The sequence below is a fragment of the Marmota marmota genome, unplaced genomic scaffold, assembly GCF_001458135.2.
Source record: "Marmota marmota marmota unplaced genomic scaffold, marMar, whole genome shotgun sequence".
NCBI classification, from domain to species: domain Eukaryota; kingdom Metazoa; phylum Chordata; class Mammalia; order Rodentia; family Sciuridae; genus Marmota; species Marmota marmota.
Window position 1 is genome coordinate 49511374 of NW_026000026.1, and position 59409 is coordinate 49570782.

General features: G+C 33.4%; 1 protein-coding gene across 1 annotated transcript; it reads right to left on the reverse strand.

The window, feature by feature from the left end:
• Nucleotides 1–32550: 32550 nt before the first annotated feature.
• Nucleotides 32551–47673, reverse strand: Cetn3 (centrin 3). The gene is made up of 5 exons (XM_015483603.2): nt 47525–47673; nt 45516–45651; nt 43592–43706; nt 37670–37861; nt 32551–32819 (listed from the first exon to the last, which is right to left on the reverse strand). Exons 1-5 carry the CDS (start codon nt 47539–47541, stop codon nt 32776–32778), a joined length of 504 nt encoding a protein of 167 aa, XP_015339089.1. The 5' UTR covers nt 47542–47673; the 3' UTR covers nt 32551–32775.
• Between the last annotated feature and the right edge of the window lie 11736 nt (nt 47674–59409).

The window sequence follows — 59409 nt, forward strand, 5'->3', positions numbered from 1 at the left end:
ACTGCTGGTGGGACTTCAAATTGGTAAGGCCAATCTGGAAAGCAGTATGGAGATACCTGGGAAAGCTGGGAATGGATCCACCATTTGACCCAGCTATCGCCCTCCTCGGACTATTCCCTGAGGATCTTAAAAGAGCGTACTATAGGGATACTGCCACATCAATGATCGTAGCAGCACAATTCACAATAGCTAGACTGTGGAACCAACCTAGATGCCCTTCAATAGATGAATGGATTAAAAAAAATGTGGCATCTATACACAATAGAGTACTACGTAGCAATAAAAAATGACAAAATCATAGAATTTGCAGGGAAATGGATGGCATTAGAGCAGATTTTTCTAAGCGAAGCTAGCCAATCCTTAAAAAACAAATGCCAAATGTCTTCTTTGATATAAAGAGAGCAACTAAGAACAGAACAGGGAGGAAGAGCATGAGGAAAAGTTTAACATTAAACAAAGACGAGTGGGGGGAGAGAAAGGGAGAGAGAAGGGAAAGCATATGGAAATGGTAGGAGACCCTCAATGTTACACAAAATTACATAGAAGAGGATGTGAGGGGAAAGGGGGGGGAAACAAGGGAGAGAATTGAACAACAGCAGATGAGGTAGAGAGGGATGATGGGAGGGGAGGGGAGAGGGGATAGTAGGGGAAAGGAAAGGTAGCAGAATACAACAGTCACTATTATGCCATTATGTAAAAATGAGAGTGTGAAACCGATGTGATTCTGCAATTTGTATTTGGGGTAAAAATGGGAGTTCATAACCCAATTGAGTCAAATGTATGAAAGATGATATATCATGAGCTTTGTAATGTTTTGAACAACCAATAAAAAATAAATAAATAAATAAATAAATAAAAGTAAAAATAAAAAAGAAGGAATTTTGTTTCTGGTGTTTGGAATTGACCAGGACCTTGCACATGCTAAGTATGTGCTCCAAAGGATTTTTAATTTCAGAGGAAACATGTTACATAAGAAAGGAAACAAAAGAGCATAATTTATGCAAAATAGTTGTATGATCATAACCATGTAAACAGATATTGATTTAAATAAAAATTACTACATAGTTTTATTGGAAACATGAAGAAAGATAAAATATTTCTACATTAAATAAATGGGGATATAGAAAACCATACCATGATCTTCTATGGCAAGAAGTAGAAATAAATTATACTTAAAACTGACAAATGAAGAAGTAGCAATAAAAGCTATTATTTAGATATATAAAGGCAAATATTAGAATAAACACCTAAAAATCATTTAAAATAGTGCCCCCTGAACAAAAGAATTAGAAGGCAGAAATAAAACAGATCCAGCTATTACTTTGATTTTTTTAAGCCTATTCAAATAAGACTTCAATAAAAAAAAAATTATCTTAGAAAAGTAAAGAAAGTCCCTAGCAGAGTGACCGACATATGGCAGGTATTTCACAGATATTTATTATTTAGATCATATGGCCTCAGGGAATGTGGTAAAAGATCAATGATGTACATTTATGGGACCCAGGATTCTTTTGGAGATGGAATCTTTTTCTGAAATGTACTCTAGTCTATTCACTCACTGAGTGTGCTTTCTGCTGGAACCTCTCTGACAACTACTCAACAGACTGTCCTGCTACAGAGCAAAATGAGTAGCTGCCTACACAAGGCTATTTGATGGCACTAAAACAGCATCTACCTATCATCTACCAGAATTCCCCAATGACATGCCAGATGCCTAGATTGTTTTGTTTTGTTTTGTTTTGTTTATTTTTTTCAAGCTCATAGAGTCCAGCTATTAACCCACTGGTGAAGTCAATCAGTTTTCTTTAGGGGATTATAAAGTCTTAAGAGAAACCTCAAGCTCTAGTTTGATTATGTTAAGTGGCCCAGGGTTATGGTAGCAGGCAAAAAAGTTCTCTATGTGGAAAAGCCAAAACGGTTTATTTTAAAAAATCTTATAACACATTTCTCCTCCATGTTGCAATCAGGTCTGCTTAGTGAGAAACGATATTCATAGGACGACAATGTGTAGTTTCACATGGTACAGCAAATCTGATAAATACCTGTAGAAACAAAGCTATACAGAGGCTAAGATGTTTCTTACTACGATGGGAGGATAGGCAGATGGGTATATATTACTCAGGGATCAAAGTAAAATCATAGCAACTTACTCATAGATCTGCAGAGTCTAAGCATGAAAATGAGACAATTCCACATGTATCCCTTCCTCCACAATTTTGGGTATAGTTAGGTTCAAACAGCATTTCCTTATACAAATATCTTAGAGTTATAAAGGATATTAGGAGATTGTTCAGTTGTCTTTAACAAGTGAGGAAGCAAAAGTGTTAAAAAATTAAGGTAAGGGAAATTCTGGGAAGACAGCAATGGCAGTTGGTTAGTTTTGAATGTCTCCAAATTCCAACTTAAAAAATAGTGAAGACATTTACCACAGTAAGATCAAAAACCCACAGAACAATGTCTAAGACAAAATAGGTGAATGAAGTATCCCTACTGAACCCCAAATTAAGAAGATGGGTACAAAACCTCAATAGCCACAGGCCTGTGTTAAATCAATCTTTGTGTGTAAGGAGGTGAAGTATGTCTGACAACCTGAGGACAGCAAAGCCCCAGGTCATTGGAAAGTGTCCCAGCTAAAATAAGCTTGTTCCTTAATGAAAATAAAATTAGTATTTCAAAGGTATTCCTTGGCTTAATTGATACCACAAAAGATGGGTGAGATATTCTTACTAGGCGTTTGAAGATTAGGTCACAGAACATTTGCATACTGGTAAGTCAAAAAAGTCTATTGTTGTCAATATCTTAAAAGTTGGTACAAAAATAGGTAGCTGCATAAAAAACTATGTATGCATATGTGTAGCCTTGCCTATACCAATCTATCAACATTTTTATACAATCTTTCCTTTAAACAATTATTTTTGTTTTCTTTTTGGCGCAAAAGCAAGTGACTACATAAAATCACTGTTTTAATTTTAAAATTATTTGGAGCAATGAAATTGACCTTTCAAAACATTATTTCAGCTAAGTACTCAAGGATCCTTGTAGCATTGGGGATACTTTCATCTTGGGAATATCAAAACTGCTGTTCCCCCCTCAAAATGCATAAGAAGACCCTCCAATATACATTGATATGTTGCCCTGAGGTTGTCTCTATTTATAATGTGAAGAATCTCATGAACAATTCTGGTTCCAGGCAGTAGTGCTCAAGGCAGAACAGAGTGGTCTGTCCCTAATGAGTTTCTCAAGTGGCCCCCTATAATGCAAACCGAGCTGCCTCGAGGCACCCTATAAATTTATTATAAAAATCTAAAATTAAAAAAAAAGCAAAAAAAAAAGTTTGTCTTGCTAAAATTAAGACTATTCCCCTCACTCGATGAAACTTTTAAATAGAGCAGAGCAACAGTTGCCCTAAGAAACAATGAAAGAGGCCTCTAGCACTCTACGAAGCACTTTCTTGTATATAATTGTGAAAGAAGTAAAAAAAAAAAGTTTTGATTTTAAGGAGTTGAAGTGTTTTGGAGCCCTACATTCTTGGCAATCTTTATATTGATTTGTGATTGCACAATGAGCACTAACAATTAGTACAATTTGTTGTGTTGAAAGTTTGTTTGACAATTTTCTTCTCATCTACTTTGCTGTCTCCAGAAACATCTTGGTAGGAAGGCTGAACAAACACAGCGATGCACCACATAGTGATGTTTTAGTAAATGACAGATAGCATATGTGGTAGTGGTACCATAAGATTACACCACCTAGTGATGTTGTAGCTGTCAGTGTATGTAAGTACACTCTATGATGTTAGCACAATGATGGAATTGCCTGATAACATTCTCAGACACATCACCCTCATTAAACAACATGTGACTATAGTTAAATAAAAATCTTAAATACCTTTTAGATTCCAGTTAACTTAAGATATCTGCTTCTGACCATGATATAGTGATGAGGAGAATTCCACCTTAAACAATGAGATAACGTGATAAAAATATTGGAAATAATTGTTTTCAGATGTTCAACAGACAGTACAAGAGTGTGATTCCCTAATAAAAGAGAAGCATACAATATGAGCTCTACCGCTAGCCCAGCTTACTATCTAAACACAGTTTCCTGTTCTCAGGGAAAGGAACAGAATCCAGACTAAGCCCTGTGGTCTCTGAGTAGAAGAGACAGTGGTTGGATTCAGTGAGGCTAAGACAGCTAGAATTTATGTGCAAAGTACCAGAAAGGAAGGAGGTAGACAGGAATTCTCAGACATCTGCAGTGTTCCCCTCGGATCTTTGGTGGAGCTCTGAGGTATGCATGTGAGAAAAGAAAGTATCTCTGGACAAATAAAGAAGCAGCAGAAGCAGTACGCTAATCAACTCACACAGTTCCTGCAGGGTTGGAAACAATCCATGTTTCTACCAGCCAGAGGAGAGACGTCTCATAATACACCAGCACTACAAAGAATCCAGATGGTTTATTCTTTTTTAAATTTTTTTTTATTTTTTAAATTGGTTATACATGACAATAGAATGCACTTATGCACTTTGATATATCATACATAGATGGGATATAATTTCTCATTTTTCTTAATGTACATGTTGTGGAATCATATTGGTCATGTAGTCACATATATACATATAGTAATAATGCCTGTTTCATTCTACTATCTTTCCTATCCCCACATGTCCTCCCTTCCCCTCCCATCACTTCTCTCTACCTAATCTAAAATAATGCTATTCTTCCCTAGTGCCCCCTGCCTTATTGTGAATTAGCATCCTATAGTAGAGAAAACATTCAGCCTTTGGTTTGGGGGCATTGGCTTACTTCGCTTAGCATGATATTCTCCAACTCCAACCATTTACTGGCAAATGCCAAATTTCACTCTTCTTTAAAGCTGAGTAATATTCCATTGAATATATATACCACATTTTCTTTATCCATTCATCTATTGAGGAACACCTAGGTTGGTTCCATAGTCTAGCTATTGTGAATTGAGCTGCTATAAACATTGATGTGGCTGCGAGTTCTTAATAGTGATGACAAATTAGCCCTCTGTGGATCTGCCTGACAACATTTAAAAACAAGTCTCAAAAGAATATGATTCCTGGGACCAGGGTTGTGGCTCAGTGACAGAGCACTTGCTTATCCTATGTGGCACTGGGTTCGATCCTCAGCACCACATACAAAAAAATAAGCAAATAAAATAAAGGCATGCTGTCCATCTACAACTACAAAAAAAAAAAAAAAAGAATATAATTCCTAACAACTTAACTGTATGCCAGGACAAGATCCAGCAACAAAAAACACAAAAAAAATTCTAAAACACAAACACAAAAATGCAATGTGTAGTATTCAATTAATAATGACCAGTTACAAAAATACACTCACAAAAGAGCTGATGAAATTAGGAGAGATCAATATAATGACAAGAAAAAGGAAGATTTGACCGGGGTGGGGAGAATGAAACTTTTTTGGGATAAAAACTTGAGAACCTGAAATTAAAAATACATTATATGTGGCCAACAACAGATTAGGCATTATTAAAAAATAGTAAAAGAAATTCATGAATTTGAAGACATGCAACAGAAACTATAAAAAATGAAGGGTAGAGAAAAATAAAAGACTGGGGAAAAGTATCTGTTATTTTGGGACTCTATCAATTGTCTAATACATGTGTAACTGAAATCCAAGGGAAAGAAAAAAGAGAAGAAGAGAAAAAAATATTTGGAGAAATAATGGCTTTAAGCCTCCCAAATTTGATAAATTCTAATTATTTTTTAAATTCATAGTATTTCTGAGAACATTTCACTTTCTAATGATTGATGAGTCTAATACTTGACCTGGGCAGACAAAAGGCCAAATACTCAAAATTGGTCCTGGAAAATTGAACATGACATCTTAAATATTTTACCAAAAAAAGAAGAAGAAATAACAGCCCTAAGAAGTGAATTAAGGCTGAAATGTTGTGTGGTATTTTAACCTTAATTCTGAATTTCCTTGTTCTAATCAATCTAAATCAGGCCTTAATGATATTTAAATGTAGCTACTTGTAATTCCTATAATAGGCAAACAAAAGGGAGGTTAAAATAATTCTATTATTTTGCAATGATGAAACAGACTGAATATTTCAATTATTCTCCTTATTATAGTACACATAGAACAATGCTCTGTAATCTGCTTCGATATATATAGGCTCTTTAACCACACCACCGTGGGACTAATACAGTCACTTTGGTTGAGCTGCACTCGCTGATTCAGTGTTGGAATAAAGTACTTCACAGATTAGCTTAGTCTGCAGCACTTAAAGGTCAGGATTTATTGTAATGTAAATCACAAAGCAATTTTATCTTGACAGAGATTACATACTGTTACAATATTTCTCTCTGGATCTAGTGATGCGTTTGCTTTTTCTTTGCAACTGCTGTGCAAATTGGACTGTAGCCCAGAAAAGAAAAAGAGATGGCAGGCTGCTTTGGCTTTTTAGAAACAACTTAATTCTCTTCATTTTTCAAAGTTCCACAAGGAAAAAAAAAAAATCTCTGAGAAAAAAAAAACACACATAAAATCATACATAAATACTTGTAAACCTTTACAAACCCTGAACTCTAGTGCACACAACTATCTGTAAATGACAGTTTCTCATATTCTTATGTGTCTTAGGAAGAATATAATTGCTAATAACTGACTGCATATCATTCATACCAAGTATCTTGATACATTATCTAAATTATCTCCATTTCAAGCAAACAAACAAAAACAATAAGAAGAGCTTGTGTTTTCTACTGACAGAAATCACAAACAAAAAAAAGTGAGTATAGACAAAAGAAGGTGAGGATTGGAAAGGCCGATGCTGTCATTGTCTCTAACCAAATGCAGAGAGAACAGCAAAACCTTTCCCATTTTTCTATTTCTTTGGAAATTGCTCATAAAGTAGAAGGAATTGGGGCCAAATATCAGGAAGAACTCTCTGATTATCAGGAGTTAAATGAACTCCTCAAAGAGTTCAAGAAGTCTTTATTTTACAAAATTCTCAAGACAAGACTAGCTCACCCCGTCCTAAATCACGTCTCTCAGAGAATCAACATGCATAAAATATCCCTACAAAAAAATCAATCAGAGAAAGTATAGAATTTTGCCAAATTTTGTCATTATTCATACATAATTTACATTAATAATGTACAAAAATGATGGTCAGACTCAGAACTTAATGAGGAACTGTATCCAAGGCTGATTTTCAATTGCCATTACTCCAATTCTATTTCCTTCTCTGGAGCCACTATCAGGTACTTGTCTTCAACCCTGGCAAAGCACTTTACCTTGAATAAAAGGCAATACATTATTGTGTTGTTCATTCAAATACTGAGTAGCATAATTTTTCATTCTGGATGTATCTTATCAAGCGAGTTTCCCACATATCATTCATTCCAGGTCAACCTTCACATGTATGTAATTCAACTACAGTTAAGATTTGCCTAACTATTTTCTTTTGATCACTTCAAATTTTTGCCTGAACAAATTTATTTTAAAATAAAACTTTTTTACTTCCAAAATTATAGATTTGACATGATAGTTTTAAAACAAATGTTTGCTGTATATCACTTAACATGGTCTCCTATACCATCAATTTTCCATATGCCACATTTTGGGAAATAAAAGCTATACAAGGAATGATAAAAATAGGAGTTGTATCTAAGGTTCAAATGATTTGTAAGCAATAAATGATACTTATAAAATGCAAGCATTTTAATTCATTGCATTTACTCATAAAATGCAAACATTCCTATCTACAATACAATATACAATTAGGCTCAGGCACTTCCACTCAAAGATTCTGATGTGTAGGTTGAGTATATATCCTGGTTGGTCTCAGATAGCTCTATTTTATATGTCTGTGGTTGTTCTGGAATAATTATTAATCATTATCCTCATTTGAATAGTAATCAAAGGCTAAATCATCCTCCAGAAAACTGGACAACCAAACTGTTTCTGATTGGCCTCATTTTTACCTAGTGAGCAGCTTCCTATACCGAAAACAAAAGCAAAACAACAAAAGAAAAACCTTTCACCAGGTTAAGTACTTTAGAATTTATAACACACATTTGCTATTTAATCTTCACAATAACTTGGAGAGTTATATGTTATCTATAAACTACAAATGGGGAAACAGACTCAGGGAGGTTTATCAACCCACCCGGGCATCCTCACAAGGTATTGCATGGCACAGCTAGGATTCAATCCAGGTCTCTGCTCTCCTTCAAATAATCTTTACTAAGAAATTGGGAGAAGTGGAAGGAAAAGGTTGGTGTCTGTGAGGGAGGACTATTCTGAGAATGGGCCTATTCCCTTTCACTGTGGATTTGGAAAGATTAGGACAAGAAACTGGCAAATCTGCAATGCTACCACATTCCCATCAGAAGACCCCATTTTCTACTAAAACTACATCATAAGTACTGGTTTGATTGCCAGAATTAGAGTCAACAGGCCTGAGAATAAAATGGGCTTTTTTGTTGGACCCTGAAAATCAGACCAGAATTTTAATTACAAATTAAATTTTATAACTCAGTCTTCTTTTTTTGGTGCTGGAAAGAATGAGAGACAGGTACAGGAGGCACCCTTGAATAGCCTTGAAGAGTTGAAGATAAAGGAAGGACATGTAAGCAAACAGCAGGCCTGCATCCCGCGCTACCTTCCTTTCCTCCTGTGCCACCCTAAGTGTTGTGCCAAACACGTCTATCCTCCCAGCTCACATGGGGGAGGGCCAAAAGCTTTACATTACACCACTGGTTTACACCCTGAGAAACGTCTTGTGAGCTGCAAAATACACTTTAAAGCAACTTTCTAAAAGGCACATCTATATTTACCAATGTGTTCCACATGATTAAACTGTGAAATTTGTCTCCAGTTTGGCAATACCTTAGAGAGATGTTGTGAGGTTTAGAAAGAAAATGCCTGTGAAGTGCCTTAAATTCCATGGAAGGAAAGCGTCCTGCACATCCAAGGTGCTGTTACACTCCCGGATGCTCTCTATATTGGTGCAACAGCAAGTAAAACCGCGTAAGTTATGATGTCACAATGTTGTCATGCAACATCATCCACAGTGAGAGCAAGAAAAATCTGTTTTTAAAATGCCTCTTTCCCCCTCCTCTTCAGCTTGTTAAAGCATATGGTATCCAAAACTAGTTCACAGTGAACTTCATTTCTGCCACTGCTGTAAATGAAGTTTCTTCTCAGGCAGATGTCAGTGCTAAAAGTTTGGTGCTCATAAATACCAAATTTACATAAAATCTATATAGCTTTTTTTCAAAGTCTTTCTTGGTTGATGTAGGCTGATTGGCTGGGAATCATAAGTTCACTTACTTATTCCTGTAATCATAATAGATTCCCAGACTCAGTAATTAGAAAAACAATAATTTTGACTGATCCACAAATGACATTTCCAAGGCTTGCTGGCTGTAAATGCCATGTGTCAGATTGAAAGAAAGAGAACAAATCAGGAAGTGAAGTGAGATATGCTTGGACTATGAATTTGGGCTTATGGTTTGAAACTATGGGTCAAAATGCAGAAGATAAAATAAGAAATTACTCTTATAGGTACTTTACTACCTGAAAACACCACAAAAAAAAACCTCTTCACAAAGCAAACCTGAGTTTACCGGGTGTCACAGAGAGAGTGGCCACTTACTTCCTTGACAGGAATGTTATGTTGACTCAGAAGAGGAAGGAAAAAGACGGCACCTATGAGAGTTGGCAGATTTGTTTCAGGGTGAATCTTTTGCTGTGGGAAGAGCAGCTTGATTAATGATTGAGCAAATCTGTGACTATTAGTTTATAATAGTTTATTTTTTTTAATCTCACGTATTTGCCATGTTCTTTACTTCACTTAGGTTTTGTAAGATTTGCATATAATATGTTAGTAGAAAGTATAGCTCAACATTACCTATACAAGACCAGAGAGATAAGAGAAAGGATTAAACTATGAATATTTATTACCACAAGGGGGTGTGATTTGTAGCAGGATGAGAGTGAAAAGGGAATTATTAACTTAAAAAAAAGCTATTGTTTGACTTGTTAAAGTAAATGAAGATTTCATAAAATTGTATTTAATTAAATGAAATAAATATAAAGAGGGGAGAGTTTTGAAGAGTTTAGAGGGAAATTCTTGAACAGTAAACAAGCTGCTCACTGCTACCTTAATTGTCATAGTCTAATATTTGCTTAAGTGTATTTTCAAGAATTTTCTGAAACAAACAATAAACTTCTTGGCAATTTCATCTTCCTAGGCAATAATATTCTGAAATAATAAAATCAAACTGATGAAGACAGTGGAATAACAAAGTCATTTTAATAAAGCTACTTAATAGTAGAATGATGTTAATGTAAACTGTAAGCAGTATGGGTGAGATGGCTGCACATTGGAACATGGGTTCTTCACATTCAACTGGAAAAGACTGGCACACGGAGGGCATCTCCTTTGCTCAGAAAAAGATTGATTTTAAGCAACAAAGCCGTCAAAGCCTTCTTGTAAGATAGCCCCATTTCTGTCTGGTTATCATTGCTGACCGCCTTCTTTAAGATTGTCAGTTCTTAGCCTAGTTATTCCTCTTTTTACTTGAGTTAGCATAATTCTATGTATATGGCACAGTCTAACACTTTGATGACAAACCTCAAGTTCTCTGGAAACATTCCGTTGTTGCTCCCACTATAAAAGAACATGATCATAACACTGCTCTGCTTAAAACTTTATAATGTCTCCTTTGATCTCTGGATGAATTCTAAACTTCTCATAATGTCTCCTGAAACACATTTCCCTCTGCTCCTCTCACTTCCCCACATCTATGAGCTCATACATGAAGTCTTTACATCAATTGTACTAAATACTTTGCCATTCCGGAATCTACTTGGCTTTCTCTTCCCTCCCTTTGGGGTCTTGCTATGCAGAGGTGTGTCTGTCTGGAAAGTTCCCCCACATTCCTCTTCCCCCTTCCACTGGTTAATTCCTACTCACAGAAAAGAACCCAAGCTGAGAAGTCACTTCCTCCAGGTGGCTACTTTCAAATATGAGGAAAGGCTCCCCTCTGTGTTCCCTTTATAGGGCATATTAACCAATAAACCAAGAAGGGTTATTTGCTCCAAGCAGTAGCTCATGACTTGAGGTGGGAATCAGAAGCTGGATGAGAAAATGTAGTAAAGGTATGTGTCAAAATTCTCCGAGATAATTTTTACAATAATTTTCAATGCCCTTTCTCAGTACCTGCCACAACCCAGGAATGGGAAGACTCAATCTGGTAGGAAAGTCTTCTTTGAAAAACTTCCTGTTTATTTTGTGAGATTATTTTATTTGCTTTTGTCTTGTTCCCTTTTCTTTCATTTAATTAAATACAATTTTATGAAATCTTCATTTACTTTAACAAGTCAAACATAGCTTTTTTTTTAAGTTAATAATTCCCTTTTCACTCTCATCCTGCTACAAATCACACCCCCTTGTGGTAATAAATATTCATAGTTTAATCCTTTCTCTTATCTGGTCTTGTATAGGTAATGTTGAGCTATACTTTCTACTAACATATTGTATGCAAATCTTACAAAACCTAAGTGAAGTAAAGAACATGGCAAATATGTGAGATTAAAAAAAATAAACTAGTGGTAAGGGAGAACATGGAGGGAAATATGGGACATATTCAATGTGCAATAATTTAAACAATTCATTCCTTGCTTAGTGATGAGTCTACCTTCTGAAAAATGTCCCATTCTGAGAAATGCATCATTGGGGGATATTTTCATTGTGTGGATATAACAGCATGCACTTACAAAAACCTAAATGGTGTAGGTTGCCTGGCATAATTATGGTGCTGCCTATTGCTCCTGGGGCCATGATAAACAAAAGAACATAAAATTAAATCAAGAAAAAGAGAAAATGATGCAATCAAGAGACAAAGAAAATACAAAACTCATGAGGCTGTTGCCTGTGTAACATAGCATACTGCATCATAGTAAGTTTTGTCTTTGTTTTTGTTTTGTGTGTTGCTTTTTTGTTGTTTGTTTGTTTGTTTGTTTGTTTGAGATTTTTGGCACAAGAGATTGAACACAGGGGCAATTAACCACTGAGCCACATACCCAGTCCTTTTTATTTTTAATTTTGAAACAGGCTTTTGCTAAGTTTCTTAAAGCCTCACTAAGTTGCTGAAGCTGGCATCAAACTTTCAATTATCCTGCCTCAGCCTCCCAAATCACTAGAATTACAGGTTTGCACCACCACATGCAGATATAATAAGCTTATTTTTTTAGTAAGTAGAAGAACACACTAATATAATGATAAATGTATATGTATGGCAAATACATAAATCAGTAACAGTCGTTGTCGTTATGAAGTATTGTGTGCTATACATAATTGTGTGTGCTATGCTTTTATAGGACTTGCAGCACAGTTGGTTTGTTTACACCAGCATCATCACAAACATGTGATAATGCATTGTGCTGACATTAAGATGGCTATGATATAACCAGGCAATCTTATGGGACCCTTGTTATATATGTGGTCTGTTGTTATTTAAAAATATTTAGAATCAAAACACAAGAGACTATTTTATATATATTTTTGCAGTACTGGGGCTTGAACCCAGGTGCATCCTCCCACTAAGTTACACCCACATCCCTTTGTACTTATTTTTTTTAGATAGTGTCTCACTAAGTTGTCAAGGCTAGCCTCAAATTTTCATTCCTCCTATCTCAACCTCCTGAGTCACTGAGATTACAGGTGTGCCACGCCTGGCTACAAGTGATTATTTTATATCATATGTTCCAATACCATAATAGGGAAAAAGGAAAAACTTCATCTACTTCATTATTTTAATCCTCCTCTCTTTAGCTATTACATCCATTACAAAGAAAGATTTAAATATTGCATACTTGATTACTATTCTCAGGAATAATTTCCAACAGTAAGAAGAAAGGTCCTGTTTTATATCTCACAACCTTGCAATAGAGATTGGTAAATAATTATAGACATCATTCATTTTCCCTTTATGGGTTGCCCTGGAGACAGGAAGGGAAGTATAATTTTGGTTGCCAGTGCCAGCTTCAGATGGAACCTTTATTTCATGTAAAAGTTGATCATTCTTCAAAGAGCTGCATTCATACTTACTTATGCTGATGGTGGCCTGACAGCTACTCAGGTTCCTGGGGAAGCTCTCCTACAATTGCTTAGAATGTTATTCAATCTATTTTGACTTACCTTTCTGATTGTTTGTGATGTCTCTCCCACTGATAAATCTAAGATTCCTTAGGGCACACATCACTAGCACCTCCTGAAATATGTACCAAGGCACTTGCTTAATGAAGGACAGGAAGAGGAAGAGGAAGAGGAAGAGGAAGATGGTTTGAGTAAGAGAGTTCTCTTTAATTTATAACCTTGATACATGGTTTTTTTACATGGAAGATAGATGAATATTACATACCATAAATGGAAAGGACAACCAATTAATCATAAAAGAACACCTTTAATCATTTTCAAACTGCCTATGAGAAAAATGTAAACAAATGGGAAACTGAACATGATAAATACTTTTCGTCAAGTTAAATTAATCTAGACAAACGAAAATTAGCTAAAAGATATGTAAGAGAAACAGAATCGAATCAGTAAGCATCTATTTGTTTCACGCTTACAATGTAGGCAGTATTATTCCCATTTAACAGATGAGGAGCTTGAGGTCCAGAGAATTTATTGAATCTGCTCACTCACTCAGCTATTACACGCCAGGAATGAAATTCTTATTCAATTTGACTTCAAAATTAACATTCTTTCTACTGTACCACTTAATAAGAAAAACTCCTATTAAACTCTGAAAACACTAAAGTCAAAAAAGTTAAAGTTTTAACTATATTAGAAGTAAAAATAGAGAATAAAGGCAAAAATTAAACTTAGAAAAGCAAATTCAACACAAAATAACACTGGACTAAAAGTAAGAGGACCTGGGTTCTAGAGTATAATTCACTATATATCTCTTCACTTGGGACATAATGCCTGCCTCACAAAAACCAGTCGTTAAATGTTCATTCTCATTCACTGTCTGACTAAAAGGTCAGAATCTTTAAAACTAATCAATCAACTAATCACATTAAAATAAAGCTTTGATTAATCAGATCAATTATGAGATTGTTTAAATACAGTCCTTTGTTATCTAATCATAAATGAGGAAATCCATCTTGTAGATCAAGGTTGCCATTGGACATTTCTCCAAGTCTATTTCACTAAGCAGAGTAGACTTTATTATATAGAAGAATCATTTGGAGAACTCGCTACAATGCAGATTCTTGGCTTCCACTGCAAGAGATTCCACTCTAATTTAATATGTAAATCTAAGGTAAAACTCCAAGGTAATTCTGATTCAATAGACCCTAAGACAAAACTTTTTGAAAAGCACTAAGTGAAGAAGCATGTTCCAACTGCTATCTGTTGTATTCACCTTCTAAGGTGTCAGCCTCCTTCTCCTAAAAAAAATTCCACCCCATAAAGAGGTGGGTCAGGACAGTTTATATGTTGTTCAATGAACTGGTGCATTCCACTATAATTAATAAATCTGAATATGAATGCTAGATCAAAGCTTTTTCAATCAGATTATTTTCCCAGGAAGCCATATTTCAGATTAAGCAATTCTGGTTTGTCTCCAATAGGGATAAAAACAAAGACTATTGGTGCAAATGCTAAGTAGATTTTATTGTGAGATTCTGTGGAAGCTCTCTTAAATGTTTTCAATAAAGTAGAAAGAAAATTCATTAGCTGAGAAAAACAATGGAAAGTATTAGAAGTATGATATGAGAGGAAAATATGTAAAATAATCACACATTCAGTCTTCCACTCCTAGACTAAGGATACATATCATGATTACGTGGAATCACTAAGGTCCCACATGAGGTTTATGGTCATGGATTTAAAATAAACCAATTGGTAAGGTCATGAGTTTTTTCATTTATCACATCCAGCTTCAAGATGGCAGGCATGGAACAAGTGGAATGAATGTTATATTTAACCAGGAATGCCATCTTGGCTCAGCAAGAACAATTAATGGAGAAAGAAGAAATGTTGTCAAGGGCTTATGCAAGAGAGAATCATGATGATGTAAGCTAAGTAAGGAAATGTGAGAGGATATTAAGATGATGAGAAGTGAGATAGTGGTAGAATCAATAGATTGGTGGTCCTTGTGAGATGAAAGGATTACTGAAGTCAAGGTACTAGAGGGAGAAAGGTAGAAAAATAGCAAGTAATGGCCAGAGAGTAGACTGCATAGAACTGAAATTGTAGAGAGGTTGCAGTTACTGGTCAAGAGCTAAAGTATGATTGTGGGAATTAAAGATTAAGGCAAATTATAAATATCACTAAAGGAGAAATAGTCAAAGAACCAAATATCTACATGACTGAAATTACCAAGAATTAAGATTAGAAGTAGTATTGGTGAAAGAGGGGCAGTGGGGAGGATAAGTCATAACGAATTAGATGGCCTTTGTCTCAAGTTTTATGTCTTAATTATTCCCAATGACCCCTGGTAGTTTATGCTGACAAGGTAATTCATGGTGGGCATCTAGATAGTTTGTGCTAAAGAAGGAATTCAGGAAAGGGGCTGACTTCTCTACAAAGACTTACCATGTGATTAGAGAGTTCAGGCTAGGAGCCTGGCCAGGGAAGGGAGGGGACCTGGAGACTAAGTTGAATCAGTGGCTAATGATTCAGTCAATCATGCATACATAATGAAGCCTTAGTACAAACTCTGGACACAGGTACTTGGGTGAGCTTCCCTGGTAGACACACTCTAGGTATATTGTTACATATCATTTTGCCAGAATGATGATGTGTCTTAACTCCATGGGGAAAAGACCTGAAACTTTACAATGGAATCCTCCCATACCTCACCAATGTGTTGCTACTTTTAGTAGATTCCGATTTATATCCTTTTTGCTAAAATTGTATTCATAAGAAAAAACACAACAAGGTGGGGCATGGTGGCACATCCTTATAATCCCAGTGACTCAGGAGGCTGAGTCAGGAGGATCACAAGTTTGAGGCTAGCTTCAGCAATTTGGTGAGGCCCTAAGTGACTTAGCAAGACCCTCTTTCAAAATTAGAGTTAGATCATCACAATAACAGAAAGCCCTATAAAAGGTAGATACAGAAGGAATAATTATTTGATATTTGAGATTTTAAGGATCAGTAATTCTTTCTGATTCACATTTCTTGGTAAGGAGTAGGAAAGCACTTCAGCTTTAAAAGATTAAAAAAAGAAGAAGAAGAAGAAAGAAAAAAGAAAAACACAAAAAAAAAAGTTGAGGCCATGTAAAACCTAAAACCTAGAAATTTTTGGAAGATTGTTTACCTAGAAAAGGAAAAAAAATCAATCTGAAGAGAAAGCAAATCAGATACACCATAATTATAGAAAGGTTCTTCATGATTATCTTTTTCATAAGAGTGTAGAATTTCTTCATAACAGATGCTTTATAAGTTAATACAGAAAAGTTCTTCAGTTTGTCACAACTTACCTGAAATATTATAGGATGGTTATACAATAGTAGAATTATACTTAGAAACTTCTAGTTTAAAATTAATCAATTAATTAAAATTGGTAAACAAAAGAATAAATTAAAACAGTAAGCATTTTTTACTCTCCAAGGCCAGTTTCAAAGACTCTATATCAACCCACACATAAAGCTATGACTGCTGCTCTCTGCCTCTCTTTGCGCTCTTGATTTTGGGTAACGGGCCCTGCTGAACACTTTTCACTGTCTTGTGAACTGCATGTGATTAATAATGGTACAAAGAGAAAGCTAATGAGAAAGCCCTATAAAAGGTAGATACAGAAGGAATAATTATTTGATATTTGAGATTTTAAGGATCAGTAATTCTTTCTGATTCACTGGTACATAATAAGCATTTAGGGTATAAAAAACTATTTGTAAGAATAATCTATAGCAAATGACTTATGAATACAAATCAATGCTTTTATGATACCTTAAAATCAGTTTTTGCTTTACTTTTTGTATCAGTGCAACAAGATTAGATTGTGATTTGATTATAAACAACCTCCAAAATATAGCAACTTGATACAATAAGTTTTTATTAGCCCCATGCTAAATACTCAAGGTTGATTACTGGGCCATAAATCTTAAATCACTAAGAAACCAAGCTTCTAGGTGGAAGGTCCATCTTACAGAGCTTTGTGATCATCACAATAACAGGACTTTGGTAGACAACACACCTTTCCTCACTTGAACTCACACCCACCTCTGCTCAGATCTCACCAAACATGTGACACAGTCCACCTAACTTCAGAGGTGAAGGAAGTTCAATTCTTCCACATGCTTGCAAGTAGAATGTAAATACCTGTGAATACTCTGTGACATATTTTACACTTGAGCACCTTACAACTCACATTTCTTGGTAAGGAGTAGGAAAGCACTTCAGCTCTCTCTCTATAGTTTCTTCCCTCTTAAGGCTCAAGTCTGGCTCAAAGATACATACTATCTAAAACACATCTGAGCTATCTTACCTACAAGATACAGAGGAATCCACTGAAAGATTCTGGAATAGAAAATGACAACCTTTCCGAAACCAGGGTGAGAAGATTTGTGTAAGGAAGGGACATAGCAGGACCTTGGGTTTCACAAATATTTCCTACAACCAAAGTCTATCAATTTTACATGTTTATGTTGAAAGACACTTAAAATATTTTTAATTTAAATAGCAATATGTGCTCTGGAATTTCAGACAGAGAAGAAAAGCAAGACAACTGTAAGTATCCAAATTTCCCTGCCTAAAAATGTCCATTTGTAGAAAATTCAAAATAAATGCTGGGACTGGTACTTGCCCAGCATGGCAAAAACAAAATTAAAATCAAATATTTATATAGGTACATAGATATATTCAAATATGTGCACACACATATGTGCAAAAATGCATACTTATATGCAAAGATACATAGGTATTTGATACATGGCATTCTTCTACTGCACATTTAAGAAAACAATAGTTTCTCAGTATAATAAATAATGATGTAATGGAAATTTAAATCTATGTATCAATCTTAAATCTCTAAGTATTTGTAAGATAAATTAATTTAAAAATGTAAAAACTAAGTCAAAAAGTATGTACATTCACAGAGTTCCTAATATATGTTGCTCACCTGTAAAATCCATGAGGTCAGGAACTTTATCTTATTTGCCTTTGGGTCAATAGTGCCAGAAAAGTGACAGGCACATAGTAGACATTCACTATGAATCTACAAAATGAATGAATGAGTACATTGCCCAAGGGCTTTTCAAAATAAACAGTACTTTCAAATGCAGTTATTCCTATAGAAAGTTGTCTATCACTTGTTGCCATCTTGGTCTAATTCGTTATTTAGCTTATATATTTCTTCTTGATGCTAACTAAAAGGATAGATGTGTTTAAGGGTAGCCATTTCCTAGGAAACAGTAAATGGGAGGACACAAATTTGTTTTTCCTCCAATTTTACAAATGCTTTTTCTGGGACTTTAGGATTCAAGTTTATTTGATAATTCTGCAGCAAGAAAAAGAAATGTACTCAATAGGCTAAAAACATTTTTTCCTAAATCTTAGATAGGGAACAGATGCTTATAGATGATAAGCAACTTAGTGTGTGTGTGTATGTGTGTGCATGCAAGCACCCCTATCCATAATGACATCACTCACATTTTGTCCCACATTAAAAATTGTTCATATTCCTCAAATTAAGCCACATCCAAAATGCAGATACTGTTCCCCATTTCTACACAGTATCATAATCCCAGAACAGCTTTTGACAAATCCTGTGGCTTTCCTGGCTCACTTTTCTCTAATAATACAAACGAAGTATACATGTAGTAGTTTGATATAGAGCTTCTATATCTCAGTTCCTAAATTAAGGCCTTTCACAGAGCTTTTAATAATACAGTCCCACGCTCCTGGAATTATAGGCAAAGTTAAAAATCATTTTGCCTTTCAACAAATTTCAGTTCTCTCTCCTAACTGTGTGCATGCAAATTCTATTAATGCTAATGGAGGCAACGCACATGCATACGGAATAGAACATATCTCTAAATCACACTTTAATCTTTAGCTATCTAACTCTGGCGCCTGTTCAAATGATACATGTGCCTCAAATACACACTGTATGTCTGTTTTTTCCTGTCTGTATATTAAAATTTATTCATGTATTTTTAGTAGCTATTACAACATTTTGGCCGACAAATTTTCTTATTATTGTTATGCATGTGCTGAGTTTTAACTGGGTGCTAGATGTGACCATAAACATTTCTGATTTATTATTATGCAATTAGAATGTAAATTTGATTCCTGACCAGGTTATATTTGTTTTAAAAAAATGGAAATTTTCTGTTGTTTCCCACCTGGTTAAACATATGTAGTAAAAAGGAAACATAATGTAAACAAAATAAATATAAGTAAACTGGTAGCTTGTTTTTGTAGTGAATCCTAGTTATCATTACATAATACAAAAAAGATTTAAGGCATGCATATTTAAAAACCCAATTAAATGAGATCATACTTGGTTTATTTATATGAAAAATTGTTTCATTAACAATATTAATGTTTTCAAGAAAAAAAAAGAGTTAGCCAAATAATTTTATATATTTTTACATAATGCTAAATGTTTTTCTGAAAATACATAGACCTAGCATTAGATATTCCTCAAAAGGACCCCATATGCCTTCATCTTCACACTTCTTCTTTCCTTTTCCACTTTTCCATGATTTCCCCAAAAAAAGTGAAAAAGGAAAATAATAGTGAAATATGTAAAATATATAAAATAATAGTGAAATATGTAAAATGATAGTGAAATACGTAAAATTTGAGCTCAAATTTCATATACTTTAAGTTGAGGAAACAGTATTTTTTTTCTCTGTAATTGACCTCTTATTCTGGGGGCCCATTCCAGTGGAACAGAAACCTGTCAATTAAATGTAATTCAGTCTATTTACATCTAAAACTATAATCAGTCAATGCAAAGTTCAAAGTCCCCTACAGGACTATTTTTCACTGTCCTTCCTCCTTTCCACTTCCTGAGAGTGTAGAATAGGGTGATGTTGTCAAATCCTCAGAGAGGCTCCCTTGGGCCTAGCATATTTTGTCAATTCTCTCAGAAGCAGCCTGAGAATGTCTTGGCGTCTCTCTGCCACTGTCTCCAGACCTACAGTCTACCTTCTGCCAGAACCTCAGATAGCATACAAATCATACACTATACCAGACCCGTTCACCTAGCTCTACCCTTCAGCCATCTTCTCTTTTACACGATGACATATCGGTTGTGACTTTATTCCAATTTCAGAACTTCCTAAAAGTCAACTATCCAGGCTTTTTACTGGAAGCTAGAATTAAAAGTTCCTTTCTAGTAATCTGAGTATCTGTTTCACCCCCAACCATGTGTACAATTCTCCTTCCCACAAAACTGGGGAGCCAGAACATTCAACCCTGACTCCTCCTCCCAGTTAAAAATTTTCTACTTTCCTTTCCTATCTGATGAGAACTGTCTCTAAAATGTATGTTTTTCCTTCCCTACACTATGGCATTTGTCTCTTTCCTCCTTGATTCCTTACTGACATAATCAAGACTTTGTTCCAGTATGGGTTAGGGTGTGTTCAGAGATGTCTGAGTCTGTTCTAATTTCAGAGTGTGAAAAACAATTTGGATGAAGCCAAACACTGCAATTCCATTACTCTGCTAGTTGATTTTTTTCTTCCTAGTTGATTTAGGAATGGCATGTGATGCAGTGCAGGGGACACAATTCAACCTATAACAGACAATATAAATGGGTGATATTTATATAGTGGTTATTACATAACAGTACAATGTTTTTCTAATCTTTCTCATACAGTATCCTTCAATAACCCTGTGATATGTATTTTGGCATTATCCCTGTGAGTTGTGTATTGATATTATCCCCATTTTATAGATGAGTACAGAGGCCAGGAGAGGTCAAATCACTTGCTCAAGATCATACCATTAGAAAGCCACTGACCCATGAGCCAAATTTAGGCAGTCTGGACTCCACATTCATGTTCTTTATATGAAAATACACTTCATTCTTATGTTGTAACTTTTCACCATGAAAGCATTTAGTTGTCTTTCCAACTCTAGTACACACACACACAAACATGCACACACACACACACATACATTCCTCATCTCCCAATATTTTTTGTAAACTTTAATTAGATCAATATTGTGTTTACCTTTTATAGTCAAGCAATATAGAACATTATTATTACTTTCTTCTGCATAAAAATCTTCATTTTTTTCTTACCACTTTTTTTCTATTTATTTGCTTTGGATTTTGTCATAGGTAAGAAAGAGTTCCTGAGACTACCTGAGATGCAGGTGGTTAATTGGGAAGCGTTCCTGGGAGCATTGCCTTTAAATAAGTGAGGACACAGGATTGGGCCAACTACAAAGCTGAACTATAATGCAATTGCAATAACCAGTCTTGGGGGTGAATAAAGGGGGTTTGTAATGGGGATAGACCTTTAAGGTTGTTCCCAATTAAGGCAAGTGAACCACAATTTTGTGTCCCCAATCTCTACCTTACATTTCACACAGGTATTGATTTGGCTGCTCAGGAGGAATGGATGTAAACTTGGGCAAGGCAGCACATTTTAGCCACTCAGCTGTAAGCCCACAGCAGAGGAAAGTGTGCTTCAATCCTGGAAGGACAGATCTTGGCAATACAACACAGCATCCTCTATGTCATTTATGTTCTACATTAAAAGCTTTTCTCAGTTATTTGGTAATCTTTTGTTTTTCATATTTAGGAGTGACACTAAAGTTTTTTTGAAGCTCTGAGTGCAAGCTAGCTCCTGCGAACAGTTTTCTCTACCTCAGGGAGTTCTGGTTGGTCTTTCTTCTTGACTGGCCAGATTTCATCAAGAAGCATCTCCTGCCTAGACTGGATTATCAACGCTGTGGCCGCCAAATGATGAAAGAGACATGAGAGAGGGGATTTGTATATTCAGTATGCAAATGATCAGTTAGTCACTTTGTTTTCAGCAAATTTCCACCCTCTTCCTGGTATATTTTAATCCAGAGTTTTGGGGGTTTTGTTTTGTTTTATCCACTTTGGAACCAGATCTCCAAAAGTCTACCAGGTTAGGAGAGGAAAGTTGCCTGGATATACAACTGGAAATTTATATAATTTTTTATAATTTATATAGAACCTTTCAACTAATTCTCCTATTTTTTGCCCCACCACAAACCCATTTCCAGAGGCACCTGGAATGCCTGAAACTCTTGGATAGTCTGCAGTGTGAAAGCATCTCAGCTTTGCCTACTGTTAGCAAAGAATTTGGCTTTCTAGGTCTGCTGAGTCAGTACCATTTTTTAATCTGCTTTTCTAGCTTCCAAAATTTTGCTATTTTTCTTCCTATTTCATTCTTTTGGTTTTATGGGTATCTGTCATTTTAGGGAGCAAAGATATATTTGTTTACTTAAACACTTACATATTTTTCCCCTCTTTCACTCTCATATACATATTTTAAAGATGTAGAATATTCTCATACTTCTAGAGAAAATAATTTTCTCTCACCCATCTCTCAGTCACCCAGTTGCCTCTTTTGTCCCTAAATCCTAAACAATTGTTTTTATCAGGCTTTTATGTGTCCTTCAAGAGTTTCTTCTTCTATACCAAAAGAAATATAATTCCCCCATTTTACCCAAGATAATTTATTGTAGGACAATTCTATACTGTCTTACAATAAACTATCTTGGGTAAAGATCTCTTTGGGGTTTTTTTCCACAATGCCTTTATTTATTTTTATGTGGTGCTGAGGATTGAATCTAGTGCCTCACACGTGCAAGGCAAGTGCTCCACCACTGAGCTACAACCCCAGCCCTATACTTTCGCAGTTTTAATGTGTTTGAAGTGCTTTACACATCAGAATAAAACTTCGTTATCCTTTTTTAAAAAACTTTTTTATAGTTGTAGATGGACAGAATGCCTTTGTTTACTTTTATGTGGTGCTAAGGATCAAACCGAGTGCCTCACACAGGCTGGGCAAATGCTCTTCCACTGAGCTACAACCCCAGTCCTTAGTTGTCCTTTTAATAACTATATAGTATTCCATTTCATCAGCTTCCTATCATGCAATATTTGTTTCTAATTTTTGCGATAACAAACCTGTAATGAATGGTTTTAGACATAATTAAACATGTGTGTATATATATATATATATATATATATATACTAAATTCCAAGAAACATGTTGGATTAGGTGGTGTGCTGATAGATATTGCCAATTATCTATCAATATCTGCCAATTATCTTCCTGCATGGAAGTTGTACCAATTTTTAGTCAAGTAGAAGAAGAATTCTGGTTTATTTATTTCCCCTACTTTCCAGCATTTAACAGAACATTTCGTAAAAGTAATTGAATAGGTGAAAGTGATATACAATGTACTTTAATTTTGTATTTCTCTTGTTATAAAACTTTTCTTATGTCTAAAACACATCTTCATTTCATTATGCTTGAGCTTCATTCTTTTTAAAAAATTAGAGCACATATTCATTAATCATTCTTGTAGAGTTAATTCTTTGGAAAGTTTTTTTTGTTTGTGTATGCATACATGCATTTGTGTAAGCAGAAGTTCAAAGGCATTATTACAACATTGTTGAGTCAAACGTGCAATTACAGTATATTAAAAGTAGCTCTTGCTACACCTAAAATACCATGTGTTGATATAAAGGACAATGGAAATTATCCAAGTAGGCTACCCAGAACAAGGTATTTCTTATATAGAAGAGCATGTCTTTGACAGAATGCCTACTAACACTCAAATTATGAGGTCACTAGTCTATGGTAAGGAAATATGCTTGAAATAATGGTTAGTCCACGTCTGGGATATGTTAAAATTAACTGGATATTTTGGAAAGAACATTGGGCTTAAAATCACAAGGCAGAGAATATTACATTAGCCAAATAATGTAATCATTCTCAGCCTCCATTTCCTTATCTGAAAAATGGGAATAGTGACATCAGTCCCACAGTGCTTACAGACTGTTCACTACTGAGAACCATTAATCACTTGTAATCAATAAAATCAGAAATGAGGTAGTTACATGAGTCAGGTAAAAAATATCTGTAATTAAAAAAAATTATAGAGTTCTCAGGAAAATATTTGAACCATAAACAATTAAGGACTATTAAGAGAAATGAGCATAAACCATCTCTCTTAATAGTTTATTATTTATTTATTCCTAAAGATAATAATGCATACAATCTGAAAGTACAAAATAAAATGTCATTGCAACCAGAAATGAGGCAAAAAGATAGATTTACTTATTTTGTGATTACAGAACTTACCATTTTGTGCTTATAAATATTATAGTATGAAAATGTTTCAGAAAACCTGTAAGCCTTTAAATCCCAGATAAAATCCAGAAGGGAATAACATACACTGAATTAACAAAATTTAGAAATGTGCACAGCCAAGCTATGAAACCAGCCTAGTTGTTGATCAATGGATGAAAGAATAACAGGAATATATACAATGGAATTTTTTTAGCCACAAAGAGAAATGAAATTATGTCATTTTCAGGAAAATGGATGGCACTTGAGAACATTAAGTGAGATAAACCAAACTCTGAAGGTTAAGGGTCATATGTTTTCTCTCATGTCTGGAAGCTAGAGAGGAAAGAAGAAAAGAACAATGGAGGGAATCTCATGAAAACCAAAAAGATCAGTAGAGTAGAGACCAGGAGAAGAAAGGAAGAGGGGAGGGAAAGGCAAATACTGGGGAATGATATTGGCCAAATTACTTGATTTTTTTTGTGTGCATGTACAAATATGTAACAAATCCCCAATATTATTTACAACTATAATGCACCAATAAAAAATATGAGAAAATGTGCTTTATGAAAAAGATCTTCTTCCCTGGTTTCTATAGGAAATCCTGTGTATATATGAAATATAAATTATTCTTAAAGACTGAATTTATAGTTGCATCTTATAGTCATTCTACTTAAAAAGCTTATTATTGCTAACAAATCAAGACTTCATCTTATTTCTCTACTTTTAGATTTCAATTATATATAAATAATTTATAACATTAAATATAATTATTATACAAGTACATTTATTGTAATTTTCAAACTTAAAAAGAATAAAAAGTATAGTAATATAATATAACTCATGAAATGTATGTTCTTGCTCAAAACAATTTTTTAGTTGCAGCAATAGGTCCCCCTGGTGGAGACTGAAAATATGTTCGTCCTATTTTTCTCTCCTTCCAAATCACTATTCTAATTTGAGCAGTTGGATTAAGTACTGTATATTTCTTGAAGAAATATACAGGGAAAGCTTTTAGAGAAAAACTGGCTGATTAAAGGAGGTTAGAAGGCCCACAGATTGGCTGCCATCTTCTCTACATGTAAATTTGTATTTAATAATATTCATAATTGCATGAATCAAAACCCCTCACCCTAGAAAAGAACATCTCCCAAAACATAGTTTAGTTGGTAGAGACTAACAAAATGGAATAGGCAATATAATGAAGCTTTAAAAAACCATATACTGATTAATAAGAATCTAACTATCTAATGATTCCTCTAATAGTCTATATTACTCATATATACAAGGCAAATAGCTCCTTAGGCAAGAAAGAACAATTATTGCTCATTGAAAACTCACAAAAATATATCCAAATTGAAGTACCAAGAGGTACAATTTTCACTGTTAAGCTACTTTAGATGACTTCCTATCAAGTGATAATGGAAAAAACGTGTCAACTTCTTTCACACATGAGATAGAAGTTCTTGAAATAAAAACAAGAACCATAATTCCCATTCAGTTCTTTCAGTTTTGACCACATAGAAGAATAACCCCTCTGGAACTCAGATTCTATTCCTTGTCTTCTTGAAAATTAATGTTCAATCAGTGTAGGTCTGCAGCAAAAAACTGAAATTTATATATTCTTTTTTTTTAAGCTGTTTTTCACATCCTAAAGGTCCTAGAGATCCCAGAACTTCTAAGATGAGACTATAGAACTGAAACCACTTGAACCCACAGGCCAATAACTACTTGGCAATCCTTTCTCTGCCATCAGTGTCCCACTGCCACTAAATATTTCTCTGTGACTTCTGCCAGTTTCCCCATCAATCTTAAGTCTCTGGCTTCCCTGATGTTTTGGAACTCCTTGGCCGCCATCAACACAATCAGTGTATTCCTCAATGCTTAATTTATTAGAATCTTGAACCATGTTTATTACTGGTTCAAACATTATAACAGTCTTAATCTCTTTAATTTCATGTTCCTATTAGTATATGAAGTATATAATTGAGCAAATGAGCATGTGAATTAATTAGTACTTCTGAAAACTTCTGCATCCATACTACAAGCCATACCGTAATTCAAACTCTCTTTTACCTCTCCTTTACCTCAATCTTTTACCTCAGCCTGGACTCCTTGATTATATAGACGTTTCTTGATTATATAGGAACAAGTTAATGAGTCTACAGATTAACAACAAAATAACAGAGGTCTAGCAATTTCCCACCTCTGTGGAAGGGGCTAGTTCCCACACTCACTTCAAATAAAGACATTTCTCAAAGTTAATTCAACAAATTTCTAATCCCATAGGAGACAAGGGGGAGGAGGAAAGGGCGGAAAAGGTAATAAAAGACAGCAGTTACTGATGGAGAGATGAGCCTTACCCAGGTCTCTACAGTGTCTTTTTAACCATCATTACTCTGAAAACTCTTTCATCTGACTCCAAGTAACTAAAGTTGTTTCTATACTAATTTATTCTTCCTTTTATTGGGTTTGTGATCTACATTATTTCTAATTTAATAATCTTACCATATTTGTGCTTAAGAGGTTTGCTACAAATGCTTTTTTGGAAAAAAATATGATACATAAATTGTAAAAAGAACTTTTTTCACATGAATTAACCCTTTAGAAGAAGAAACCCTAGTAGATGCTAGGAAGCAAGATTAGCTTTTTCACAATTTTTCTTAAACCGATGGTCTTAATAACAAGTAGAAATATTAATCATGATTGTTAAGCTTATTTTGACAAAATGTTAACAGCATATGATTATCTAAGATATATAAAATTATATTTCCTTCAAAGAGACTGAACATTTGGCTTGCTTACCTGTTTATGAATACTCCAAAGAAACTTTAAAATTGACCCTCAAGTAACACCCTACCTACCTGGGTCTGAGTATAACCAGACCCAAGAGGCACTGAAGATCCCATAACCTCCAAGATTACAGAATGACAGGAAATTGGGCACATAGGCCAATAACAGAACTACAGAATAAACCTAATCATAATGATGTTTGTTTTCATATAACTGCAATTCACAAAATACTTTCACAAATAAAACCTCATTTAATTTTCCCCAAAACCAAATGAGATAGTTAAAACAGATTTTTACTTTTCTAGTATTTCAAAAATCTTTCCCAGTTTTGTTCTTTTTTCTTTAATCTGCTACAGTAGTGAAACCAATTAGATTTGAATAGTTTTCTTTCCCAAAGAACACTATTAGAATCCAAATCTTGCTTCTTTTCCCCACTTTCTTTGTTTTTATGGCCCATGTTGTAAAATGCCTCACCATTCCTAAAGACTAAGATGAGCATCAGTTACCACCCAAGAAGACTGGTACAGAAAAACTCTCCTGGAAAGTTTAGTTTGGGCCAATTATTCACACAAATTGAACATTTTTAGTTTAATAGAAAATGAGAAAGAAAATGCAGATCTTGCTTTAAGTATGGTTACATCTACCTATTTGGCAGGACCTTTAAAAGCATGAACTTTCAAAACAACTGAATTGCACATTTTATAATGAAAGATTGCTTCTCAGTAGGCCAACCCCATACCTTTACCCTGTTAAACTTCAGGAGATTCTCAAGGGTAGGAAATATGATTTGGAAATTTTTATCACTTAGCATTTAGTTGATTATATTGAGTGGTTTTTACTCTAAAAAGCTATCCATCAGAAGTACATTTTCATCAATAAGTCAAGAGAATTTATGTCCCACAACAGTATATGATTCTTTGCTGTCAGGTTTTACATGAACCTTTTGGAAGGCCCTGGGGATAGGCAGTCTATGGTAATACCATACAGAGAAAATGATCACTCTTTTCAGAGAACACAGTAGTGTGTTGGACAAATGTTACAAGCATATTAAAATCAGAAATGGAAATGTCGGACTCCAGGGATCCTATTAAGTATCCCCAATATATTTTATAATGGAATAAAGAAAATCTATTTTAAAACATTTTAATTAAGTATAAAGTGAAGGTAACCCTGCTGATCTTTGAGTCTACAAAATGTCAGTAATCTTCCTAAAATCATCATTTCATGAAAAAATATTTTATATATTCTCAGAACAGTACAAACATATAGGTTTCCAAAGTTCTAATAAAAAAAGATAAGCTGGATTTTATGAACAATAGATTATTAATAATTACACCTAATATTTAGAGTACATCTCATGGAGGTAATTTCACCTTCCACATATCTCTGATAAACTAGACTTTACTAGTTTTAGATCCTTCTTGTCAATTTTTCATACTATTGAGGATGAAGATTTTAATAAATGCTTTAACTATATGATGTACTGAATTCAGAATAGGAAACGTAAATAAATTACCTATTCCAACTGAAAATCTATTCTACTAGAATGGGTGAACCTAGGCTATTTAACAAAGATCTCCAACATTCAACTAAGCTTTTACCCAGATGACTGCCACATTTCACTGAGATTTTCTGCTTCCCAAATTCTGAACAATTTATAATCCTACTATTAAAATGACATTTACTGATCACCACCATCATCCTCCCCCTCCACCCCGAACCACCACAGCTCCACTGAGACCTACAAGAGCTTTGTTTTAGGACTATCAGGTCCAGGTTCATAAACTTTGCTCCCTTCTCCTCTGTGCTTATTACCTTAAAGACATTCCCATATAACTTCTACCAACCATTCTCCTAAACCCAGAGTTCCCTTCATTTCAAGCAATTCCTAAGATAAAACCTTCTCAGGAATATTAATTTGAAAAAAATACTTTCCTAAATTTTATCCTCAAAATGAAAACTTCAAGTCTTTACTACTCAATAATATGTACTTTTTCAATAAATATTTAAAACTGTAATTTTAATTATTTTAAATTAATGTATTTTATTTTTTCAATGTTGTCTACATGAATGTAAAAATATAGTCTATCCAAGTTTATAAACTTCCAGAGGTCTGACACCAAACATTTACTCACAAGGAATAACACATAATACAATGCCCTGCTAAATTGAGCATAAATGTTTAATAAATGTTTTGCTGCTGAGCTTCTGAATCTCAAATTCTCTTTTATGTTTTGTGGTTTTAAAGGTCTCATCCATTAGATCTTAAGAGAATCTATAAAAATCACTCTAAGAAGAAAGTAACACCTAGTGGTTATGAGTACACTAAAGAAAGCGTGCAATCAAATTCCAACTCAGTTATTGCCTGTTCCCTTGGTTAAGCCTTCTAAACTTTGGTGGTTTTTTTTTTTTTTTTTTTTTTTTTTTTTTGTGTGTGTGTGTGTGTGGTGGTTTTTTGTTTTGTTTTTTGTTTTGCATAAAAGACAATCCAACAGTATCTATCCTAGAAGGTTATTAAGAATAAAACATGACTTTTCAAATAAAAGTGATTCACAAAGATCAAGTGATCATATAACCTGGTTTGCTGGGACAGTTCTGATTTACACCTGTTGACCCACTGTAAATTATAGCTCACCTACACCAAGCAGCTTCACTTTCAAATTTTCCAATAATAAAATCTATGGTCAGCAGTACTGGTTACCAAGCTACTTTCTCCCCATAGCACAGATCTCTTTTCTACACTCCAACATGACTAGAGTTGGGACTGTCAAAATTATATTTCTTCTTTGCCAGCTGAATTTTTGTTAGGTTCCACTAATAGAAGGAACAGAGGACAGAACTAGGAAAGCAAGAAGAGAAAGAATCATGCTATTTCCAGTTTTCTTGTTTGCTTGTTCTTGTCAGCCTCCCCTGAGCAATATTCATTCCAATTATAGTACCATGAGAATGAACCATGTGATTGGAGGACAGTAAGTGTGCCACTCCCACGACTACCTCCAGAGAAGGGAATGGGGCTGAAGGTTCCTTTGACCACCAAAGGTCAACTATGTAATCAATCATGCCTACTTCATGAAGGCTTCATAAAAACCCAGGGTCAGAGAGCTTCCAAAATACTATCACTTAGAGGTCCTTGAAGGATAGTATGCCTGGAATGGGGCTAGAAGCTCCCCTTTATCCCATAAATGTGTCCTTTTCTCTCTTCATCTGGCTGGTTATTTGTATCCTTTTAAATATCCTTTATAGTGGCCAGTAACATAGGTGTTTCCCAGTTTTGAGAACCATCCTAGCAAATTAATTAAACCCAAGGAGTAGGCAGCAGGAACTTCTAAATTATAGCTGCTTATGGGTCAGAAGCATAGGTCACAACCTCAAGCTTGTGATTTCCATCTGAAGCATGAGGCAATTTTGTGGAACCAAGTCCTTAAGCTGCTGGATCTGACACTACCTTTTGGAGACAGTGTCAGAACTTAGTTGAATTATAAATTGCCACTTGGTGACCACTAGAAAATCTGATGTCAGAAATAAAAACTAAGTGTAGGAAAAGTTTTTCCTACTCTTTTACACTACCATATAGTAAATGCTTAACAAACTGTTTTCTATATCCTCCCCCATATCAACTACCTACCCAGACGACTATAAATCCTAAGAGCTACTAGTAATTACATAACTTCTTTAGAAAATAAGCTCTACTGGCTTATAACAATAATGAAGGAAAAGATCTTAGCTGATAAATTTCAAGCTAGCAAAGCTCACCAGGAAGTATAGCAGCAGAGCTAGGGAAGTTTAGCAGAAAATATATGTTTTTTCATATCATGAAATGCAATTGAATGATAAGTGTGGTTGTGATTTTAAAGATAAATATGACTAATATCCACTCTGCCCATTATTATTTATTTATTTATTTATTTATTTATTTTTATGTGGTGTTGAGGATCGAACTCAGTGCCTCACGTGTGCTAGGCAAGGGCTCTACCACTGAGCTACAACCCCAGCCCCTTCTTTATTTTTTTTTTTTTTTACAGAAAATACTCTTTCTCCTCTACTATCCAACTTTATAAGCCTTTCAACTCTACAGTTACTGATTATTAACACTAGAAGAAATTGACAAATAATTCATATTCTACTATAAGACAAAGGTTACACAAACATGAACAGTGAGTATTCTTCCCTAACCCACCATAAAAATAGAACTACTGGCATCCCAGGGAAAGAAAGTATTTATATTAAAAACAAAGAAGATACCTCTTTAAGTAGGAGGGAACAAAAAAGGTATTGTTCCAATAAAGTGATAGACTAGCAAGTCTAGACTTACTTTAATGTTTTATTCTTCACTTTCCTGGAAATCAATATATTTCATGATCAAGACACAGAAGTAGTACAAATTTTTAAATTTCTATTTGTTGCTCTGAATCAATGATTATTATTATGAACACTGAGTTCACATTCAAATTTTCTATTCAAGGTGAACAATTAACTTGTTCCCAGAGAATTCTTTGAAATAGCATCACTGTTCTAGTAATCCCTACTAGTTTTCTATTAAATTTCTAATGGCTAACTCTTAATACAATACTCTAGGAGGCTCACAGCATTTAAAAGTACCTCAAATTATATTAAATCTAAAACATGAAGTTTAAAGAAAGGTCACTGAAATAGACAACCCAACTTTCTTCCTAAGAATGCCCATATAATCAGGAAACATATTAGTGAAGGCCTAGAATGGGTACCACTTTTCTATGACCTATCTCCTGTAGTCATTTGTTTCCCCCTAATGAACTTTTACAAGGCAGAAGAGCCAATACTTGGAAAAAGTCTATCTACTGTTTCCTGGTGAATCACAGAATGTTCCTTTATTTTCGTTAAACATAACCTTTAATTATTTCTGTAGCTTACTATTTTATATTTTCATATTTTCTAAATGATCAAAATTTAAATCTTTCACTTTTTTATGAAGTTAGGTGATTCAAACTTTTCTCACTCGATTAGGTTAAGGAAGAAATATTCAGATTTAACTTTCATTCTTATGTTAACATGCCAAAGGATTTCAAGAACACTAAGTTAAACACGTCAAATCCATATACACAATGTTTAGTCCCTCTAAATAGAAAGGCATGACTTTAAAGAAATGAGGCCTATGTTGAGTCATCTAATATTGAAACAGAATGTAAAATTTGATGAGATCTTCGTGATGGAAATAAAGGTATTATTCTATCACTATTTGTATTTCAATCGTTGTTTTAGAAACCAGTAAAAATATAAAAAGATTTTAGAATGTTCTATTAAAAGGGTTAAAAGATTTTAGAAAGCAAAGTAAAATAGAAAATTTATAAAACTTTAAAATACTAATAAACATTTATTAATGAAAGTCTAAAAAAAGTGTGCACCAAAAGAAATGACTAATGTTAAATTAAAAAAATCTGCAAAGAATATGTACCACGATTTGATTTTTAAAAATTTTATAGAAACCTATATTATGAATACAAAGTTAAACAATGCTCATACAAAGAAAGTTAACAATAAAACATAAATACAGAAGATGCTTAATGTTGGTCCTTCTGGGAATAAGAACTTAAGTAGGTTTCTTTTTTAACATTGCTCCAGGCACAAAAAAATAGAATGTAATATGGTAACTTCAACATTCTTAGTGTTTATCCTTGTAATTCTTTATATGTCACCAGTCATGATAGCAATGAACTCCTCTTGATTTACTGTAGTAAGAAAGAAAATAAAACAGTCAGAAATAGATACCTTATTTGTTCAGCAAATAATACAACAATCATCTTATATTAATTTTTAAATTTTATATTATACAAAATTATAGTAAGTTGATGGCTTTTTGCTTTTACTTCTTTGCTAAAAACTTAAAAGATGTTTATTAAACAGAACTTTATGAATATGAAAATACATACGATAATCATTCTAAATTAGTATTCCATAATATTAACCAGGGAAAAGACAGTATATTATGTGTTACTTAGAAAGTATCACAGTCAAAGCATTTGTATACACTTGATAAAACAGTTTCAAAAACATGACATTTTAAATTTCTTAAATGGTTAAACAACTCCTCTTTATAATCTTTATTCTACTAGTTCACTTAGCAAACCCTTCCTTCACAAATAAGCTTAAACATATCATGCATGTAAATAAGTAGAATTCTAAAGAATGAAAATTAAATTTTTAAAAACTCAAATTGTTCTTCTTGAACTTTCAAAAGTTTATTTTAAAGAAAAAAATAACTGAAACCAGGTCACCACACCTCAAAAGTATCAACAGAAATGGCAATTTGAAAAATATGGATTTCATCTTAATTATCAAAGAAATATAGCAACTATAAAATATAGATGTAAATGTAGGGGGGAAAATCCACTGATAACAACTTGTAAGTTTACCAATGTCAGAAAGAATCTCCAATTTATAGGGCATATTATTTAAGAAATAACCTAGAAATAAACAGGAAATCAGATAATCTTATTAAATACAATTTTAAAAACAGTACATACATGCAAACCCAAATTAATAAAAATGTTCAGAAAATAATGTTCTCTATCTAACAGGTGAGTTTATGAGTTTATGGCTCCAAGATTTAACATCTCTTAAACCACAAACTATTATTGATAATTTTAATAATAGTTAAAAAGAAAAACTACACTGAGAAATAAAAGACCTGACTTCTAGTTATACCTCTGCCAAGAATAGTTCCTCATCTCATTTTCTTCATCTGAATATAATGAAAATCTGATGATGTTTTAGATTGTTTCTAATTCTAAAAATCCTCAATGACAAAATATAAAAACACTGAATTAAATCAGACATTTTTAAGTGTCTAGAGAACACCAACACCACCTAAATGTTATCTAATAAATCAAAACAGACACTAAGGTTCTTACTTTGTAATATATCTAAATTGAAGTGAGGAAAGATAATAAATAATACTATAAAATTATTGTTAATTGTCTGAGGTACAAAACTATATCCTTATTCTTATTAATGTTATTCTTATTCTTAGTAATAATCCTTATTCTTAATAATGTTAAAATATTGGGGAGATATTTTTGACATATAGATATAGTAAAAATTTTCAAGTGGTTCAAAAAACATTTTATGGATAAAGCAAATACAGTAAAATATTAATTACTGAATCTAGGCAGGTGTACAGGGGTATTCATTGTAATAATTAAACAATTTTCTGTTTGAGAGTATACATAATAAAAAGAAAAATTAACCAATTAAAAATGTTGAGGAAACAACCATGTACATCAGGAATTAAAAGAATATACTAGTTCCAAAGTTGTGTTGCAATTGTGTACAATGAATCAAAATGCATTCTGCTGTCATGTCTACCTAATTAAAATAAATAAATAAATAAGAACATACTAGTTGCAGAAATCACATTGAAAACCAGTTTCAATAACTATGTCAATTAGGTTTTATACCTTAAACAGAGAATACATGTTACTAACATAAAATATGACCTATTATTAAAATACAGACCAGTGTTGAAAAATATCTATTATAGAAGGAAAAAAAATCATTATTAATGACAGAAATTAGGTAAAAGCAAACCATTATTTGAGCTTTGAAATAAGAAGGAATTTGAAAGAGGTGGAAAAAGAGCAAAAGTAGAAGAATACCATCAGAAATACAGTAACAGAAAAAGAATAATGCAAACCTAGCAAAAATAAACTTCAAGTTAAGGAGAAAGAGTTGTTCAGAAGCTGATAGAAAACCAGGAATCTATGTATTCAGTATTAAACATTTACAAGGCACTGTAACATATGTGGTGAGAACAAACTCTGTAACATTCTCACACTACCTTCAAGGATCTTAGAAATTGGAGTAGTGATCTTTAAATTATGGAGCTAAATAACCACATTTGAATATCTTGTGAAAGCTATGACCCTTATATCCCCCCAATAAATATTTAAAAGTTCAAATATATAAAAACTTTTCAAAATTTAATCAGTATTCGCCTCCTTTTAAGAACCCCTGATTTAGTAAACATAGACCAAAACAGGTAGCAAGACTGTATGTTCTTAAGAAAAAGAACATAATAAGAACACTCTTAGATGAATTTACTATATATCATTTTAACAGTATAATAGAGTCATGATTAAAACATTCAAAATCTACAAAATTCTTGTTCTGCTACTTAAGTTTTAAATTAAGTTTCATCACACACACTTAAGTTTATATTATTTATACATATATACTTTTAGAGTATGATAGCTCTTCAAAGTATTTTAAGCTATTCCATACCTGAAAACATAAAAGGAGAAAGTAGCTAGAGGAATCAGATACTTTACTATCAGCCTTTCAGACAATTAGAAGACAATCAGTGCTACCTTTGTACATTTAACTTTATAACTTCTATCAACAATGTCTCATAAATCTAGCATAAAACAAGCATTTGACAAAAATATTTATTGAATCAAGCAAGTGATGGCTTTATTTTCTTCCACACTGCTGCCTTTAAGAAAATTTTCATAACTCAATCATTTCACAGAGTAAATCTTATTACAAGTTACTTATAATAAGAATTTTAGAGAATTACAGAGAATAAATAATTAAACAGAATAAATACCTTAAAGAACATCTGTCTTTAAAAGGAATAAAAACAAAGTTTAGCATCAGAAGTACCAGTTGAGAGATTGCTTCCTATAATAGTATGTCATTTCTAAAACTCCATAAACATAGAAATCTAGTCAACACTGTTTTACAGCACAAGAAGCAATAAAGTATTATATATAAAAGCACATTCTTTGTTATTAAGGAGATCTGAGTTTCAGTTCCAGTTCTGTCATGTATTAGCTTTGTGATAACCTTGGGTAGGCTATTAATCTCTCAAAGATTTAGCTTCTTCATTTATTATTCATGCATCTATCCTATGCATGTAAAGGTATAATATTTTACAAAAGTTATTACGAAAACTAGGTGACATAATTAATAATCTGAAACACAGATGTGTTTTATAATTTAAAGATTTTACACTTGAAGCACAAATCTAACTGCTAAATAAATGTTAGCAATAATCATCATTATTTAAAATATGGTCCACAGCATCTTTTGAAATGCTGCTTTCTTTTTTCCAAAAAGATATGTACTATGTTTATTTAGGGAGATCAGGGTATGATATTATACCATTATCACAGCTTTATGTCTATCTTGTAGCAACTCCACACACATATTTATTTTGCTTTATACATAAGTTTTTAAAAATTTATTGTCCTTAAAAACTAGACAGAATGAAAATTCACAAAAGCAATTACTAAAGTCCACAAAAGAAGCAGCAAAATAGTATGATCTTTAGCAGTTTAAAATACAAAAAAATAGTTTATACCTCTAACCAAATTTAGTTCGCAAACAAAAAAAATCCATATTAAATACATGAAAGTATCAAAGCAAAATTTCTTGTAAATGCTATGAGTCTCAATGGAAGACTCAATTCAAACACACCATTAAGGGAGGTTTTTTGAGGAAAAGCTAGTGTTTAAAATGTACCCAGTAAAATGAATAACATTTTAGCAGACAGAAATTGGCAAATTAGAGCACTCTAAGATTAAGGAACAGCATGACGAAAGGCACTGCACAAAAAAGGATACAGAGTATCCTGTCAAAGTGTGTACATACAGGAGGTGAGAACTAAAGTAGAAAAGTGGAAGAATACAGTGGGAAATAAAACTAGTTACTTAAAGTGGGACAGATCATAGAAGGCTTTATACTTTACTCTGCGGGCGATGAAGAACCATTAAAATGTTTAAACACAGAAATGGTATCATCAAACCTGTATTTTAGGAAAATAATGCTATCAATAGACTGAAGAAGAAAGATTAGAGATTTATGTACATGAGTGCAATTAGAAGGCTGTAAAAGACAGCAAAGTAAGGGCAGGAACCACATCTGCCTGTTTCATTGTATAGCACTAGTCAGCACACAGAACACTGCTCCTAATAGGCAGCCAAGCAAAGAATAAATAAGGCTATTACAAAATTGCTAAGAAGAAATCAGGGTGTGAATTAGGACAGCAGCAGTGAACAAGGGAAATACAGATTAAAAACATTCGAACAGTAAAATAAATATAACTTGGTTTAGAAATGCATGCAGGTTGAGGGAAAAAGCATTAAAGTATAAAATTTTACTGAGTGGTTAAAATTTTGGTGATGTTTTATCTTCAGAGAAAACTAAACTACTTCTTGAAGTATGGCACTTCATATTAAAAACTGTACAGTAGGTTTTAAAGATCTGCTTCATTTTAAATTGAATTTGCAAAATAGTTAAGCAAAAATATGACATTACAAGATGAATAACACACTGAACAAAAAGTGACAGTTTAGAGCAAGGCACAGTAGCTCATTGACTGTAGTTCTAGCTCCTTGAGAGGCTGAGGCAGGGGATTATTTGAGCCCAGGAGTTGCCCACTTTGGGCAACACCTTGACATCTTGTCTCAAGAAAGAAAGAAATGATAAGTTTGTAAAGGGTCTTGAAAGTCACTTAGTTTTAGAAAAATTTAGTGTATGTGTGATATCAAGGATACTTGGAAAATTATGCAAAACTTACTTTCTCCATCACCATCTTTATCAAACTCTTCTATCATAGCCCGAAGTTCTTCATCACTCATATTTTCACCCAATTCTCTTGCAACTCGTCGCAAATTCCTCAAGCTTATTTTACCTGAATCATCATCATCAAATAGTTTAAATGCCTTCAGTATTTCTTCATGTGGATCTCTTTCCAATATCCAGTCTGTCACTACAGTTAAAAATATATATATATATATATTTTAAACAAAACCTACATAATCACAAAAGCATTCATATTTGAAATCAACTAAATATTAAATAAGAAGAAAAGCTGCAAATCTGTCAACATTTAGTCTAACATAGTTATAAATAAAATGTCAAATAAGACTCATAAAATTCATAAATAAGCTTGAAATTAGAAAAATCAAATCTATATTTTAGATTTTAAATGTCAACAATTTATCTTATAAGGGTATGCAAAACTATGTATATCACAAAAATGCAAAAAATAAAAAGGACTACATATATACTTTATTTATTTAATGTCTACTATTGAACTGTAATAAGAATTATACTAGGTTCCACTGACATCAAGCAAAAATAAATCTAGTTTATAGCCTACTTCTAGAAAGAAATATCAAGAAAATATTTAGAGCTAACTAGATAAATGCCGTCTGTTAACTAAACTTAATACATTTATTCTTCATCAAATTTAATCTAACTTAAAAACAAACAACAACACAAGACCTGAGGAGTTAACAAAAAGCACTGCCATCATTGATAGAGGTATAATCTCGGACAGTAGATGAAAATTCAACTAACATCTTCATGAGTAGAAGAAACTTTTGGTTTTCCAAAATGTGAAAAGTAAGTTAAAAGGATTAAATCTGATTATAGTAAGAAAGCTATATTTAAAAGAAAAAATAAAACCCTCTGAAAAGGAGGTCTCCCTAAAGTCATATCCAGTTTGCTCAGTATAAGAACTCTCAAACAACTTGCTGAAAATAAATGTGATTTCAGACTTTAACAGTAATAGTTTACTTTAATATACTAAATGTAATATATATAACAATACAGTCAGCTTAAATATTTTCCACATTTTCTGTCTTCAATAAATAGCCACAATAATGAAAACTGAACTGAAAATCTGTGTTATAATTTTTTAAGTTACTAGATAAAATTCTGAAAACATGTAAATAAACACTTTTGAAGTTATTCTACGTGCTATTCTATCTCTGTAAGAAAAGGTTATTTATATGATTTTCATTACACCATTAAAAGTAACTTAGTCCTGTTGAGACTTTTAGAATCTTTAGAAAATTGCAACTGCTTGTAGATAGGAAGTACTAGAATGTTTAAATGAACCCCAAATGAAAAAATACAATCCAAGTTCTCAACAAGTTGTTTTGCTGCTGCTTCATCTGTATTTAGTTGAACAAGCACCTATTGAAGCTGATGTTATGTCATCTACACATATATTCAATACTTTAATCCATTAATTTTATCCAAATAGGCTTCCAAGTAACTAATTGAAGTATATTACTATAAGTATGCAAATCATCAAAGCTCATAAATATTCAGTCAAAAAGGAATTGGAATATATACAGCCATAACACCAAAATAAAATACCACACTTAACTCTATGGCTCATACTCAACTTATTTTGAATTTAGTCCCAACAAAAAAGCAGGACAAGGAAAAAAAAAGTGTTAAGAAATTTTCTTCACCAATTAAATAATTAACATGACAGGTGAACCAAAAAAGCAGCTTGCAAAAAAGTATTAATGTACTTAAAGAAGCAACAGGGTGATCTGGGGAACAGATGGGGCTCCAAGATGTACAAATTCTTATCCCACTAGTACTTTGTGTTAGTTATTTCAGATTTATGTGTCTATATAGTCTTGTATCAATACTCTCTTAGAATAAAAATTTCTTAGGAATTAAAATGCCCATAATTCCGAACAGCTAAAACATTAGATAGCATATAATTTTATAGTGACTATCCTCCATGCTTTCACATTCTTTTCCTGTTCTACAAATAAAATTTAATTTAAGAACATTTTTTCCATTGAAATAAGTCAACTGTCATACAGGCAATTAAGATAAGTTTCACTTATTTTACAGAATACCAAATTTCTGTCCATGTGTCTATTTTCAAATGATTTCACTACACTATCAGAAATGTACTTCATCAAAATAATTAGACCTTACCCATATAAAAATCACTTTAGAATACAGCAAATTCAAAAACATTACATTAAAAGTAAATAAAAAAATGACTAAAGGTCATGGTAGAAATATCAACTATATTTCTCATTGCCTTTTCAAAGGCTCTGTCCAAACATATCACACTTACTTAAGGTCAGCATGCTGTACTCCAAACTCCTTCCATGATCCCCATAGTAGCTCCTTGTTGAATCCCAGTCCACCAGGCCCCCAAAAGCATCATTAACAGCTAGTTTCCCCTACTTCAAATATCTAAATTATATTCCCATAAACATCATCAATGATTAGCTCTTGTATTTCTGAAGGTTTTTAAAAAACTTTTAAATATAACCCTTTCCTTTTCATCCTCCTCATCATCAGGATAAAAAGTCTAATACTTTCTTTCTACAATCTTTTTCTTCCAAATCATCTACTATATTTTCATCAGTCATCCTTTTAAAACACATCATATCCCATTCCTTAAAAATTGTTAATGATGCTTTGTTAACTAAAGTCAGAACTTTATATTATGCCATTCTTTACTAATCTGGCCCAAGCCTACTTTCCCAGTCATTTTCCAATCTTTAGCCAAGGGCACTAACTGAAGTTTCCCAAACTGCAATAGTTTCAGTATCATTTTTTGTTGTTGTTTTGTATGCCTATGATGCCTTTTCTCTACTCCTGCAAACTTCTCCTTGGAGATCTTATTCACATTCTAAAGGCCTAAATTAGAAGTCCCCTCTAGAAAATCATCTTCAATTCCTCATCCAGAGGAATCTTTCCTGTAAAAGGACAGATTGCAAATATTTTATGCTTTGCAGGGGACTATAAGGTCTCTGTCAAAACTGCCATGTTAGCAGAAAAGCAACATAAAAGAATGCGTTTGGAAGTGTACAGAGTGCCATTAAATGTGTCTCAAGAGCTATAGTTCGACAATTCCCACCCTTGACAAAATTATACTTTACCTCATAGTACCACAGATGTAGTAAATTGTAAGCATCTGAAAAGAAGAATCTCTTGGTAACTTTTCATTAATTCCCCTTCCTCACACCAGTATAATACATAATGCCAAAAAATTCAGTGTTTGTCAAATAAGCATAATGAAAATACAATATTCCATTCTAAATAGGCAATTAAATGGTAAGTAATATACACCAAAAACAGATGAAATACAAACATCCAATTTGTCTTAAAGACAGCAATTCCTAAAATACCTACTGCACTCATTAGCCTCAGGCTGCCTTGACTCTAAACTTGGATTAAGTATATTTAAGTGTTTTTTTCCCTAGTATTATAACCCAATTAAGTGCCAGACTTCACTGGGAAATATCTAAAGGAACAGTACAGAAAATTAAGACTCAAATGAACTGATTTAGAGCCACTTGTCACAAAGCATAAAACAAATTAATCTGTGATCCCTTATTAGTTAAAAGTAATCAACAAATGGGTGTTATACATAGTTCTTGATTGTTTGATACCCAAACAGTAATAAAGCTTTATTGGATACTACTACTCAATAGGTGGCCTTAAAATAGCCAAAATATGTGTTGAGCATGTCAAAAGGTTGATATTTGAGAGTCAGAGCTTAAGTTTTACCATAGCTATTTATTCTAGAAGGAACCCAGTATTTATGCTTTGTTGACAGGGTGTCAGGAAAAGATAGAGACAAAATGGGCATCTGGTCTCCATTAAAATTATAATTTTAAAATTGTATTCATTTAGTCAGACACAGTAACATAAGCCTGCAATCCCAGTGGCTTGGGAGGCTGAGGCAGGAGAATCACTAGTTCAAGGCCAGACTAGCAATTTAGCAAGGCCCTAAGCAAAACTTAGCGAGATCCTGTCTCAAAATAAAATATAAAAAGGGCTGGGGATGTGGCTCAGTGGTTAAATGCCCCTGGGTTCATTCCCTGGTGCAAAATAAAAGTATTCATTTAAGATGAAATAATGTGTAGAATTATTAATGATAATAATAGTGCTTAAAATAGTCTGCATCTATGAAAAAGACAATGAGAAAAATATATGCAAAATAGGATACACTTTATGTCCCAGTGATGCATATATATTTTTAGGTACTGAAAACAAATGAAACAAAGTCTATTTTTTAAAATAATAATAGCAAACACTTAGTAGCACTTACATATGCCAGGTACTTTTCTAAGCACTTCAAATATTACTGACGTATTTAAACCTCACAAGAACCTTATGAGACATTACAACTATCCCCATTTTACAATTGAAAATGAGATGCAGAGAAGTAAAATTATCAAGTTTTATAACTAGTAAGTGACAAAACCAACATCTGAACCCAGAGAATCTGGTTCCAAGGTAATCCATTCAAAAGAATTATTGCTCTTTCCTGATAGTATCATTTCCAAATATCCTAACACATTATTTGTATAAATGATTCAAGCTGAAACTTGAAATACTACAATTATAAAACTCAGAAGAACATCTATTTCAGAAGAAGAAAGGTGGCACTATTCCTCTCGAGTAAATACTTTCACAAGCTAGAGGGAAAAAAAACAAATATGTTCCCAAAAGGGATAAGCTGCCTCTCTAAACAATCATATGCTCTTCTATGTTGTGGATTCTTTCTCTTAGATTTATCATTTATCTTTAGTCTCTACCACTTTTGGTTTGCGCTTTCAAATCAGAAAAAGAAAAAATAATAACTACTGTGAATCTATTTTTCTTTTTGCTTCCCATGTTGCTTCTTGCTGAATATTTAAAATAAGGGGCATGTGTGTGTTTGTGTGTGTGTGTGTGTGTGTGCACGCAACTGCGTTTGTTTCCAAATTTTTTAAATACCTGAAAACAAATATATGATATGCTTGTATTATGACTCATACAAAGTGTTATCATTGGTTTAAAAAAATAATTTAATTGAAATAAACCTGAATATTTATACATTCTATGTTTAATATTCTAGGCAATTTAAGTTATAATAGCCAAGTCCTGGCCTTCCAGAATCTTCCATTCTGAAAAGCCTCATCTATGTATGCTATAAATAATTCACTAAAATCAACTATACAAAATTTAATTATATTAAGCCCATTATCTTCAGTTGGTAGTTCCAAAATGTTTTCTCCTACTTCCAGTCAGCCAATTATTTCCCTTACTACAATCCTCTCCCCATCCTCAACTCTAAACAAATGACTTTATTCACTGAAATCAAGTCTATCCAAATTATGTAGTCCCTCATAAACTCTGTCAACCTGAAGGCATGTGCTTCATCTACAGCCAAAGGTACTAACTGCTATAAGTCTCCTCTTCTCCCACTTTGCCAACAAAAATCACATACCAAAAAGTTCTTGGGAAATATTTTCCACACAGCAGGATACCAAATTTTCTGTTTTACTGAGAGAAAATAATTTTTTGATCACCCTTTTAGTTTTAACATAAAATAAATACACATTACTTGGAAAAACTTCTTTTCATAAAAAACAATAGTTCCTTGTTAGAATCTTTAGAACAAAATGAAGACAAAACTATAAATCTCACAGCAAAGTTATAAATATATTTTCTTTGAAAACCAGGAAAAAAAGGAGCACCAAAAGATAACCTGGATAAGAGCTATATTATACACCAACATTGAATAACAAAATTCTATAATCATGTTGCTTCTTGAGAATTCATGAGAATTTTAAGAATTTAAATTCAAATTCATGAGAATTTTAAAAAAGGAAAAATCTTGTATTAATTAGATAATTTACCAACAACAACTGGTTACAAAGATTATTAAAATACACACCAACTTCATTAAAATCTTCAAAGGTGATTTTCCCTGTGGCTTCTCGGTCATAATCTTTAAGAATCTTCAGTACATCAGCTTTTTTTACATCAAACCCCAAGGCTCTCATTGCCACCTTTTGGATTAAAAGGGAAAAGCAAATTATAAAGCATTCTTTACAAAAGTGATTTCTGATTCTTGAGATTTTACATATTAAGAAATAATGTTAATAAAATATAATTATTTTAAATGTTTTATATCTCTAAAATAGCAGTGTTAATGTAGTTGTTCTTCACCACTGAAACTTAATAGAAATATTTTTCATTTATATTTTACTTTTTTATATGACTAACAAGTGTTTGTATATTCTACAATGTACTGAGTTAATACAAGTATAATTTCAACAACATATTTGTTCTCAAGGAATTAGAATCAAAATAGAGAAAAGACATGGCATAAGTATTAGAAAGTTATATAAGAGAAGAGACAAAAGGATTAAGAATTACCATCAAATCCTGAATGACTATTTACTAAAGAAGTGGTCCAGAATCCTGAGGTTAACAATGAAGGAAACAGAAAGAGAAGTTTTGTTGCTAGTAACAGAAAGGAGTAATATGTTACTGGTTAACAAAGTCTTACTTGGAGAGTTCAAGTTGTCCCTTATGAATAGATAAAGTGTAGCAATGGGACATTTAGAAAGGATGAGTGGCATTAAAATTACACACTAAAATAAAGAATAGGTTTGAGGTGAACAGAACTATTTACCTTATCAGAAGGAGAAGAGTTCAAATAGATGAGAGCAGATAGCAAATGAGAAAAATAGATAGTAATAGAAATATAGGAAGCATTCAACAGAAAGAAAGGAATCTGAACCTTTATACAGTGTGTAATAAGGAGTCATAGAAGTTTGTCAGCAATGAACAATATGGAAAGAAAATGTAAGAAAGATCTGAATCTAATGGTAGTATACAAGACAAACTAGAAGTGGGGAAACAACATAGGAATATTCAGCTACGAAATGAGTCCCAAACCAAGACAGACAATGGTAACAAATGGAAGACACATTATAAAGGAAGAATAGAACAAATGTGGGTAATTACCAAATTAAAAAAAAAAAAAAAGAACAACTAGAAAAAGAGAGTTAATGAGGACTGCAGGATTGAAAAGGCTAGACTTATGGACTCATCATTGCTTTTATATGTTCTATCATGTCACTGTATAGTTCCTATTCCTATTTGGAATTCTTCTACTTAAAAATCCCTTACAAAGTTACCAAAATTAAAACTACCAAGTACACATTTATATTCACCTATCCATTAAAGAAAACTCAAAATCTCAAGATGCCATCCTTCTCTAAGACCCCTATAACCCTAGACACCAATTTTCCATTTTATCTTTATAAATAATTCCAAGCCTCAAGACTGACATTTATCCCCATTAGTGTGCATCAACATCAAGTATCAAACAATTTATAGTGTTCGCACTAAAGAAAGTAGGTTGGTACTTTGTTACTAATACATAACAAAGGTAATATGCAAAAACTGATAATGTTCCTCTAATTACAAAAGTATGAGTAATCCCCATCCCACAAAAGAAAGAAACCAACACTGGGAGAAGAATATGATAAGAACTGTTTAAACTCCATGTTCTGAAATGGTTTAATTATGTGAATGAAAAATAATCACCTTCCATAGGAATAAACTTTTATATTTAAAATGCCTTTTAAAATAACTTTATATTTAAAATATATTTCATTTCATTAATTAAATGAAAAAGATTTTCTAAAAGCTATGCCAGGGAATTGATTCCATTCTATTACAGCACTTGTGAGTGCTTAAAATGGCTTTATAATTCCAAAATCAATTTAATTAAAATTAATTAGAAATATATATTAAACTATGAAAAATGCAAATCATTTTATAGAAAAATATTTTAATTTAGTTACCTTTAATTCATGATAATCTATTGCTTCATCTTTGTCTGTATCAAATAGCTCAAAAGCATCTTTAATTTCTTGCTTCTGTTCCTCAGAAAGTTCTCTTCTTTTTTTTCTTTTTGTTTTGTCAACTACAAGTTCACTTCTATGAAATGGAAAGAAAAGCCTTTAGTTCACTTTAATCCAAATATATTTTGCAAACTAGCCACAGAGTGATTTTGCAAATTTCAGACCTTTATTTATTTTATTTATTTGTATACGGTGCTAAGAATCAAACTCAGTGCCTCACACATGCTAGGCAAGCATGCTACCACTGAGCCACAACCCCAGCCCAATTTTCCAAGTTTCATAAAGGGAAACATTTTGGAGAATCATAAAGAAATTTTCCCTATAAGTCAAAGCTCTGCTTATTTCAATCTTAAAAGGCTAGACTTATGGGCTCATAATTTGTATTCCCAAAACTGAATAGTTATAAATCGGCTTATTATTAAAAGAAATAATATCAAACTTTCCCTCTTCCCTCCTACTACCTGAGAACCAAAGCACCCATACCATATTCACAACATTCTATAAAATCATTTAAAAAGCTTCCAAATGAAATTAATAATTGATAATAACTACATACTTCATTTACTTTTGATAGTACTTTTAAATAAGTTCTTAAAATTTCTACCTAAAAAAGAACCATGTAATTTATCTATGACTTATAAAATTATTTTGGCATTCTAAATTTTTAGATTTACAATGTTTTTAGATTATGTTTTTCTAACAGTTTGGTACTTTATTTGTAATTTCTTCCACTGATATTAACAAATCAACCAAAATATTTATAGGCCAAAAGATATCACAAATATTAGAGACCAAAACTTAGTACATAATATTTGCACTTAATTTTTTAAGAAAATGTGAAAAGTAATTTTCACTTAACATGTAAATTATATGTTAAAACTTCTTTCTCCTAACAAACTCTGGAAATGCTTAAAAAAAATAAAAAGCAAAATTTAAAGTCAGAGATGAACTCCTTAAGAGTTGCCAATTTATAAAGTGGTCCAAGTTTTTAAATGAGGGTGCAACACGTGTATAAGCACAAGTTTTAAAACATGGAAGAATCCTGTAAAATTTTGACATATAAAAAAAGTTGACAGTATTCGAATGTGTTATCCAATTTCATTTCAAAGTCATTTTGGTCTTTAACACATACCCAAAAAAATGACGAGATAGCTAGAAAGTGACCAGCAGGAACAGTATGATAAAGCTGATTTTCCTTTACAAGTGACCTGACTTTACACAAATCTGGGCATTCCTGAGGTCAGTCATTCCCTTCCCAAAACTCAGAAAGTCCAAGTCCAGAACACACACGTGAACACAGCCAATGGGGACCACGATTGCCTTTAAGCACAGCAATGCACGTTTCTAGAATGGCATAACTTTGTGGATAAAGTACATCGTCTAAATACCGAGAGGGCAACATACAGAGGGTCAGAGACTGGAATTGAATGAAAGCTCAAGAAATTGAAAAAGGAAATCTAGGTGAGAATGCCAGTGGAAGTCACTAAAATGGGTCCCCAATTATCAAGTAATGCATGACTCTCAGAGTACACCAAGCTTTTATGTTCTTTCCCACATCCACAGGTGGGTTATTATGTTAGCTGAGGTATACAGCAGGCACCAGGAACGGTAGGAAGGGAACCTCCAGGGCCTGATTTTTTCACACAAACACCGGTAGAAACCTCGCGATATTTCACTCCCTCCTGGCTCGCAACAAAACCTGTCTTCTGGGCCGACGCAAGCCCAACGCTCTGACAGAAATGACCGCCTTCACCGAAAAGCTCTGGGCTCATCACCTGCGGGACCCCAGGGCCCCTGAGTGAGGGGTCCGGACAGGTTGGCCAAGGTTCCTTTCGCTCATCCCAAACTGCAACCTCTTCCTTGCCTGGGCTGCAAATGGCTTCCCTTCCCTACACCCGCCCTTGGGCCCGGCTTCGGGGTGTGGGCATTGCCGCCTCTTTATTACCGACCTCAGAGCTAAACTCATTTTCTCTTCGGACAGAGATGTTCCTCTCAAGAACGATTTTAAACCCCTACCCAAGGCAGCACGACTTCCACAAGCCGTTCAACAGACTCGAACGACCTCAGCGGCCTCTAGGACCGGCTGGATTGGTTGAAAGCTGCTAAATGTTTTGCCCAGTAGGGCGGAAGCTTCACGAGTCCTTCATTTTCATTGGAGAAAGTTCGCGTCAATCAAAAAAAACGTTCTGCCCAGCTCTCCTGCTGCCCCTCCCACCCATTAGGTTGGCCTGATGCTTTTCCCCCCAATCCTTTGTCGGACCATGCTGCAACTCCCCGCGTGTGGAGCGGGCGGCGGGCGGTGGCTGGTCCCGCGCGTGGAGACCTGCACCAGGTTGGGTGACCTGAGACAAGGCGGACAACTCCGAGGGAGGGGACAAGAAGACTTTCCGGAGGCCGCCCTCCCCCTAGAAGGAGGGAGTGATAACTGGGGAAGAGATCTGAGAAATTTGGCTTCGCACTGGTCTAAAACTTTGGATGTCCTATGTCCTGGGGAATTGTTTAAAACACGGGTCTAAATGCTCCTTTCTCCATTCTAATTTCAGTAAGTGTGGATTTGTTTTCCGCTTACCTCCAAGTGATTCTGAGGCAGGTGCTATGGACTATATACTTGGATTATCACTGGGTTGGATTATTAGGCTATTTACGGTGAAGTGGTACCCAAACCATCCCTTCCCTTTTTCCTCTTCAGTACAGTTTGAAATGGGTTTGACCATTTCTGTCCTTTATTTTCCACTTCTGTGAGCTATTTGTACACAGGATGTTATCTTGAGTACAAGTCGAGTTATTACTTTTTCCTATTAGGCTTAATTTCTTGAAAGACTTCTATCTTCCATTTAATACTATTCCTTGTACTTATGATGCATAGGTCTCAATATTTGTTGCATTGAATGTAATCTTGCTGTGGAAAATTTACAAATGAAATCAACAGCAAATTTCATAAAGTGAATAAAATAGCCTGAGAGCGGGGGTCAGAGAAAGTGGAAGGATAAACAAATACTTTATGTGTAAAGGATGTATATAAAGAAAAGGAAAAACACAGCCTGGCAGAGGCCTCTTGAAGGAAGTGATATATTAGTCATAGAAGGATGAGATAAATTTGGGCAAGTAAACATCATAAAATAGAAGCTAAAAAATAATAGATAAAAAATAGTATCCCTAAAAATAAAATATTTAATTTTAAAAGACCTTATTAATCACCTGAGTCTAAAAGGAAAATAGATTGCAATTATACACTAAAATGTAATGACATTGAAAAATACTATATTGAAAATATAAGATATAAATCAAGCTTTAGAAGAAAATAATTTTACTTAAATAAAAAAGTATGAAAATAAACCAAGCATGTACTTGAAGAAGTTGGAAAGGAAGAACAAAATAACTGATTATTGAAAAAGTAACAAAAAATTAAAAAGAATGATAAAATTAATAAATGATAAAATATTCTCATATTAAGCTACTTCTTACCAATATCAATAAAATTCATGGGTTTCTGTGATGTGTAATAAGAAAGAATATTGCCAGTAAAAATGGTAATTTAAAAGGGAGGTTTAAAATTTATAACTACACAACTTCATGAGCAAATATGTACTATCAAAACACAATAGTAACTTTTCAAGGAAAACAACAAATGAAGATAGAAAACTGGATTTGGTAAATAACAAAACTGGAAAACATATGCTAAAAGTACTTACACCAAATTATAATCATCCAGCCTACTTAGATTTATGGGGGAGTTTTAAAAACTCTTTAACAGTTAATTCTTCCTCTTTAATCTCAAAGCAGAGAAAATGGAAAATGGAGACTTTGGGGGCTTATTTTTAGAAGGTAACACAACCTTCAGCATCCTAAAAAAAGGCATTTAAAATCACTCACTATAAGCCCAGTGATGGCAGAGACAGCATGTGGCTCATGGTATCTCCAATACCAGGCTCATATTTGATGTTTATTTGTAAACATATGTGCAAAAAATCATAGACTTTAGCAAAATTAGTTTGATAATGTCTTAAAAGAGTATTTTACTATAATCAAGTGAAGTTTATTTTTAAAGTGAAAGGATAATTCAAAATATTTATTAATCATTCCAGATGAAGGAGATCATCTCAATTTTAAAAAGTTACTGAATAATATTCAAATATTCAATTCTAATAAGATAGATAATGCAGGTATAGGAAATACTTTTTTAAATGTGGACAACATACTTAAAATAAATTTTTTTCTCAAATCTGGTCTCTAAAACTAGAATTTATCAGATGTTTAGAGTCCTTTTATGGGCAAATAATCTGGTGAAAATAGATTTAAAATGTAAAACTAAAATGTTTTCAACAGAATATCCTCTTAAAGGAATGGTGGGGAAGTAATCTATCTGGAACACTGTGCCCTGCTACACCTTAAAGTCAGATCATCTATTACAAAATAAAAATGAGATTAGCGGCTCTGCCACAGACATCATTAAAACAATTACCAATATTATTCTTGAAATTCTCATCAGTGATGCAATAAGACAAGAAAAAATGACATAAAATTTATATTATGTATCAATGATATGATTACCTGGAAAAAGCAAGAGTATAAAAGAATGTATTGTAATTGATAAAAGAATTCAGTAAAGCAGCTGATTATCTTACAAAATCAATATATTTATGAAATATAATGATTAATAATAGCAATGTGAACTTCCTAGAAATAAATTTAACAGGAAATAAGTTTCCTAAAACATAATCAAGAAAATATGGTATCAGAAAAAATCATTACCCTGAAACAGGAATGTCAGAGAATAAGAAAAGACTGCCAAAATTAAAAATATGTTTGCAGAAATTAAAATTATAATAGAATGGTAAGGTGATTCAATTGAGGAAACATTCCAGAACATACAGTATTCAAACAAAAATGTAGGCATTTTGGAAAAAACATAGAGGAGTAATTTATCATATAACTAATAGGAATTCCAGAGACAACAGCAAATGTTGGAAAGACTGAAAATTATCAAAGAAATAATTGAGAAATTACAAGGAACTAAAGATTAACACATAAAGTCTCCAGATTGGCAGGATTCACCTAGGTCTGAGCAAAATAAATGGTAAAAGAAACAAACCTAGCCACATAAACAAGACATTTTAAAGCATGAAAAAAATAAAGAAGACTAAAAGCTCCAAAAGTAAGAATCTGACCTAAAGGAATAATGAATTAGCATCAAATTTCTCATCAGAAACACTAGATACCAAAGGGCAAGGCCTTCAAAACTCTAAACTGAAATTATTTTGAATTTAGAATTCTATTTCCTGTCAAGACAAAAATCACATCACAACATAATTTAGAAAGCTTAATCATATACTCTGTCTGAGAGATGCTCTCCAGAAATATAAGAGTGAAATACAAAAATAACAGATGTGAAATATAAGAGTATGGAGACAGACTGGCCCACGAAAATGTCCATGTCCTTATCCCTGGAATTTATGAGTATATCATGTTGCAGGGCAAAAGAAAGTTTGCAGGTACCATTAAGGTTACCAGCCTGAAAATTGTGTATCCTGAATTATGCAATGAACCCAATATAATCACAGGAGTTCTAAAAATTAGATACTTTTCTCCATTTAGAAGCAGAAGGATTAAAGCAGGAGGGGTCAGAGAGATCTGAAGTAGTTGAAAGACTCAATTCACTATGACTAGCTTTAAAAATGAAGTAATGAACCAAAGAACATAGATTGCTTCTAGAAATTGAGATGACTCCTCAATCCAGCAGTCATCAAGAAAACATGGACCTCAGTCCTACAAAAGCATGGAACTGAATTGGGTCAACAACCTGAACAAATGGGGAAGAACATTCATCCATAGACTCTCAAGAAAGGAGCACCACTCTGATAATATTTTGGGAGGCCTTGCTAGACCCTAAGCAGAAAACTGGGTTGAGCCACACTGTAACTAGATGTCAGGCTTGTAGGAAGGTGACATACCAAATGGGTGTTGTTTTAAGCCTCTAAGCTTGTAGTAATTTTGTGACAGCAATAGAAAACTAATACACCTCATAAAGCAGTGGGAAGAGAAAGGGGAATAAACAAGAAATTTAAAAGAAATTGGTCTAAAATGAATTAATGGATAGCTGAAGGAGTATTTTTAAGAAGAAAAATTGGATAGATTCCAAACAATGGATAGAAATGGGCACACAAGGTGAATGCAGTCAGTGACATATAAAGAAAGTATTTATTTATTCACTGTAAAAGAAGTAAAAGCAATTAATTAGGAAAAATAAATTTAGACACACACATCAAATTTTTTATCAAAATAAATTCAAAATAAGTTAAAAGTTTTAACTGTAAAAGAAAATTACTAAAAGAATATATCATCCAATAGTTTTACAATCTTAGAATTCAGGAAGTCTTCCTCAGCATAATTCCCAAGTCAGAGCTCATAAGAGGATGATAGATTTGACAACATAAATATGTAAAATATCACTGGGCACAGTGGCACCTACCTGTAATCCCAATGACTCAGGAGGCTAGGGCTGGAAGTTTGGAAGTTTGGGGACAGCCTTCGCTATTTAGCAAGACCCTCAGCAACTTAGTAAAACCCTATCTCAAAATTAAAAATTAAAAAAGTATTTGAATGTAGCTCATTGAATCCTGAGTTCAATTCCTAATTGAAAGCAAAAGTAAAATATCTATGCTTTTAAATAAAATGTGTGTCAAACTTTATAATTAACAGTTCACTCTAGAAAACAACAATGAAAACTGAAGAAAGTGATCAATACAGATGTTCAATATCAATGATTCTTTGGTTATGACATCAAAAACACAGGCAACAAAAAAAAGTAGATAAATTGGACTTTATCAAATTAAAATCCTTGGTGCATCAATAATATACTAAGGAGAGTTAAAAGTCTGGATGTGGTGATACACACCAATAATCCTAGCAGCTCAGGAGGCTGAGACAGGAGAATTGCAAATTCAAAGCCAGCCTCAGCAACTTAGGGAGGCAGTAAAGAACAGCTAGATCCTGTCTCAAGATAAAACATAAAAAGTTAGGGCAGGGGGGTACTGGGACTGGGGATGTGGCTCAGTGGTTAAGTGCCCCTGGATTCAATCCATGGTATTAAAAAATAGAAAAAAAAAGTGAAAAGACAAGCCATGTGGAAGAATGGGAGAAAGTATTTGGAAAATATGTATCTGATAGATGATTAATATCCAGAAGGCATAAATGTCTCCTATAATTCAACAATAACAACCAACCAATGAAAATATATGCAAAAGACTTGAATAGATATTTCTTCAAAGAAAATATACAAATGATGAATAAAAACATTAAAAGATATTCAGCATCACTAATCATTAGGGAAATGCAAATCAAAACAATGGGATACCACATTGAGGTGAAATGTTCAAGGAATTACTGGTAGAATCTAAAATGTTGATTATATAGAAGTAGAGAGTACAAAAGTAGTTGCCAGAGTCTGAGAAGATTAGAAGGTTGGAAAAATAGGGAAATATTGGTCAAAGTTATAAATAGAGGAGAGGAATACATTCTGGTGATCCAGCTGCACAGACTACAAGTTAACAATAATGTGTTGTATGTTTCAAAACAACTACAAAATAAGATTTTTTAATGTTAAACCACGAATAAATGATAAATGTTTGAAGTGATAGATATGCTAATTATACTAACTTGATCATTATACAATATATATGTATTAAAACCACATTGTAACCTATAAATTTGTACAATTATTTGCATCAATTTAAAACAAAAGAATAGCTACTATAAAAACAAAGACAAAATAACAAGTGTTAGTGAGGATGTGGGAAAATTAGAATCTTTGTGTATTGCAAATGGTAATATGATCTATATGATCCTGTAGTTCTACTCTGGATGTATACCCCAAAGAAATGAAAGCAGAAACTCAAACAAGTTCATCCATGTTCACAACATGGGTGCTGAGTTATTACCACTTCTCCTCATAGCAGGGTCTCTCTAAAGAGAGATCTGAGCAGCATTACTTCATTGCTGTCCCATCAGCCTTGGAGGGAGATCTAGAGGGAGAGTATATTAAGAGGAGGAATGGCAAAGGCAAAGTCCCTAAGACAGAAAAAAGGCTACTTGAGGAAGAGAAAGAAATGTTTGAAGCATAATGAGGGACAGGTTAGCAGAGTCCTAATCATATGAAGCCCACAGACCATGATGTGGGGAGGTAAATTTTATTCCAAGGGTAATGGAAAGACATTAGCAGGTTTTAACCTTTTATTATGATCTGATTTAGATTTTAGATTCAAACTTTCTAAAACATTAAACTATGTTTAGAGCATCCATTCCCTCATATCTCATTTTCTTTCAACTCACAGCAAATCTGACTTATATCCTTTTCTCTCTATTGGAAATAGTTTTAGTAGGTTACCAAATACTTGTTAATTGCTAAATTCAGTTACTTCTCTTCAATTCCCATCTTGGTTTTTCCCCTGGGTCACTTTGGCACATTAACCACTCGCTCCTTAAAATTGCTCTAAACTGGCTGATTTTCACTACATTTTCTAATTTCCTTTGGTGGCTTTTTTCCATCCATTCCGTAAATGTTTATTTCTCTTTCCCTACCCCACCTCTGAATTATGTCCTTAATATTTTCATACTATCCCTAAACACTCTCACCTCCTATCACCTACATGATAATGACTTCAAAATTTCTCAAATTTTTAACTCTAGTGCTCTATGATCATTCTTCAAATCTAAATTTTCATCTGTGGATCATGCATTTCTACCTCAATATAGCATAATGTACCAAAACAAAAATAATTATCTTTTAAAATCCTTCTGATTTTCTGTATTGAATAATGGCATCACCAGTCAGCCAGTTCATATAACTCCCCAGAATTACATTAATGCCACACTATTGCCAAAGTATCATTTTTTAAATTTAAAGATATGGCTATTATACAAATATAAAATGAATATGTTCTAAGGTCTATTTAACTCTCTAATAAGGAGACCAGAAAAATGGTAAAGGTGGCTTACAGAAAAATTAGAGTATACTTAGCCATTTATAGAATGAATTAAATAGATTTATGCTCAAAATAATATCCTATAGGGAAAAAAACCTACCAATATTTGGCATTACATTTTCTACTAGAGAAAAATTTTTGCATCTCTATAGGTCAAAAATCTATTAAGTTAGCATTTCAACACTCAACCCTAATCAAGAGCAAATAACAAATCAAAGATATATTTCCTAGAGAAATAAATAATCATTGGAAAGCTTTATTAAACAGTGCTCCAATGTGACACACAATCATCCTTTAGCCTTTCCTAGTTTTAAGTATTCTTGTCTCACACTTGCTCTTGATTTCATGTACACATTACATGGTGATGGAACTGTATCTGCATGACTCCAATGCATAGTTGGCTCACAAAAAAATGTGAGTGGCTGGCAAATTAAAGTATGCCCCAAAAATGAACAGAAGGATTAGGAAATGTCCTCGGCTTTTCACAATTAGTAGGTCACCATAATTAAGAGAGTATGGCATTCGAGAAAGGATAGAAAATTATGAGTAGAGCAGACCTACTTACCCGTCAGCTGCTTCACTGCAAAGGCACCAGTAAAATTCAATGGGGAAAAGATCCATGCAACAATTGGCACTGCAGCAACTGGATATCACACAAAAAAGAAAAAACCCTTGATCCCTGCCTTTCCTGCCTTTCTCCATAAACAAAAATTAATTTGAGATGGATCACAGACTGGAATGTAAAAGAAAAAGTTCCAAAGCATCTGGAAAAAATGATAGAATATCTTCATGACATTAGGGACAGACAAGATTTCTTAAACAAGACTTAATCCTAATTATAAAAGGAAAAATTGATAAATTATTTGTAAGCAAAATAAAAAATGTGTGCTAATCAAAATACCATTAGAAAACCGAAAAGGCAAATCAAAACCAAAGGGATAAAACATACAATACATATATGTGACAAAGCATTAAAAATCATTTATGAAAACAAAAAAAATAGGTAAAATAAATGTATAGGCACTTTGCAAAGTGGATTTTTAAAAATTAATTTATTTATTTATTCTAATTAGGTATATATGACAGCAGAATGCACTTTGATTCATTGTACACAATTGCAACACAACATTTTATTTCTCTGGTTGTACACGATGTAGCATTGCTATGTGCAGTCATACACGTTTCTAGGGTAATGATGTCCATCTCATTCCACCATCTTTGCAAAGTGGATATTTAAACGGCCAATGAGCATGTGAAAAAGTATTCAACAGCATTGGTTATCAGGAAAATACAGGTTAAAACCACAATCATTATGTGTGTACCAAAATGGCTAAAATTAAATTTAAAAAATTTTAAAGACTAACAATAGCAAATAGTGGCAAGAATGTAGATAAATTCTCAAGGAAATATTGCTGATATGAAGGTAAAATGATACAACCATTTTTGTAAAACTAAGATTAAACATTCACTTACCTTATGACACAGTGATTTCACTCTTGAATATATACCCAAGAGAAGTGCTAGTCATACAACAAAAATGTTCACAAAACTGTTCATTTTGGTTTTAGTTATAATAATCACAAATTGGAAATAAATCAGGTAAAAGAACAAATTTTGTATGTTCATCCAATGGAATACTACTAGAGATACAAGAAAAAATGTAGAATTATTGATATAGTCTACAACAAGGTTGACTCATGGATATTATTATTGCTGGTAATTAAACCCAGGGTTGCTTAATCACTGAGCTACATCTCCTGCCCTTGTTTTGAGACAGGGTTTTGTTAGGTCCTTGGGCCTTACTAAGTTGCTGAGGTTGATCTCAAAATTGCAATCCTCCTGCCTCAGTCTCCCAAATCACTGGGATTACAGGCCTACAACATCATGCCTGGCTCATGAATATTATTTTGTGTGAAATAAGTTAAATACAAAAGACCAAATGTAAATGAGCATGTAGTATATAATTTCATTTATGTAAAATTCAATAGCAAGCAGAGCTAATCAATGTTGACTGAATCGGAATTGTGGTTACCTCCAGTCAGGCAGGAATGGAGGTAGTAGTCACAGAGAAGACAATTAGCTATCAGATTAACTGTGGGATCCTAGGAAAGTCCCTTTTTTTTGAGTTTTCTTATCCCTTTGATAGGAATTACTATTCTTCACAGAATTGCTGTAAAATTGAGTGGGCTGATAAAGTATTCACATAAGACAAATGGTAAATGCTAGTTCCCCTTTAAAATGGACCAGAGTAGCTGAAAATGACTCTCCAACTTGCAAGAAAAAAAAAAAACCAGAAGATATGGAACCCAGTCAACAGACACTTAACGAACATTTGTGAGGGTTGGTGCAAATGTGGGCCAAAATATCTTACATATAAATATTTAAAAATTATAAATAAAACTAACAAATTGTTGAATAAAATGTGTTCTATCCTCCTCCTTTGACAAACATGGTTTATAACAAACAACATGAAGTCTAGCTTTGAAGTTAGAATTCTGAGATTCTCTGGAACTCCATACTGAATCCTGGAATGTGGATTTTTCTTCTTCCAGCTCTTAGCCACACTGTGAGGTGCCTCCACTGTATGTATGTGGATATTCCATTCTGCAAATACAAGCTCCATTCTCACCCTTGGCACTCTCTATCATCCTTGGGCCTAGGAATATATACTCCTATGGCATGGCCCTTGCCATACAAAAGTTCCAGTGAATGCTCAGAACCATTTGGGCAGGGAATTCTGGGGCTCCAAGTATTTGGAGGCAGAAAGAGTGAATGTGGATCCAATGTGAGTGTATCTTCTGTGCCCTTGGAACTCCTCACCTTGTGTGGAAGAGTGAAGAAGGGTCAGAGTGGGTTCTGAAACAGGGGCCCCTGAAAAGAGGCCTGTTGTGCCCAGAACTGGGAATACAGCTGGTTACATTTAGGTCTAGGATTATCCACAGCTCTGGCATCCAACAGTAAATAGAGGAATGCTTTATTGACTAGAAAGAGAAAAACTCTGGATTAGAATGCACTGAAAAATATAGCAAAAGTAAAATAGAACCTATAAGTCCTTATTAAGAGGCTAAGAAAGGCCGGTGTTGTAATTCAGTGGTAGAGTACTTGCCTAGCACATGTGAGGCACTGAATTCAAGCCTCAGCATCACATAAAGTTAAATAAATAAAATAAAGATATTGTGTCCATCTACAACAAAAAATATTTTTAAAAATAGACTATAAATAAGCCACCTAGTCTTTTGAGTTTTTATTTAAATTTAATTTGTTTTCTTAATTGATACATAAAAGCACAAAAATCATATATTTGCAAGATACCATGTGATATTTCAATATATGTATACATTGTACAATATTTAAATCAGGTCAAATACATTTGTTTCCTCAAATATATATCGTTTCTTTCTAGTGAAAACATTAAACTCCTTTCTTTAATATTTTTGAAATACATTGTACATTATTATTATCTATAGACACCCTACTGTAAGCTTTCCTATGAGGCACTGCATAAAACTGAAATGATTTTATTAATCTCAATTCTTTTCTTCAAAACAGAATATTTTGTAGCTAGTGATGGGTCTGGAAGTTGCTTTTGTGAGCCTTGGGTGAAGAAAAGACATTTCCTAGTCTCTCTTCTTTGTCTGGTTTTATATTTCTTACAATCAAGTAAGTTGTTTTTAGATATTCACATTTGTAGGATATCTCTGAACGTAAATGGTGTTCTTATTAAAACCATCAGAAACAAAGAATTTTACATTATTTTTTGATGAATTCTCATTAGTAATGAGGCACTAAACATGCTAGTGAATACAATATAAAGGAGAATATTAATAGGGTTATTTTTAGCTACCACCTACATACAACATCAAGACAACATGAAGAGCGGGAGTGAAATAATGGTTCTTTTAGTTTAATAAACCACAATGTTCCTGAAAAATTCTTCTCTTTCCTCCCCAAATTGTGGCATCTAATTATATAAAGTGATTACTTTAGCAACGGCTTAGAGATGAGTAGAATGGGAAAGAAGTAGAAGAAGGGAGGGAGAAAGGTGAGAGAATAAGAAGAAGGAAAGGAGAATTAGTCTATTAAACAAAAATTGTGAATTTAAAAAGAAAAAAAGTATTTTTTGCCAAAGAGTAAAATGTAGGAACTGCTTACCAGAAAAGAAATTCTGAAAAAGATACATTCTGGACTTAAAACAGTCAACATCTGAATATTAAACTACAGGTAAACTTTGTGAATGTAGATTAAAGAAGCCAAGAATCACAGTAGTGCCGCAGCCCGGCTGGCTGGGCAAAATAAGCGGAGGGGTGACGAATAACTTGTGTACGTTGATACAGCAAGAGTGGAAGCCGTTTATTGCAGGACAGGAGCAGTATTTATACATTCCACACAGCTTATCTAAACTAGATACATCAGTCAACCAATAAGGAATCTCCACACTTAATGGCTCGCTTTTGTTACTTTTCAAACCACTCCCTCTGGCATTTTGCCAGGCACCATCCAGACTTGTTTATGAACTCTAACATTCCCCTGGCAAAATGCCAGGTGTTATTTTGACTTGTTTACAGACTCTAACATTTCCCCCTTTTGTTTAATTTAAATAACGACCATAGTGGTTTTTACAGAAACACCATAAATAACCTGCTACAAACAGAAAGGGAGGATACAAAATGCCACAATACCAAGCCAATTGATGGCTCCATGCAAGAAGCCCTTGGAAAAATTATACCAGCAATGACACCAGCAATGACACCGTTAGCAAAGATACCAAGTAACAATTTGTTGTACATTACAGTTTGTTGTCTCAGTCCAGGTAAAGCAGTGTCTCAATAGATTAACTCACAGTTCAGGTAAAT

Coding starts and splice junctions, on each gene's coding strand:
- Cetn3 (XM_015483603.2), bottom strand. Junction 37,862..43,591: donor TGAAGATTTTAATGAAGTTG/GTGTGTATTTTA, acceptor TTTTAACTGTAG/TGACAGACTGGATATTGGAA. Junction 32,820..37,669: donor TAAAGATGGTGATGGAGAAA/GTAAGTTTTGCA, acceptor TTCTTACTACAG/TAAATCAAGAGGAGTTCATT.